At 36.4% G+C, this 72,089-nt stretch overlaps 1 protein-coding gene and 5 non-coding genes across 6 annotated transcripts; all 6 read right to left on the reverse strand.

The window, feature by feature from the left end:
* Nucleotides 1-11,131: 11,131 nt before the first annotated feature.
* TRNAM-CAU lies at nt 11,132-11,204 on the reverse strand. The gene has a single exon. It is a non-coding gene; the product is annotated as a tRNA-Met (tRNA).
* Nucleotides 11,205-12,409: 1,205 nt separating this feature from the next.
* On the reverse strand, nt 12,410-12,482 carry TRNAM-CAU. The gene has a single exon. It is a non-coding gene; the product is annotated as a tRNA-Met (tRNA).
* Nucleotides 12,483-13,681: 1,199 nt separating this feature from the next.
* TRNAM-CAU lies at nt 13,682-13,754 on the reverse strand. Its single transcript has one exon. It is a non-coding gene; the product is annotated as a tRNA-Met (tRNA).
* A 1,209-nt stretch (nt 13,755-14,963) lies between these two features.
* TRNAM-CAU lies at nt 14,964-15,036 on the reverse strand. Its single transcript has one exon. It is a non-coding gene; the product is annotated as a tRNA-Met (tRNA).
* Nucleotides 15,037-15,861: 825 nt separating this feature from the next.
* On the reverse strand, nt 15,862-15,934 carry TRNAM-CAU. The gene has a single exon. It is a non-coding gene; the product is annotated as a tRNA-Met (tRNA).
* Nucleotides 15,935-18,274: 2,340 nt separating this feature from the next.
* On the reverse strand, nt 18,275-20,355 carry LOC121409396. Its single transcript, XM_041601332.1, has 2 exons — nt 20,125-20,355; nt 18,275-18,532 (listed from the first exon to the last, which is right to left on the reverse strand). The coding sequence occupies exons 1-2, from the start codon at nt 20,267-20,269 to the stop codon at nt 18,285-18,287; spliced, it is 393 nt and encodes a 130-aa protein (XP_041457266.1). The 5' UTR covers nt 20,270-20,355; the 3' UTR covers nt 18,275-18,284.
* Between the last annotated feature and the right edge of the window lie 51,734 nt (nt 20,356-72,089).

Below are 72,089 nucleotides of genomic sequence, written 5' to 3' on the forward strand. Positions count from 1 at the left end.
ATCGAGAAAGTAATAACGAATGAAATCCAACAACACATATCAGAAAATTGTTTACTAAACCCAAACCAACATGGCATTGTTAAAGGTAAATCGTGCGTCACCCAACTGCTAAATATCACAAACCATTGGTTACGTATCCTTGATGTACCATCCCCCCAAAGATTGATGCGATATTTCTCGATTTCCAAAAGGCTTTTGACCTTATGCCTCATGATGTTTTACTACAAAGGCCAAATTCAAGGTATTTCATTTCAGGATCATTATGGCAATGGATAAGGTCTTTCTTAATACGCAATAGGGAGCAAAGGGTCATTCATAGAGGTGCAGTATCATCTTGGTTCCCGGTTTTATCAGGTGTCCCACAAGGAAGTGTGCTGGGACCAACCCTATTTAATCTATTTATTGACGACATCCTCACTCAAAATATATCACCAATTGTACTCTTCGCAGATGATACACTTATATATAGACCCATCTCGAATAACCACGATATTCAAATTCTCCAACATGATCTGGACAAAGTCATTGAATGGTGTGCAATTAATAAAATGCGAATAAACGAAAAAAAAGACAAAGGTAATGCGCATTACTTGCGCTAGGAATCCTGGTATTCCCCCTTATACCCTTAACGATACTATAATCGAACCAGTGTCGGAATTCAAATATCTAGGTGTCGTTTTGAATAACAAGTTGACGTGGCACAACCACGTCGAATATATCTATCGTAAAGCAAATCGAATGCTAGGCTTTGTTTTTTCGGTTACCAAATCACTAGCACCCCACACAATATTTTCTATTTATAAATCCCTCGTAGTTCCAATACTAGAATACGGTCAGCCAGTCTGGCATCTGCACACACAACTTTTGATAAATAAAATTGAATCAATACAGCGTCGAGCTACCAGAAATGCATTAAAACAAAGGCGCCAACAAATGTGCTATGATGACCGACTAAAGCTCTTAAATTGGCAATGTCTACATTCTCGCCGTAAATATTGCCTTATCTCTTATGTTGTTAAGTTATTGTTCCGTGTAATTGAATGTACTACAGTTGGGCGTGCCATTTCGGTAAATACTCGTCGAACTGGTGAGGTGATGTTCGTCCACCTCCGTGCGCGGACTCAGCGGATGCATGGTTCGGCAATCAATGCATTTCCCCGTTATTGGGATGAGCTCCCCGAGTCCTTGCGCACGGGGGTGGTCGAGACTTCCTTATCGAGATGGCTAGCAACGCTTGGGCGTTACCTCCGCCAGCGCCCAATTTAAGCAAGTTGTTAAGTGTTCAATACCATAGAAATTATTTAGTGTTTAGTCTAGTCTAGTGTTCCTTAGAAGTTTGTCTTATTTTAAGTATTATTGTACCATTTTGGGTACGTTCACAATTCCTTTGCCTGTGTCACCTTTTCTTTTCCTTATCTGCACCCCCCTCTCTCTCTCCCACTCTCTCCTTTCCTTTCTCTTGGTCACCTTCATTCAGCTTAATTCCCCTTTCCCGTCATTTCCACTCATTTTCAGTTACAAGTAACTAAATTCATTGATATATTTCATTAATCGCATGCTACACCCCTTTACAATTATGAGTATTTTATTATTGTTAAGTTATTAATATATATATATATATATTGTAAATCAACCATTGGAATTGGGACAGGAGGCTTTATGCCACAGTAATTAAGTTAACTTTTTCTGTCCCTGGCGTTCCAATGGTTGGTATTTCTTATTTTGTATTGCTTACACTGAAATGTATTTTCGAATTTTATTTGCCGAATAAATAATAATAATAAAAATAATAACAATCACACGGTATCATGGGAGTCCAACAGAAACACTGCCCAAGCTGGTAACAGATGTAGAGTAGTCACTGTCTGTGAAAAGAAGGTATGTCTATGTAAACATAAGTCTTGAAAGCAAGGCGAGTGAACACTGTATCAAACAATAAATGTCTCTCTAGCATTGATTCTCAGGTGAGCAGCATGAAGAATAGTCCTAGGTAGGGACCAGCATCATACGGTCAGTGAAGCTCTATCACAGGGTTGACAGACCAGCAGGACCATGCCCTGGAGAAGCATGGGGCTGATCTGGAGGACGACAATGATGACTCCCTTCAAAGACATACAGATCAGCAGGACCAAGCTCTAAGGTAGCGAGGGGTTGATCTGGAGGACGAATATGGCACGCGACACCAGTCCAGATGGAATGAACATGGGTATTAGTGACTGAGATGCCAGACGAGTACGGACATTCGGTAGGAGGTGACGCTTGCAGGTTGAACGACTGAAAGTTCTGCGACATCAACCCCTCCACGACACATGGTATCCGCGCCGGACGGATACCTTGCGCAGTAGTGAAACAACTGCTGCTGACGTTAGCCGGGCACGGGCACATTTTTATACATGAATGACGTATTTATGGCATATACAAGCGGAGATCTGGCACCTTACATTTTACCTTACCTTTAAAGATGATTGATTTTCCCCCCCATTTTTTTGCTATTTTACATCGCTCTTTAAATTCGACTTTATAAAAAAAGTGATACTACAATTTGAGACCTACCTAGCAGTAATGTAGAGGGTCTTTACTACCCCCCCCCCCCTTGGTGTAAAAAAAAACTTTTCTGAGGCGTGGGTTGTACGAACTCCTTAACTAGGGCCCCCTATGGGATTTTGCTCCCGGACTAGTTTGATAACCACGCTCTGGCTAGCCACTCAAATACTGAAGACATTTCTCAAAATATTCAAGAAGGTAACCTGTTAGCCATTTTCATCAATATTATTTATGTTTGTAATGCTGCTTGAAATCTCATTTCCATGAACTTGAACTACACACAATTTTAACTTTGAACATTTTTCATCCGACGAGATGTCAGATCTGACAATACACCTTACTTAAATCTAATTGCCCGAGAAGCACAAAGTCTTAAAGGTATGGTAACTCTCGGATGAATCGTAGTCTTACTTTGTATTTTTTGTTTGTTTTTGTAACTTTTCGCTTATAAGTTCTTTAATGAAACGCTCGCCTGAGCGATTTGGATCAAGTAAAGTGATCAAGGCAGACTAAAGTGCATTCCCGATATCCTTCCTGAGCGATCTGGCCGAAAATATGTATTGATCGGGTTTGATCGGGTCTGGGTTGGATCAGTTTGGCAATGGGAAAAAAAAGCATGTTCAAACAGAGGTGTACTGGTAAAATTCTTGCCCCCCAGAACTAGTCCCAGTTGTGTTATTAGATACGATGCATTTCCTATTCATATGATTGTAGGCAAATGATACACACTCTTGATGATATGTACATAGAGATGCACATCGTATGATACTTGTTGTGACGTCAGCAATGATAGATTCCGGCATTGGTACACTATTTTCTCGTTTCATCGTGAACCGTTTTTCACGTTTTTGGTGCCGATGTCTCGAAAGCTCTGCAAATGTGTAAAATTGCGTTAGATTCATATTATTTTTAGCACCACTATTATTATTTGTTACTTGTTTGCAGGGCCCCCACTGACGGGGTAACCCTGGGTAAACGAACCGAAATGAATAAAATAAATACATAACTACTAGTTGTAGTATTTTTATTTAAAACATTTTGTTAGATTTCAATTTTAATCTTTAAACAGTGGTACTTTTAGCAGTAGTAGTGGTAGTAGTAGATAGAAGTAGTAGTAGTAGTAGTAGTAGTAGTAGTAGCAGTAGCAGTGGTAGTAGTAATAGTAGTAGATAGAAGTAGTAGTAGTAGTAGTAGTAGTGGTAATAGTAGTAGATAGAAGTAGTAGTAGTAGTGGTAGTAGTAGTAATAGTAGTAGTAGTATAGGTGGTGGTGGTAGTAGTATAGTATCGATGGTAGTAGTAGTAGTAGCAGCAGCAGTATTAGTGTAGTAGTAGTGTTTTGTATAATATAATAGTTGTAGTAGTAGCAACAGCGATAGCAGTATTAGTAGTAATGGTAGTAATAGTAGGCCTAATATTAGTAATAGTAGTAGTAGTAGTAATAGTAGTAGTAGTAGTAATAGTAGTAGTAGTAGTAGTAATAGTAGTAGTAGTAGTAGTAGTAGTAGTAATAGTAGTAATAATAGTAGTAGTAGTAGTAGTAATAGTAGGAGTAGTAGTAATAGTAGTAGTAGTAATAGTAGTAGTAGTAGTAATAGTAGTAGTAGTAGTAGTAGTAGTAGTAGTAGTAGTAGTAGTAGTAGTAGTAATAGTTGTAATAGTAGTAAAAGTAGTAATAGTAGTAGTAGTAGTAGTAGTAGTAGTAGTAATAGTAGTAGTAGTAATATATGAGTAGATTTTTTAAGAGATCGCCTTTCTTTGAAATTGAAAAGTCCACTTGGGTCTGCCTATAAAAGCAAATGAATTTGGTAAATCAAACAGAATGCCACAATTTTTTTCTATTCGAAATATGTAAATACTTTGTGATCACATTGATGAATAATATGAGGAGTGTTTTGCACTTTACCTTTCCTCTCGCATATATATCCTTTGACATTTTCGCACCTTAAAGCATTCCATGAGGTGTACTCAGTCTGCTTTATCTGGAGGCATCCACTACCGTAGCTCAGATCACCAAAGTTAGAATATATCAGTGGCTCTCCACTAATCCAAGCGAGATTATCCTGGGCGCTGCCGGTAAGACGCCGCGTCAAACCGATCCAGTATTGTCTGTTCCCGTAAATTTCTGAAAGGTCTGCAGCGAAAATATTTCATATAACTGAAATCACTTTTTGTTTAATTAAAGAAAAAAAAATACATTCGTTTGCATGTCATCTGTGGTTTGTTCGTGATATGCGAGATAAATTTGTCATTTCATTTTACGCAGGTCTACCTTGATAAAGTTATTTAGACATCTATCGAAAATACAATAGGCTTCTACAGTGGTGTTTAAAATTTGGTGAATCCCACCAGAAAATGAACATATTTTAAGTGTTCAATTTCTATCAGGTTTTAGATATGTACTCAAGAAGTCTGGTGATAAAATACTTTATTCAATAAAGTTCGTTTATTTGTAGTGTTGTTGTTTAGATTCAGCTCTCAGCATGAAGGTGTTTCGTGCACAATTGATATTTGCCTTTCAAAATATAATTCCTACCATGAAAAAAAAGGAATCCGTATTTATCACCAGAGGCACCCTTTGTTTGAGTACTGACAGGAACTCACCATATTTATTTTGAAATCAGAAAACTTGGTAGCTATTAAATGTTAACTACTTTATGATAAAAAGTTCGACCACTTTATTTGACCTACACAACACGTCTGAAAAATAACTACAATATATTATAAATTTATAATATGCATGTAATATCGTGATCTTATTTATAAATCATCTCTCATTAAGCCATTATTAACTCACTCCTGATAAAATCGAGAATAAAATCATTCTCGTCTTCTGTCTCTATATAAACAAGATGTGCTCCATCTCTTTGGCAATAATCCCGGGCTTGGTCTCGATGAAACTCGATATCACTCACATAATAACAAGAAGAGTTAAACAAATCCAAACCGGCACAGACACTCTCTGTAGATAAAGAGAAAACAAGGTAATTTATACGAGATTAATTCATTTTACATTATAATTGGTGCTTCTTACCCCAAAATTGCCCAATGAATCTTCCTTTGATTGACTGTAAAAGAGGAAATATTCAAAACAGAAAAGGTTTGAGAATGTTCAAAACAGAAGAGTTTGAGAAAGGACACGCCCATAGTTACCTGTTCCTCTTCCTTCACACAGAGCCAGATAATCACTATTGCAATTATGATCGTTCCAGCGATAGTCTGATAGTCCTACACGTTTCAATCGAATACAGTCTGCACCAACATTTTGGGCGCCATTTTCGACGGAATCCCAATTGGTAAGGGTCAAAGGTGATCCGTCCATCCAATGCCAGACCTTATTCTTATCTTCCAAGCCAATCCAATAGCTTATAGCTTTATTCTGAGCGAGCGCGAGTGAACGGATAAATGCATCTTCTTCGATTGATGCGATGTCGACCAATCGGGAATCGAGATTCGAACACATGATCTGAGCATCATCACGTGTTTTCAGAGGTGATGATTCTATGTGATAACATGATGAGTTCCAATGCTGGAAACCAGAAGGACACAGTCCTGAAGATTTAGATATAAATAAAAATCATATGATGGGAACAACAATTAGGACAAGAGAAAGGAGAAAAAGGGTGTTCATATTTGAAAATCATCATTCATTTTAATCAGTATTTTCTAAAGATCCATTTCCATTTAGTTTGATTTATGCTCATTATACTTTAGGATTATTTATATGGCATAGTTTCTGGTCATTGTCGACGCAATATAGCGCTCAGTTATCCGCATTGGGCCTAACTGATAGCTTGCAGGCAAACCTTAAATTCAATTGTTTACCGAGCAATGTTACCATAGTAATTACTATTGATGGACCAAATAAGTAAATATGACAAATCATATATCAATCGAAAACTTATAAGCTACTAAACACATCCATGCAAAGCTTTGTGCATTTTCACCACTTACCGGCTGAGAATTTTGCTAAAAGGACAAGTCCACCCCAACAAAAAGATGATTTGAATAAAACGAGAAAAATCCAACAAGCAAAACACTGAAAATTTCATCACGATCGGATGCAAAATAAGAAAGTTATGACATTTTAAAGTTTCGCTTAATTTCACAAAACAATTATATGCACATCCTGGTCGGTATGCATACTGGCACACTGATGACGTCACCCACTCATTATTTCTTTTGTATTTTATTATATAAAATATGATTTTTTTAAAATTTTCTCTTCATTGTCATGTGAAACAAAATTTTATTCCTCCCTGAACATGTGGAATTGCATTATTGTAGCCACGGGGGGGGGGGGGGCAGTCTGCACCCCCTGACGAGTCACAACCCATGCAAAGGACGTTTCCCTGTCACCCCCCACCTGACGAGCTTGAATACCCCCCCCCCCTGACTAGCTTGAAGACCCTTTTTTGCTTTTTTTTCCTTTGCTTGTCAAATTTTGTCCTGGTACGATTGAAGACCTTTACCATTGAAGACCTTTTTTTTTCTTGTCAAATTTTTCGGCGGACGGTTTTGCCCCCCCCCCCCGTGGAAAATCCTAGGTACGCTACTGATTGTAGCAGTTTATGGTTAAGCCAAGTTGGTCCTTCTTGTCAAATCTGTAAAAATGGAAAGTTTGTATAATTCAAACAATAAAAAACAAAAGAAATAGTGAGTGAAGGACATCATCGACTCTCTCATTTGCATATTGCCGAGTTGGGCATTTAACTGTTTTGTGAAAAATAAGCGAAATTTAAAAATTTCATAACTTTCTTATTTTACATCCGATTTCAATGAAATTTGCAGCGCTATGTTTGTTTGATTTTTCTCTATCGATTCAAGTCAACAATTGTCTGGGGTGGACTTTACCTTTAATAGCGCTAATCATCAACCTTCGAAAATTGGCATTCTTGTGTATTTCACCGGGCTCAAGACCATGACGTTTTGTTGTATAAGAAGCGTTGTGATTACATAGGTTTGTACATAGAAAAAAAACAAGTGAATTCTATGCTTTCCAGATTTACGTAATTTATTTTCTTCACTTCTATATAGAAAAGTCTTTTCCCGCCAGCTTGTGATGAGGATATCTACAGCTTCGGACTAGTTTTTGCCATGTTTTATTCCCCACTTGTTTAGATATGTAACTACATTCCTGACAAAGCGATTTAGGACCAATAATAGCCAAGCAAAAAATTAACATAGTAAAGAGTTGAATGTTTCCATCCACTTGAGCACAGGATAATTGTCAGTGACATTTTCCTCTGCAAATTGAAGAAACATAAAATTCAGGCCCCGTTAACAAGCTCGATAAACATGAGAAAGCCTATTGTCGAAACCCTATAATTCGTGGTTGTCATTAAACTGCTCAGCTGTAAAGCTGAGAATATGCATAAAATTTCCCATTTATTATTCAGCTTATATATTTACCATTAAGTCATTTTCACTTCTAGCTCCATTCTGGGTCTTTTAAGTTTTCCTTTTTATTTGTGTTAACATCAATAAATAAATTTTTGGTAACGATAAACAAGCTGACATGATGATATGTACTTACTTTTGCTTGGATTTTGATTGGTCTGACCCGCAGCAAATGCCGAAAACATAAGAAAGATACCTCCCTTAAGAAAAAGGGAAAAATCATATTTTTATAACAGTAATCATTCAGAATTTGGCATATAACATATATTCATGCCTGTTTGTAATGCTAATGTTGGTTCTCGACCTCATTGAGGAGGGCAAATTAGATAAAATATCAAGATCCAAATTTGCTCGCAGGAAATACAGACAATTATATTTCGGTATATAGGGAAGTGGGGAGGGGAAGGGGCTGCAACCATACATAAATTTAGTTTATTTTTAAGATTTATCAAAGCACCTGTCTAGCTAAATTAGAATGAGATGACACCAGACGTTGGACTGCACTGACTAATATGAAAACGAAAAAACCCAAGGTTAACTGAAATATGTGTTGGCCAATGTTTTGTTTGGTTGTTTTCAAAAGGATTGCTTTCGTAAGTCAAATAGCATACTTTACAATCTATGAAAAAAAGTGACTTGTTTTCCATTAAAAAATAATAGAATATGAATACTAGAAATAATGATAGTTACATTTATATAGCGCTTATTACATTTCAATTATTATTACCCCGGTCATCGGATCCTGACATGCCCGCACACAATGTATGCACTTTCTCCACTCCCTGGGGAACATTCCAACAAGAGTTCAAATACTCAATTGCTAGGTATACTATACATAGGCTTTCGCATCCTACCGGGTACCCATATAACACCTGGGTGGAGAATGGCAAAGTGTGGATTAACGCCTTGCCAAAGGACGGTAGGCCATGATGGGATTCGAACACGCGACCCTCTGATTGCAAGGCGAGAGTCAGAACCGCTACACCAAGACGCTTCCAAAATGCGAATGTATTCGTTTAAATGTCAATTTGTATTTTTTTTTTACAATTTTATTTCATCCTGAAATAGAATTTTCATCTACTAAAGTATCCAGTTAAATCTGAAATTGGTTTTAGGGTTAAGATTTTTCTCCATGCACAATTTAACACGTTTGAACATGATAAAGCATAAACTAAATACATGTATATTGTTAAACTATTAATGCCTTCGGCAGATAAATCTCCATAAAAGCATACAACGATGCGCTTGATCATTTTTTACGAACCCTATTGATTAAAAATTGATTAAAACATGTTATGGGGCTATAGCAACAGGATAAGTTTTCTCTTCTTAAATCGCAAACACGTCTAAAAAACTAAGAATTTGAATTCATGTATCCGGTAAGAATTATTACCAAATCGATGGTGTTAAACAAAAACTAATGATGTAGGCCCAACTTTATATTGAAAAAAGAGCTATAAATAGGATTAAATGAATATACTTACATATGTCACCCAAGTTACAGGCATCTTTCGGTTTAAATCCAATAGTTCAAAGAAGAAAATCTGTATAATATCTGTCTCTGTGATTCATATAGTAACGGGTCATCGAAATTTATGGTAAAGCGATCTTCCAGCGAAACGCATAACAGCACCCCGAGAGAATTAAATTGAGTATGAATATCACACATCCAGGAAAATGATTTAAATTGATGTAGGTTTATTGATTACCAATGATATTGATGCCGGTGCTAATAAAATACTCTCCCCGTCGCGGGATTTTAACCGCGCAAGGCCTATAGAACAAAAAGTATTTGAAGGGGTCTATCGCTAGTTGTCAGTTCCTCAGAGCTTGTCAACACCAGCAAGTCTAAGATTATCACTCTAGTCTTCTACCATTACAAAACGATATAATGTGTGATCTGTATATTCATTAAAGTGTCGTGTTAAATTCGGATGACTCTGATATATAGAAAAAAGCTTGAAGATTTGGGGGAAATGAGGCGTGAACCTCGAGTGCATTTCTCGATTATTTGCCGTCTTTCCTTGATCGTGATTGGCTACAGAGCACAGTTCCTATGGAAACTAGCGGGTGAAAATGCCCTCTAGTACTTCATCTGACTCCCCTCCCCCATCTAATATGTAGGCCTATAGACATAGGTACAGTATATAAGCATAAATGATCTGATTTTTTCATTGAATTAATGCCTGACCCATTTCAATCTATTATCGAATACAATAAACTTTTTGCCATCTTGATACAAGGACGTGAATTTATTGTACTGACATTTCGCATTATTGGCAGATGATCAGATGATTAGGCAATTATCGGTTTTCAGATGTGTGGTGCCGATTCATCAACATAAAATTATTAAAATGGTAATATCATTTATCGCGAGAGAATGTATGGTGTCGAATATTGGTCTATTTGTTATTACACCACGGTGAATTCTAATAAAGTTAATGGCTTGAGTGCAATCTTCATTTTTAACTTCATTTGCGGCATTTATACTGAAGTTGAATTTTTAATGTAATTCTATAAATCAATTTATTAATTATATTATTAACTGAGTAATTCTAGTTTGAGTACAATCCCACTTTTAAACTTCATTTGCCTCGTGAATTTTGTAGTTATTTTTTAAATGTAATTCTATATATTAAGATATAATTTGCAAATTAACTAATTCATATAATGAGTTGCATAATGTACCAGGTTTCAAAGTAAAATTCGAAACGATCATCATGACATTGAAATGGGCATTTCTAGAATCAGATGTGAAGAAGAAGTCCTGGGGACTTCTTAACCAATTTTTATGATAAGCACATTAATTTTCATCAATGTAAAAGCATCAGTCATAATGCCATTTTATGTGAATATGTTCCAGGACTCAATCCCTATTGAGGGTATGTAATGCCTCTCTTAGTATAGTCCCCTAATAAATAGTTCCATAAAATTAGAATAATTGGGGTTATATTTTTTATGAACAGCGTTAATCTATTCCTCCATTTCTTTCTCCCCATCTCGTTTTTTCTCACATGAAGCAACTTTCAAGTACTATAGACCCAAAATGCAAACACATGTGATATACCAAAGTAACGTACAAAGCAATTCATTTTAAAGGAAACTCCTAATAAAATATTATTGTTACGATTAATGATGATTTTTCTACAGTTGCTGACCAAAATGAAGTTATAAAAATGTTAGCAGCCTGCCCCGTGTGAGGATCGAACTCACGACCTTCAGATTATGAGACTGACGCGCTGCCTACTGCGCTAACGAGGCCGCTGAAAGTAATGCAAACTTTCAGTCATTTGCAAATAAATAAAATCATCTTCACTCGTCACTATTTACAATAAAATGCACTAAGAAATAGGGTTGCAAGAAAGGTGTAACTTTGCGGGAAAAGGTGCAGAGCAACTAATCGAGTATAGTTGCAACTTTGACTCACCACTGCGCCTGCCCAGGCCCGCGGCTGGCGGCAGGGTGCAAGTTTGAACCCCCTGTATAGTCTAAGATGCTGTCGCAAAGTTTAACCTGCTCGGCAATAAAAAAAGACAATTTTTTTTGTTTACGTGTGCGTTCCAGTGTGCATCTTGTATACGTGTATAATGACAGTAAAATTGTGTTTTTCAATTGCAAAATTGAGCCTAAATTATGTCGCAGAAACCTTATAGGATCTGGGAACACAGAATACGTAGAAATCGTAGGTGTTGAGGGGTTAGTTAAATTAAAAAAATGCACAATTCGCATGTTTTACGAACATGTTACGATTGTCACGATTGTTTTGGGGAAAATTAATTGTAAGAAAAATTGTCTAAACATGATTTTTAGTTTTATTTTGGGAATCCGGTTGTTTGGCAAAGATTATAATTTCGGTAACTGTTTTATCAAACTTTTTAGAAATATTTGAATATGGGGTACCAGCCATTTTGCTTAGGTGTGTGTTTTAAAGCTTTAGTCAAACCCATTCCACGTGATCCACCATTTCCTATCTGAGCAAATTGATTATTTTGAAATAAAATGTAGAGTTAGAATGGATTAAGGCAATGTTAACCAATCCCAATTTTACAGTTTTATATAAGGCTGATGTGAAACCCCCCCCCCCTCAGCTGTGTAAGTTACTGGATATGGTCTTTCGAAAAAGCTCATTTGTAGACTACTTTATACTTTGCATGACTGAACATATTTAACTTCCTGAGTTACCGATGACTTTTCAATCACTCCATAATGTAAAAAAAAAGAAAATTATTGAATAGTTGTCTTTCAGATTAATCTATTAATTCATTCCAGTATCGGGGGTACCAGTGATGACGTCATAGTGGCGGTGAGGAGGGCAGAGGGCGGGTTTGGTTACAAACTGATGTAAAGATGGTTTGAAAACGAAGTTATCAGTTGCAACGTCATATGCGTGCAGTTTTCTAATATGCATTGTTCAGAAAAAGACCAAGAGTTGCGACCAAAATTCAATTAAAAAAATGGTAGCAGCCTGCCTCGTGTGAGGATCGAACTCACGACCTTCAGATTATGAGACTGACGCGCTGCCTACTGCGCTAACGAGGCCGCTGAAGGTAATAAAAACTTTCAGTCATTTGCAAATAGATAAAATCATCTTCACTATTTACAATGAAATGCACTAAGAAATAGGGTTGCAAGAAAGGTGCAACTTTGCGGGAAAAGGTGCAGAGCAACTAATCGAGTATAGTTGCAACTTTGACTCACCACTGCGCCTGCCCAGGCCCGCGGCTGGCGGCAGGGTGCAAGTTTGAACCCCCTGTATAGTCTAAGATGCTGTCGCAAAGTTTAACCTGCTCGGCAATAAAAAAATAATTTTTTTTGTTTACGTGCGCGTTCCAGTGTGCATCTTGTATACGTGTATAATGACAGTAAAATTGTGTTTTTCAATTGCAAAATTGAGCCTAAATTATGTCGCAGAAACCTTATAGGATCTGGGAACACAGAATACGTAGAAATCGTAGGTGTTGAGGGGTTAGTTAAATTAAAAAAATGCACAATTCGCATGTTTTACGAACATGTTACGATTGTCACGATTGTTTTGGGGAAAATTAATTGTAAGAAAAATTGTCTAAACATGATTTTTAGTTTTATTTTGGGAATCCGGTTGTTTGGCAAAGATTATAATTTCGGTAACTGTTTTATCAAACTTTTTAGAAATATTTGAATATGGGGTACCAGCCATTTTGCTTAGGTGTGTGTTTTAAAGCTTTAGTCAAACCCATTCCACGTGATCCACCATTTCCTATCTGAGCAAATTGATTATTTTGAAATAAAATGTAGAGTTAGAATGGATTAAGGCAATGTTAACCAATCCCAATTTTACAGTTTCATATAAGGCTGATGTGAAACTCCCCCCCCCCCCTCAGCTGTGTAAGTTACTGGATATGGTCTTTCGAAAAAGCTCATTTGTAGACTACTTTATACTTTGCATGACTGAACATATTTAACTTCCTGAGTTACCGATGACTGTTCAATCACTCCATAATGTAAAAAAAAGAAAATTATTGAATAGTTGTCTTTCAGATTAATCTATTAATTCATTCCAGTATCGGGGGTACCAGTGATGACGTCATAGTGGCGGTGAGGAGGGCAGAGGGCGGGTTTGGTTACAAACTGATGTAAAGATGGTTTGAAAACGAAGTTATCAGTTGCAACGTCATATGCGTGCAGTTTTCTAATATGCATTGTTCAGAAAAAGACCAAGAGTTGCGACCAAAATTCAATTAAAAAAAATGGTAGCAGCCTGCCCCGTGTGAGGATCGAACTCACGACCTTCAGATTATGAGACTGACGCGCTGCCTACTGCGCTAACGAGGCCGCTGAAAGTAATGCAAACTTTCAGTCATTTGCAAATAAATAAAATCATCTTCACTCGTCACTATTTACAATAAAATGCACTAAGAAATAGGGTTGCAAGAAAGGTGCAACTTTGCGGGAAAAGGTGCAGAGCAACTAATCGAGTATAGTTGCAACTTTGACTCACCACTGCGCCTGCCCAGGCCCGCGGCTGGCGGCAGGGTGCAAGTTTGAACCCCCTGTATAGTCTAAGATGCTGTCGCAAAGTTTAACCTGCTCGGCAATAAAAAAAGACAATTTTTTTTGTTTACGTGTGCGTTCCAGTGTGCATCTTGTATACGTGTATAATAATGACAGTAAAATTGTGTTTTTCAATTGCAAAATTGAGCCTAAATTATGTCGCAGAAACCTTATAGGATCTGGGAACACAGAATACGTAGAAATCGTAGGTGTTGAGGGGTTAGTTAAATTAAAAAAATGCACAATTCGCATGTTTTACGAACATGTTACGATTGCCACGATTGTTTTGGGGAAAATTAATTGTAAGCAAAATTGTCTAAACATGATTTTTAGTTTTATTTTGGGAATCCGGTTTTTCGGCAAAGATTATAATTTCGGTAACTGTTTTATCAAACTTTTTAGAAATATTTGAATATGGGGTACCAGCCATTTTGCTTAGGTGTGTGTTTTAAAGCTTTAGTCAAACCCATTCCACGTGATCCACCATTTCCTATCTGAGCAAATTGATTATTTTGAAATAAAATGTAGAGTTAGAATGGATTAAGGCAATGTTAACCAATCCCAATTTTACAGTTTTATATAAGGCTGATGTGAAACTCCCCCCCCCCTCAGCTGTGTAAGTTACTGGATATGGTCTTTCGAAAAAGCTCATTTGTAGACTACTTTATACTTTGCATGACTGAACATATTTAACTTCCTGAGTTACCGATGACTTTTCAATCACTCCATAATGTAAAAAAAAAGAAAATTATTGAATAGTTGTCTTTCAGATTAATCTATTAATTCATTCCAGTATCGGGGGTACCAGTGATGACGTCATAGTGGCGGTGAGGAGGGCAGAGGGCGGGTTTGGTTACAAACTGATGTAAAGATGGTTTGAAAACGAAGTTATCAGTTGCAACGTCATATGCGTGCAGTTTTCTAATATGCATTGTTCAGAAAAAGACCAAGAGTTGCGACCAAAATTCAATTAAAAAAATGGTAGCAGCCTGCCTCGTGTGAGGATCGAACTCACGACCTTCAGATTATGAGACTGACGCGCTGCCTACTGCGCTAACGAGGCCGCTGAAAGTAATGCAAACTTTCAGTCATTTGCAAATAGATAAAATCATCTTCACTATTTACAATAAAATGCACTAAGAAATAGGGTTGCAAGAAAGGTGTAACTTTGCGGGAAAAGGTGCAGAGCAACTAATCGAGTATAGTTGCAACTTTGACTCACCACTGCGCCTGCCCAGGCCCGCGGCTGGCGGCAGGGTGCAAGTTTGAACCCCCTGTATAGTCTAAGATGCTGTCGCAAAGTTTAACCTGCTCGGCAATAAAAAAAGACAATTTTTTTTTTGTTTACGTGTGCGTTCCAGTGTGCATCTTGTATACGTGTATAATGACAGTAAAATTGTGTTTTTCAATTGCAAAATTGAGCCTAAATTATGTCGCAGAAACCTTATAGGATCTGGGAACACAGAATACGTAGAAATCGTAGGTGTTGAGGGGTTAGTTAAATTAAAAAAATGCACAATTCGCATGTTTTACGAACATGTTACGATTGTCACGATTGTTTTGGGGAAAATTAATTGTAAGAAAAATTGTCTAAACATGATTTTTAGTTTTATTTTGGGAATCCGTTTGTTGTAAAAAAAAAGAAAATTATTGAATAGTTGTCTTTCAGATTAATCTATTAATTCATTCCAGTATCGGGGTACCAGTGATGACGTCATAGTGGCGGTGAGGAGGGCAGAGGGCGGGTTTGGTTACAAACTGATGTAAAGATGGTTTGAAATCGAAGTTATCAGTTGCAACGTCATATGCGTGCAGTTTTCTAATATGCATTGTTCAGAAAAAGACAAAGACTTGCGACCAAAATTCAATTTAAAAAATGGTAGCAGCCTGCCTCGTGTGAGGATCGAACTCACGACCTTCAGATTATGAGACTGACGCGCTGCCTACTGCGCTAACGAGGCCGCTGAAGGTAATAAAAACTTTTAAAAAACAGTATCGTATAAAAATCAATCTGAGTTTCGCTGGCTATTTGTTTTGAGATTATTGGATATATAGGCGCTGTCACACCTTGGCGTTTTAGACAGCGTATGCCCGACGTATGAGGAATTTGGCGAATACGCTGGCGTACGTCGAATACGTTACGGGTAAGTTTTGCATACGTTGAGAGTACGCTAAAACACGCTGGTATACGTCGTCATACGGCGAGGTCGTCGAAAAGTTTTGTGCAAGCACAAAATTTTTCGACGTATGCCAGCGTATGGCTCATACGTCCCGCATACGCGGGTCATAAGTTGTAGGCAAGTTACGCGATCGTTGATACACGTTGACACGCGTTAGTCGAGCGGCAGCATTTTTTTAGGCTACGACACGTGTTCGTCAGCTGCCGCGCGCTATGCGTAAAGGTGGTGTCACACCTTGGCGTTTTAGACAGCGTATGCCCGACGTATCAAAATTTCTCTAAAACGTCAGCATACGCTGAACTTTGATTTTTTTTTTAACTCTGGGCGTATACTTAGCGTATTCATAACGAGTTGGACGTATACACAACGTATTAGTAACTTATATCGAACGCTTCGTTAACTATTTCCAACGAATGCTTAGCGTATTGCTGGCGTACACAACTTATGCCCCACGATAGCCTAACTTACGCATAGCGCGCGGCAGCGTATCGCTGACGAACACGTGTCATAGCCTATAAAAAGGCTGCCCTCGACTATTCAAATCATAACCGCACGATACATCACCGTATCAACACCACCGCCATGCCGAAGAAAACTCCTGTGAACCCCACCTTTGTATACCAATTCCTATAAACGTTGTCAATACGCCATTATACGGTACCTGTAAGTTATAAACACGTTCAGTAAGTTTTGTGGTCATCCGGAGCACGTCTTCATACGTCAATATACGTTGGAGTTAAGTTACACATACGTTCAAAGCACGTTACTCATAGGTTAGAAGTAAGTTTTAGGGTATGCTGGACATTATCTCGACGTACATCGACTTATGAGTAACTTACGAGTAACGTGTGTCAACGTGTATCAACGATCGCGTAACTTGCCTACAACTTATGGCCCGCGTATGCGGGACGTAGAGCCATACGCTGGCATACGTCGAAAAATTTTGTGCTTGCACAAAATTTTTCGACGACCTCGCCGTATGACGACGTATACCAGCGTGTTTTAGCGTACTCTTAACGTATGCAAAACTTACCCGTAACGTATTCGACGTACGCCAGCGTATTCGCCAAATTCCTCATACATGTACGTCGGGCATACGCTGTCTAAAACGCCAAGGTGTGACAGCGCCTTAAGTTAGGCTATCGTAGGGCATAAGTTGTGTACGCCAGCAATACGCTAAGCATTCGTTGGAATACGTTACTTATAAGTTAACGAAGCGTTCGATATAAGTTACTAATACGTTATGTGTACGTCCAACTCGTTATGAATACGTTAAGTATACGCCCAGAGTTGAAAAAAAAACAACAAAGTTCAGCGTATGCCGACGTTTTAGAGAAATTTTGATACGTCGGGCATACGCTGTCTAAAACGCCAAGGTGTGACAGCGCCTTTTGAAAGAGCATGCTCCAGTGAAACGAAACCGAAGATAAATGAATGAAGCAAAATAATCCCAACTAAACTAAAGTGGATAATACCTTGTGGTACAGAGCAAAACATAAGGAAAACGAACTCTAGCATTTTGAAAGATCACTGAAGAGTCAATTTGAATTGAACACTTTTCCTTTCATCTATCTCTTATCGGGTTTTTTCTTTCCTCTAAACACACGATTCCAACGGTGCTGTTGATCTCCGATCTTACCGGAGGAAGAACACATTCTAAATGAAAATGTTAATAACCTTACCTTAACAAAAGCAAAGGTGCCCAGGCAGCCGCTTCAAACTGTATCAACAACTTAACAAAACACTACTACTCGAAAACACCAAGAGGAATATATTAGCCAGCTCAAGACATAAGCTCGCTCATCGAACATAAAAGTATCATTGCCACGAATGATGACTTTGACTGCTTCACCTTTGTCGATTACCCCCCACCCACCCACCCACCCACCCATTCCTTTCATGAAGTGTAGGTATATCCACCACCGAAAATTTGCTCGCATGATTTCAAAATTGCCACCTCAATGAAATACTGGATCCATCCCTGATGGTTATAACCCCAAATTTAGGCTAGTCAGTGGAATCACTGGACCTAAGCTCCATTTCTTTTCTTTTCATTTATGAATTTAGTTAATTATTTAATTATTATTGATTCTTTTGAGGGGAGAGGGTGAGTTATATCAGAGTACATCAATCATTCAATCAGGAGGTAATGGCGAAATCCTTGGGCTTCGACATTCGTCCAATCTCTGCTGTTCGCTATGACGCATCTTCTGTCTACACTTTGGTAGGCAAACGATACACACTCTGGATGAAATAAACAGAGAGACGCACACCGAATAGGAGTCCCTGCTGTGACGTCATCGATGACAGATTCGAGAATAGGTATGCTGTTTCCGAGTTTCATTTTGAATCGTTGTTGATTCCGAGTTACCGACATATCTACAAAGAAAAACCCCAAAAACATTTCAATTACATTATCAGCGTATGATTTTTTTTCTGCGAAAGCTGAGGTGATAAAAACATTTTGAAATCGTTATTTCCACTGCTTCAGAATAACACAATTTATTAACAATTAAATCATGAACGGTATATTTCAATTAACTCGTTTTTTTAATTTTAATATTCGTTGAAAAGGGATAAGGAGCGATAGATTTGTGTTTTTTTTCTGCTTTTCGCGAGAAAGCGAAACAAGCGAAAAAAATGCTTGTTTTATTTATTCAGAAAATGATATCATAGTTCTTTCTCACTGAATCCTTTCAATTTCTTCCTTTTTCTCGATTTTCTTTTTGCTCGTATGGAGTTTAGGAGGGGGGGGGGGGTCAGTGCCTCCATTCCCTCAGTCTACACACCAATGTTCACATGGTGTAAATATCATTCTATTACCAATGTAAACTAATTTTCGCTGCTTTATTTCTCACCTGCATAGCAGAGTGAGACTACAGGCGCCGATTTTCCGACGGCGACGGCGGCGGCGTCAACACCAAACCTTAACCGAATGTAAAGTTTTTGAAATGTCATCATAACTTAAAAATAATGAACCTAGTTCATGAAATTTAGACAAAATGTTAATCAAGTATTACTGAACATTCTGCTTGAGTTTCAGGTCACATGACTAAGGTCAAAGGTCATTTAGGCTCAATGAACTTTGGCCAAATTGGGGGTATTAGTTGAAATACCATCATAATATTGAAAGTTTTTTGTCCAGTTCATACAACTTGGACATAAGAGTAATCAAGTATCACTGAACATCCTGTGCGAATTTCAGGTCACATGACCAAGGTTAAAGATCGATGAACTTTGGTCATAATGCGAGTATCTGTTGAAATGCCATCATAACTTTGAAAATTTATGAATATGTTTAATGAAACTTGGACATAAGAGTAATCAAGTATCTTTGAACATCCCGTCCGAGTTTCAGGTCACATGAACAAGGTCAAAGGTCATTTAAGGTCAATGAACTTTGTTCATGTTGGGGGTATTTGTTGAATTACTATCATAATTCTGTAAGTATATTGGTCTAGTTCATAAAACTTGGCCATAAGAGTCATCAAGTATCACTGAACATCTCATGCGAATTTCAGGTCACATGACTTAAGTCAAGGTCATTGAAATTTGACCATTTTAGAGGTACAATGTAATTGTTAGATCGCTGTCATAACTTTCGAAGTTTATAGATACAGTGCATTGAAATGTGGATATAGGGGTAATCAAGTATCATTGACATGTTTTGGGTCACATGATCAAGGTCAAATGTCAATGAACGAAGTATTGCATCATTATATATGAATGGTGTATTTTGTGAATAATTATTTTATAGTGGTTTTCAAAGTCAGCACTGTTGCTATATTGAATCGCGTGATGTAGGTGAGACTGCCAGAGGCGTTCCACTTGTTTATGGTTAGAAGACGAAGTATAGTTTAGACAAAGATGGGATGAGACCAAACGGAAAGTAAACAAAGTGGGTGCAGACCAAGAGGCAATTCACCATTAACAAATTTGGACAACTTTTTTTTCAAATGATAATCTGTTACCTCTTCTCTCGCAGATATAACCTTGAGCTGTACCGCATCCAAAAGCATCCCATCTTGTGCCCTTCTTGAATCTCCTTATAAGGAGACATCCAGTACCATAGTTGAGATTACCAAGTTTAGAATATACTAGTGGTTCTCCACTCATCCAACCGAAATCAGATTTCTCGCTGCCGGGAAGACGTCGGGTCAAACCGATCCAGTAGCTTTCGGTTTTGTTATACGCGTACGCTGTATGGTCTGCAGCGAGAATAAGTTTGTGAGAAAAACGAGAGAAACACGGAAGCGTACAAACTGTTCGTTTTGTTTTTATAAATATTTTCATTAATATTCAACAGAATATAATGGAATAGACAGGGTCGTGTGGTCTAGTGGTTAGAGCATTGGACTCATGATCGAAAGGTTATGAGTTCGAATCCCCGCTCAGCCATTATCTCCACTTTAACAACAAATGCTCGAGAGTAATTTCTGTCGTCTATAACGGTCAGCAAACTATGACAGATTGACAGACGTAAAAAAAGTTTCATATATATTTGGTTATAAGAAGCAACAGCTTGCCGATTCCTTCGGGAGTTACCTCAACATAAACAAAAATAAGTATTTATGTCAAAACTGAAGTGTTGAGATTGAAAATAAAATACATCCGAGTTTCATTAGCGAATATTTGTACGCTATACAAATGGGTCTACGGATATTGTGGGTAGCGATAAAAAATTCATAAAATTTTCTAAATCTTACCGAGACATAAAAATCATAACTTTGAAAGAAACATCATAATTTAGGAAATCCTTACAAATTCAAAAATTAAGATAATGTTTGTATGAAGTTTATGTACAGTTTGCTTCAATGACTGGAACTATCTCATCATACCACAGGCGATGGTTCGTGTAGGCTCCACTACACTTCACTACCGCTACCCTCCGCTACACCTACCCGAACCATCGGGAATACTCGCTCTCAAAAACCAGTAACAAACTGTGTCACTTTTTTCGTAAGAAAGGCAACACGTCATGTAAAAAGACATTAAGCGTACTCTACACTGACTCACTCCTCGCCCTTTCTTGTAAACGTCTCAACATCGGTGATTTGAAGTTGGTTCGCAGTTCCCTACATGTATAAATTCACTGTCGAATCCAAAATGGCGAACGCAAATTGCGCGCAGGTCATTCGCAACCAACCCCCCTGGACGCGAAGTTGTTTTCCCACCTTGCATCTTCGGAATAAGTGCATGCATGCGCGTGGACAAAATTAATTGTGAATCAGCACAATCAAATTACTGGTTCCCTTACATCATGTACATATGCCTCAGGCTTATATGTTATAGTATCTAGATCCAATTCTTAATCACTTTTCATATTGTCATTAATGAAAATACAAAATGCTAGGCTAAACTAGGGCTACAGCATAAACTGATCTCATATATGGACCTGTCTAGTGCCAAATGCCGAATAATGTCATGGTTATTGGAACTGGTTAAATCCGAACTTTACGTTTACATACGTTAGACGAATGAGCTTAGTAGCCTTGGTTTAATACCCGGGGTTTATCAATAATGTAGTTCTAGTCCGTAGGCATATATAGAACTAGTCGTAGATCTAAATAAATTTAGTTTAGATCTAGTCTATCGTCTCTAGATATTGATAGACTCTGATCTACACTGTATCAGCATTGAACGTATTAACGCCAGGCACAAATTAACGTCATGCCAGTGCACAGAACATGCATGCACGTAAAGCTCGTAAACTGCTTATGTAAACCCCCGGCTAGCATTTACATTCGCAAAGTAACTCTCTTGATTAAAAAATAGATCGATATGTATTTTCTTTACCAGTCAAGTTTTTTAATTTCCCGTACTCAAAATCAACAATCGTTTGTGATACTAGTTCTGTATACGGACTAGACCTATGAAAACAAGCCAGGCTACAAAGCCCATCCGACAATAAATTAAGACACAGTTGCAACTTTGTAGTTGTAGATCAATACTTTTATTAGCCGTAATTAACCATGTTAACCGAAGTGTAGGACAGACGAGTTGTCGCATGACAGACGCAAATGGCGCTATAACACTATAACATCAAATGGCGTAACCACTTTTTCCTTATGTAAACGAAAAGAATTTTGCAATGATCCAAGGCAAAAAGCTTTGTAAAAGTATTGTCAAAATATAAAAGTGTAAACTCGCAAACAACTGCAAAGAAAATACGCAAACATTAGCGCAAAGACATACCCACAGATGGGACATCACACAAAACCGAAAATAATAACCAAAAAAAAACTAAATGCGCAGCATAACTTATCACAAGCACAAAAATGAGCAGCAATTGGTAGTAGGCGAATTAGCTGGAGTGAGAAAAGGTATTCGTTTGGTAAGGTGAGGATCCTGACAGCAATAAACTATCAAATTAGAATCAAAATCTTTAAATAGAGCTGGCTTGCTGTTTTCGTTTGTTTGGTAGCTGAAAAAAAGCTAGACGCATTAAAAAACCCATTAGCATGCATAAGTACACCCAAAAAGTTAAAGCTGCAAAAATGCATAAAAAAAACAAAAGATATACACCAAAAAATAGTGTCCATCAGCAAAAGTCCATCAGTAAAGGGCAAGCTGGACAAGGCACAGGCAATGGGGAGGGGGAAGGGACATAAAAGCAGGCCAAAGTCAATCACAAACGTAGTCGCTAAAATACGAAGGGGGGACACGACGGCGTAAGGGATACCGCCGGCCATTATCGGGGGTATTGATGTCAAGAGGCCCTGAGGGATCTGACTGACCAGAAAGTGAAAGGGGAGGACTAACATCAGGGTGAGAAAGTTCGTGGGGAATATCAGGGGGGTCAGGAGGGGGGCAAGGGACATCCGGCACATCAGTAACGTCAGAGGCATTAGGCAAGCATTGTGAGTCATCCGCCGAGCTGGGACTGGGGAACTCCTCATCACGGTGGTCGTCGTCATCGTCATCAGAAACCCTCGGTCGAGTAGGATGGGAGGTAGGAATCCCTGGGGGGACCTTCAAGCAATCCGAGCGCCGGACACGGTATGACGTAGAACGGAGTTGGCTCCCAACAAACTTGCGGATGTTGCACCAATCGTTGTCGACACTGCAGATAAGGTAGCGAGAACTGGCCTGGGTCTTAGTTCGGTCCGAGCGCAGGTAGACAAGGTCACCAACATGAACAAGAGACTCACCCATCGAAGATAGGCGTTTGGGTGCCTTCGATGCCATACTGGGCCCATGGTTGGAGAGCCGTTTCTCATGTTGATTGGTAATAACGTCCATGTCATGCAACGGAATCTGTTCACTGGTGAATTGGTCACGCTGGGTCCAAAGCTCACGAGCAGAGAGACCAACGCCACGGATACGGCTGTTAAGACGAGCAGTGGCCAGAGCAAGTGCAAGTGGAGTAACAGGACCACCACGGGGATCATCACGAAGCAGCTCATCTTCCAGCTCACGGACAGCCTTCTCAGCGACAGGATTCTTGTTGATGTTCTTGGCACGGCCAACCTCCAAAGTGATGCCCTGACTGCGCAAAGACTCATCGTGTTGTAGAGCAGAAAATCCAGGTGCAGGGTCGGTGCGGACGATAGATGGAGGGCCATCAAGTGGCCTGAGAGGTGTGCATAGCTGAAGGAGGGCTGCGCGAAGAGTCTCCTTGCGTTCATCTGGGATCAAAGCGCTTACAGTGTAAGAAGTGACACTCTCCCTGAGGATGAAAATGAGTTGGCGAGAACGCTTGATGACATCCGCAGCAAAAGACACCCCAATGACACATGGAGGGTCACCTGTAGACTGGGGAGTAGCAACACGAGGAACATTCTGGAGGGAGAGACAGCTATGACATCCGACAGTCACCTGTTGAATTGCTGCATCAAGATCCAGGGCATAGATAAACCGTGTGACAACCTGCTTGAGTTGGTGTGATGTGGGGTGACCAAGTTGAAGATGCAGGGCAGTAAGAATCCCCTGGAGTACATTGCGAGGAATGACGATACACTCCTGCTGTGGCAAGAATGCATGATCCCGGCGGACGACCAGTAATCCATCACGAGCGATGGTGACAACCTGGAGATATCGCTTCACATCACGGATACCTGTCAACTTCTTCGACGGGCAAGTACCCTGAGTAAGGTGGGCATGGGCACGGCGGAGGGCTGGACAATCAGACTGAATCCTACCCCACGCGTGACGAGATGTGAAAGGGAGGCGTATCTTTCCTGAGAGGATGTCAGCAACAGAGGTAAGATGGACAACAGAGTCTTCCATCCGTGAAATGAAAGTACAGATCTGGCATCGAACATCATGGCATGGAGGAGCATTCCTACTCGCAAAGTCAGCTGGGACATTGGTGGAGCCCGCCAGGTGACGTAAGGAAACCTGGTATCTGCTAATGGTGGCCAAAAAGGTAGAAACCCGAGGACTGGCAGAAAACTCACCATGACACAATTTCTCATAAGCCTGAACACAAGGTTTGCTGTCAGTAAGAATGCAGACAGGGTGGTGAGACTGGATGATGTATGGGCTGAAATGCTTGGTGGCAGCAGCGATGGATAGTGCTTCTACTTCACAAGGTAACCATGTGATTTGACGACCACGGAGCTTCGCGCTGAAAAAACCTGCGACGAAAGGCGTCCTGTCTCTCGTGACGTACATGGTTGCGCCAAGACCATGGTTCTTCACGGATCCATCAGTGACAACCCATAGCTGATCAGAAGGCCGGGGAAGAGTAACCGTACGAGTAGACTTGATGCCGGACTGGGCTTTGTTGAAGGCATCATGAAGCTCATCCGTCCAGCAGATGCGGTCTTGAGATTTCATACCTGCAATCGAATCATCCAGGGGGCCCAGATAGGATGCGCAATTTGGGAGAACGCGAGCAAGCATCTTATAGGCTAGTGGTTGTTTTTGGACAGACGGTAGTCTTAGATGGAGACAGGTGAAGACCATTGGAGGCTAGTGCATGTAACACCCTGGACCAGTTATGCAAAAGGGCCTGCCAGGTGTCAGCACCACAGTACAAGTCGTCTGCAAGCTTGACAACAACACCTTCAAACAATAGATCTCCAAGCACTCGACACATCAACTCCTCCAATGCCGTCTCTGATCCCGGCATACCCATAGCACAACGGGTGTAAACCCTGATGCCGCGGAAAGGGGTAGCAACACCACAATACTTCATTGAATCACGAGAGAGAGGTATTTGATAAAAGGCACTTGCAAGATCAGATGCAATAATGTACTTCCACTGACCTATCTTTCTCAGAGTGGAATCAACGTCTGGCAAAACTGAGGGCTGGGGCTTAGAGTAGCGCCCAACATCAGCAAAGGCTGTGACAAGACGAGAGCCGCCATTCGGCTTCTTCACAAGAAACGACGGGTTGACATATTCAACCGTAACACCAATATCCTCAGGGCGTGCAAAGACGCCAAGTTTCTCCAGGTCATCAAACTTACGCTGCAACTCAATAAGCTTCTCTTGGGAATACAAGGGAAGGCGACCCTTGCGTTGTGGGGGCTGAACAGGACCCATGTTCACGACGGCCTTGAATGGACCAGATGCACCATTGTAACCCTTAAATGAAGGGCTAAACGCACAATCATGTACTGCATGAAGAGACTGAAAATCACCCCTTGCCTTTGGGGGGAGGATATTATCAGGATCCACAATAACAGACTGAGAAGGCTGTGATAATGACGGCCCTCCCTGCACCACAGAGGGGAGGGCAGTCTGACTAGGAGGAATTTGCGCAACCTGATCGCCATCTGAGGCAACCACTGGACAAACCTGACAAAGATGTTCATTGCGACGGATAACACAAGGACCGCAAGAGAGGTTTGGGATGCGGATCCTACCAGCAACACTAGAGACAACACCTGGAGTCGGAAAGAATTCTGTGATCATTGGTGTAGGAGGGGAATCTGAGCGAGGCTCTAAGACAAGTGTCTCATCAGCAGAAAACTCAGGAGGTAGGGAAAACTCAAGGAATTCACCTGGCCAAATAGTAGGAGTTTGAGAAGGGGCACGAAGGACAAATGCGCGACGCACTGCATGACCAGCCTTAGGCTTACTACAGGAACCGTAACTGAACACAGTACCATCAGCCAAGGAAATCTCCCTCCTTGCTGGCCTGATGGCCACATCATTCCTTTCCATGAATGGAGTACCAGCCAAAACGTCAACATCAAGGTTCTCAATGACCAATCCTTCAAAATGGAACTCATGATTGCCACGACAAACGGTGAAACGGGTTTCACCACAAACCTGCAGCGGGGAGGACCCATCAGCCTGATGAGCTGACTGGGTGGTGGAGGACACGTTACAACCTAATACTCGGGCCGTAGAAGCACGCATCATATTCCCAGTAGCACCACTGTCGAGGGTGATATGAACAGCATGATGATCATAAAATGCGTCAAAATAAGGAGACTGGCGAACTTGGACACGCAGTGTGGAAGAGGTACCTCCACGGCCAGGGTCTGGTGACAAACAAGTCTCGTCACATGACTCCTGGGGGTCAACCTCACCGTCAAAATCATCGGAACCACCATCATCGAAAATCTTGGCAACCTGCCTGGCCTTAGCCATGTACTGCCGATCGGAGTCTGGAAGGTAAGGACAGACACTCAAAAAATGGTCACTAGGACGGCCAGCCTGAACGCAGAGTGGACAAGATTTGGAAGGCCTGGGACGGAACTTCGCCGGGGTTCGAGACTGAGTACGCTTGGGAGCAGTCTGACTACGACCACGGGGCGGAAAAGCCGCTGTACGCATCGCCCTGGAACATTCAACTGACTCCAAAAGACTAGTAAGAGCCTGAGAAATTTCAGGTTTGAGGGATGCAAGTGTACGTGAACGGAGTTCTGTGCCGTACCTTTGCTTCACCACCTGGGGGAGGTCAGGGTGCAAAAGGCGAAGCCACTGCAGAACAATGAAATTCTCAATGGAAGGCGAAAGTTCTTCATCATCCAAGATGGGATCACCGTGATGGGTAATACCACTACCAACTGTCAACAAATTGTCCTCGACAAAGGCAAGTAATCTCTGATATAAATCTTCTGGCCGCTCATCAGATTCCAGCTTGATCTCGCAAAAATAAAAAAAATGAGCGCCTGTTGCCTGAAAGCCATAGTGAAGTCTAATAGTGGCCCAAATGTCGTTCAAAGAAGTGGAATTGCGGACAATAGAATTTCTAGCAATGACGGGACAAAAGTTAGCAATCTGACCTAGCATAAGATCAAGTAGGTTCGCTTTCTGTTGAGCAGTTTTGCGTAATTCTGAAGGAACAGAGGGATTGTCATCTATGAAACCCCTTGTAGGGTTAGCTTTTGTTTTCTTACCCCATGTTACCGACTCAGAAAGGAAGAAAGCAAAGTTAGGATCAAGATTCAAAGTGTACAAAAGATTCTGCCTCCATCCTTCAAAGGATGTAATGGATTCAATTTTACCCAAGCACCATTGCTTAGGTACTTTCGGCATACTACACGCCATTGTAAGGCTGTGGGACCGACACTACTTACGGCTAGATCTAACCAACTACTCGTTCACGGTAAACTTACTTTTACGGTGCAACCGGCTGTTTTCCTCTCAGCAAAGTCCTTCAAACGTGGCCTCAGAAAAAAATCAGGCGTGAGTGAATCCCAATAGCGGCCAGCACGACAATAAATTAAGACACAGTTGCAACTTCGTAGTTGTAGATCAATACTTTTATTAGCCGTAATTAACCGAAGTGTAGGACAGACGAGTTGTCGCATGACAGACGCAAATGGCGCTATAACACTATAACATCAAATGGCGATCGGTCGTAAAGTTCGGAATTCTAACAAGTTCTAAGTTAAGTTGGTCGATGGCATTAGACAGGTCCATATTTAAGATAAAGTTAATGCGGTAGCCTTGGCTAGCCGTATAGTCTAGCCTAGCACTTTGTCTTGTAATTAATGGCAATTTGATATGGGTTTACAAATTGGATCTAAATATAGATCTAAGCCTGAGACTAATGTACATGATGAGGGTACCAGTAATTTGAAGGTGTTGATTCATTCGTGGTAACGTTAAAGGGATCGTTTAACTTTGTGAGCAGCTGATTAAAAAAATTCTCAAACCGAGACGAAACATGTGTATGAGTGCTTGTATTTGTCCTCAAAACCCTCAAACAGACCACAATATAGGATGAAAAACTCTAATTTAGATACAAGTACCAACTTATTAGCTTGATTTTGGAGAACCGTCTAGAAGACGGGTTCCAGCTTATGACCAGTTTTCTCCAATTCAAAAAGTCTGTTGGCTACATGTATTTTGACTGCCTTCTGTGTGTATCTCCTATACACACGCTATTATTAGATGCACTGTACATTCAGTGTATACCTTATACACACTGTATGTAGGTCATGCTGTGTTCATCTAGAGTTAATATTTTGTAATAGTTTGTATTTTGTATTTTTGACGTTGAATGTTTTTTGATGATATATTTTATATTTATCTTGACATGTATTTTAAACTGCAGGGCGCCTTTGTAAAGCAGTTTTAAGAACTGAACAGGCCTACCCTGCAGTATAAAATAAATAAAACAAAATAAATAAATAATAAATATAAATAAATAATGTGCTGTGTTGCACAGATTCGCTCTATACATAAATTCATTGAAACCAACTCCCAATTATTTTCAAACTTTGGTTTACATCTCTCAGGTTTTAAAATTGATCCTGTATATAATACTTTGAAAAATTTTGGGAAGGTATTTTTACACTATAAGCCTAATGTTTAGCCCATTTTCAAGAACGAAAATGAGAAATTTTGAAATCAGAAAAAAGTGAAATGATCACTTTAACGTGAACGGCGGCAACAATGAATTTTGTAAAGAAAAGTCCTCACGCATGTGTACCCTTATTCCGAAGCGTCCGGAACTGCCGTGGGAAAAAAAATAATTTCTGGTCAGGGGCATGGCTTTACCCCGGAGGTTAGAACCCCCTCCCTCGGACATGTCTGTGGAGAAGACACCTCTACGGATGACATCTCTCCTCCGGGTGTCTCCCACAGTCCCTGGTAAGTTCTCTGAATCTCAATATTGATTAAAATTAATCATAGAAAAACTCACTGGTGATAAAATCGAAAATGAAATTATTTTCGTCTGCAGCCTCAATATAAACAAGATGTGCTCCTTCTCCATGGCAGTAATTCTTGGCGTCATCCCTACTTAGTAAGGCTGTACTCACGAAATAACACGAAGAATTGAATATATCAAGCACGTTGGTACAAACGTTTTCTGCAGTCAGGGAATAGAAAAAAAACTCAAAATATACATTGACGAGGAGAATTTACACTCACTTAAAAAAAAATTGCTAATAAGTCAGCGAAATTCAATAATACATTTAACGGTTTTTCTATACAGTGATAAATGAAAAAAAAAAAGATCAGATTCAAATATCAAATGTATGCATTAGCCACAAGTCATAGGTATCAATAGGGGATAATCAAATTATATCTAAGTAGGTCTCATTTCGCTGGCAGGAAGGGTGTGATTTCCAACCCCCCAAAATTTTACGAGTAATAGCTTCATATCTACTAAAGATAAGATGGGCATATTTTCTATTTCGTGTTATAAGAAAATGGGGGGGGGGGGGGTAGAATACACGCAGGTTCCATGGCCTTACTTATTTTTAAAACCTATTCTGAGTTGAAAATTTCGTCAAATTCCGCTTAAAAGCATATTTTCTAAGATCAAAATAGGGCTTGGCAAAGAGGTTAAGTCGATAATATTATTTAACGTAGTATTTTGCAATATTCATTCATTTGCCTAATACTTGAATATTCTGCTCCTGTTTGGAGCGGAAGTCTCATAATTTTCCAAAGACAACGTTTAGAAAGTATACAAAATTACGCCTTAGAATTTATCTTTATAAACGATTATGATTGTTACACTATTGCTCTTACTATGTCAAAATTACAACAATTAGAAAAACGTCGAAAATTTGAGTGTCGCCTTCCTGAAAAGGACATTGTTATATCCATTTCACTTTGAACAAATCATTCCCCCACGATTGAAAAAAATATACATAATTTACGAAAGACAAGAAAAATATACGAACCAAGATGAAAAAGACTAAGCGTATGTGGAACAGCCCAATTCCTGATCTGATCCGTTTATACAATAAAAACCCTTGAATGATTATGTTTTTCGTATTGTATATTATCACTGTCAGGATTGTTTGTCTTGTTTATTGCCCCTAACTTGCCCTTCCTTTTTTATGCATTTGTCAAATGTTCTTATCAGGATTAATCTGATCCTCCCTAACGGTTTTTCTTTCTTTTTTCCTATCTAACTTCTCTAACTCTAAATTCTTTACTCACCTTCTTTCCAAATATTTTATCGATCGATCATGAATGTAATTTTATTATTTTAATTGTATCATATAAGATAAATGGTATACAGTATATTATCTACTTTGCACACTTGTCATGAACATTGTATTGTAAAATGTAATAAATAAAATGTATACTTGTATCTTTAACTTTGTAATTCACATACATTTCAGTTTGTTAACTGCAATATGTGAAGAATTTTAATGAAATGCCATTTATCTATCTACTTATCACTAATTACTACTTGACTATTTTTTTTTTCTTTGTTCATTACAATGTGACATTATATTTTAAGATATGGATTTTCATCTGCACTAACCCGTTACTCCACCTTCACATAAAGCCCAGTGACCGCGATAGCATTTCTTATCATTCCATCGATACTGTGATTCAGGTCTCAATCGGATGCAGTCTGAACCCGTTTCCAAGCCTCCAACTTCGTCCCAATTGGTAAAGGTCAAAGGTGATCCGTCCATCCAATGCCAGACCTTATTCTTATCTTCCAAACCAATCCAATAACTGATAGTTTTATTTTCAGCGAGCGCGAGTGAACGGATGAATTCATTTTCTTCGATTGATGTGATGTCGACCAATCGGGAACCGCGATTCGAACACGTCATCTGAGCATTATCACGTGATTTCGGAGATAATGACTCTATGTAATAACATGATGAACTCCAGTGTTTGAATCCAGCTGGGCATTTTGCTTAACCATAATTGAGAAAGAAGTAGAATAATGAAAATTAAAGATAAAACATGAGGATTTTATGTAATTCACCTGCCAAAATCTGCCAGCCTGCTCCAAGTTAAATAAGTTCTTTAGGATTAGATATTGCAATTGTCATCAGTACTTGCATAAACATGTCCAAAATATATATCATACAAGGTTTACATAAATTACGTGTATTCTGTTCATGTTTCTTTACCCTTCTAGTTCTATCTGCCATTTTATATGTACTTCTTTAGAGTAAATATTCAATATTAATGATCTTCTTTTTTTACCCCTCATTCGACATAAATGTCTTTTTTGGTATGCTTATTGTTTTCACCTGTAAATTTATTTTTTTCTAACCATCATAATTTTGTATTTCAATTAGAGATGAACGACGAAATGTACCCACCATTGTTAGAATATGGAACAGCCTTACTTGTGTTCAATGCAAAGAAGGCCAGTAGTATCTGCAAATATTTAAATAATTAACAACATTGATACCTTGAACAACTATGAACAACGATGATAATGATTAGAATCAAGAGGATTATGATAGTAGTAATTGTAATAAATGATGGGCATGATGAAGATAATTCTAATATTATAAACTTTTAGAATAGACAAAAAATGCACACAAATTTTGTATAAGCACACCATTTCAATAAACCTTTCTAAAACAAACTGAGAATAAATAAATATGATTTCATTACACAATAAAACTTTACTCACATATGTTTTCATTGTATGAGCAGTCGTCATTTTGTTTGAATCCAGTGATCCAAAGTAGAGATAAAATCACCAAAATGACCGAAGCCTCGATGTATGAAGTGGTCAGACACAATTCGGACTGTATATACCAAGAGAGGATGACCATCATCCTAGTCCCAAGTCTTTTGATTAATATAAATAGCTGCATGATATATAGACCCCCTTTAAGTTATTAAAAAAGTAGTAACAAGTTAGAAAACGTATTACTTGCCATTCGCCATTAGTGAATTAATTAATTGATTAATTAATTAATCAAATAAATGATTGATTAATTAATTAATTAATTATTGGCGAAGCACACCGTTTCCGTTATATACTCCAACCTGAATAGGGTGGTGTAGAATGCTGTGAGGTTCCCTCTTTTATTTTGAAGTGCCTCTTTGCAAAGAGGACTGTGCATCGTAAGAACGCATTTTCATTTTTCAGGGAAAGAGACTTTTAAAATGTATGAACAGAAGTAAAGTTCTAAAATAGGCAATTTTGGTGCTTGTATAATGACTACATTTCAGGGTGCTAAACTCAGCGAGTGAATTAATGGGCACGATGAAATCAGTTGCCCAGTGTGCAGTAACTATGCTCCTAAAGTGATAAATTAATAGAATTTTATTGTTTAGAGTGTAGATTGCTCTTATATTTTTATATCTTTTTTTCAAAAAAGGTCAAAAGAGGCATTCACAATTCATTTTGAAATTAGAGTCCCTTTAAACTCATACGGATTTATGAAACTATTCTGCAAATTCCATTACTGCAAAGTCCATATGCAGTTTGTATCCTACATTAATTAAATCCTGTATGCTGATCGGTCTAAATAGCACCATGTGACCAAACATATTCTCACCTTTTTTTGCCTTGATGTTAAAAAGGAAACGCTTACTGAAGATAATGTTCTCTTCCATGTCCATGACGTCAATGATGGAATAGTGCACTATTCTGTAATTGACGTCACAGATCAATGGCACAGATCATCCAATCTCTCGGGTGCACCGGTCAGCGAGGTGACACTACCGGGCAAGTCTCGTGAACGTGAAGTGACGGCGCAGGCACAAATCCGCGTTAATATTTTTGGGGTTCAGATTAAAAAAGATGAAGTGCATGTACAAGAACTATAGGTTATCAAGATCTATTGTCAAAACTTATTAAATATAGAATATAAAACAATAATACCAGGGGAGTGTTTCATCAACATTTTTGTCCGACAAGTTGTCAGATCTGACATCTTTCTCTGATTCTGATTGGCTGTGAGGCACTGTTACTACGGTAACTGTCGGATAAAATGGGACTTGTCAGATAAAACGTCCGACAAGTCCTTTCATGAAACGCTCCCCAGGCCTTGATTTCAAAAGTAAAGAGGGAAGCCTCGGTTGTAGTGGCAAATTACTATTTTACTAAATACTATTTTACCAAATTCTATTTAGTAATGCCAGTCCAACCTCGTACAAATAATTTCCACCATACCTACTCAAAGCCTTTCATATTTTTCTATCATTTTCTGACATCATGTCTACATTCATACCAGTCTACGCAAGGTGTTTTAACACGAATCGTAATGATCGATTAAATATGCATGCACGATTATTGTATAACTTGAGTTTTATATACAGATTATAAGTGTATTTCCGTAATTCAGCTCATAGAGATTTTGCTGTTATTGTTGTACCCGGATTCTGTTCTGTATTTATCCTTCGTGATTATAATTTGTTGAAGAAATGTGAGCAGATTGATTCTAAGTTTACATTTGAAATTCATATATATTCCTTTTCTTACCATAAAGGGTTTATGCGTAAACTTGAAACAATTATGTTAATGATGTCATGTTATATTTATTTTTACATGTGATATGAGGAAAAAATAAAATATGATTTAAAAAAAAGTATTAGTATGTTTGTGGAAAAACGGCATTTAGTTTATTCGTTACAATGTAATTTTACAATGTAGATGATGTAACATGATATAAATTTATCTTTCCTTCTGAATGACGCAATTTTAGAAATTTTGATATAATGGGACTACGACTACTAGGCTTACCCTCAAGGTGTCTGATCTCTCTATAAAAATATCCAAGCTCCATGTACATGCACGTATATGCGTCGGTATCAATAGCACCCATCCAACACCCCATAATCAACACCCAACTTTTGGTCGAAACAAATGAGCCAATGATAAATTAACCGATCTAATATCATTTAGTTAGAAGCGTCATCCATCTATACATATAGAGGTATACATTATGTTCTTTATGTTTCTTAACATGCGTTTATCTCTCTTGCGATGTAAATCGTCAAATATCTACATAAGTCTTTTTGCCGTTATCGCTTTTTAGTTGTGTGTGTTCCTTTCATATTTTCAAGCAATTAAAAATAAATGAAACCTTAAATACTATTCTCTTAACACGTATAATCATAAAATTTTGGGATGAAACCATCTCATTATGGTAGTTTTGTTTTTATTTTTTCGAAAATGTAATGAGAAGAGGGTTTACTTTAATGTAATACAGCGTTTGTGTCAAAAGTATTTCGTCGGTCATCACTTGTCGATCAATACCCATAGATAGAATCCTTGAGGACTATTTAGTTTGCCGGTAAGTAAATTCATTTTACTACATGTACATGTAGCTGTTGTACAATCAGCAACTTTACGAGTTGAAAGTATACCTGAATAGCTTCATATTTATTATATTGAATTGCTCCTCAATGACGGGTATGACATCATCTCACCCGTATTGCATCTTACATGTCTGAAGGGACTATCCAGTCTTACAAACTTTCAAGTTCTGACAAGATGCTATCCTTGTTGTTAGATGTGCATGTATGTATATATGACTGTGTACAAATTGGGATCTTTGCCGTGATCACCTTTAGTGATTTCCTGTTTCCTTCATTGATAATTATCCTAAATTCGGCTGTACCTTACCGCTACCCAAGATCGGTAAGTGGAATTTAACAAACAAATTAAATAAGCAAATTTCTCGCAAAGAAGACATTGTTTTAATGTATTACCATTATCATCGAGACAAACTTATCATTATTGAATTTTTTAAATGGTATTAAAGTCTGGGGATGATGAATGTGGGTAGAAATGAATGAAAAGGGTAGTGATGGAAATAAGTGATTGGAAATTTAGAGTATAAAGAATTAAAATCTAAGGAGGAGGGGGGATGATGATGTTGATGAAAAAAACAATGTCAGAGGATAAAGAATGGTTTTAAAAACTGAGGATGAATAATGTAAGTGAAAAATAAAGTGAAAATGGTAGTCATGGAAAATGGGAAGAGAAAATGTCAGCGTATAAAAAATGGTGTAAGGGATGCACCATTAGATACTTGGGGGGGGGGGGTGGCCTGGAAGTTTGGGTTGATGCATTTTTTCCTTACTCCATTGAGACAAGGGGGTTTCCTGGCACCTTTCAGATGTTTACCAAGTGGACCAAGTCTTTTTTTGTACTCTGACGGTGAGTCAAGTTTTCTTTTTTCCCCTCATATAGCAAATCAATTTTTTTTTTTTTGGGGGGGGGACCTCCAGCCCTAATGGATATCAAATAGTGCGTCCCTACAGTCCAAGGATGACGAGGAGGATAAAAAGTCCGATTTTTTGTGGAAAATGCAACAAACAAACAGTATTAATACACACAAAGCAATCCCGGTGCAAATGTCCAATACGTGCGTACACCTCGCAAAACCATCGAGGTGCAAGTTAGCTCTTATGCGACAGTTCTTGTCTGTTGTACACCCTTGTACTCGTTTCGTGCACCCCACCCGTCTTGCTGCTAGACGTATATAGAATAGATAAAGTTTATTTGTGATCGAAGATTACCCGAAATAACAATGCTCCAACGTATTTCACTTTGCCTAAGTGAAGTAATTTTTTAAAATTTTTAATATTTATGTGATGATAATTGTTTCAAAAACACATTTAATTACGTATACATTTGGAGAAACAAATAGAGCTATAGTTGAACCACATAAGCACACAAGTAAAAAAAAAAGAATCGGATCATAGACCTTATCCGCTCTCTGCCCTTCTCGCTGGCATAGCGGGAAGAATCTTGACTACAAATAAAGCAACGTGAGTTCGAGTCCCAAAACAAAGTGATTCTTTATTCTATTCTTAGAAATCGCGAATCCTAAAGAAAAAAATTTTGGGTTAATTTATAGCCCCCATGGTAAAATATATTTATTTTGTGAAGACCTCGAAACATGTCTCCAGACTGTCAAAAAAGAAGAGGAACAAATATATTTAATGGCTGAATTCAGTATTGACCTATCATCTCATACTAATGAACACGAGATATTCCTACACACTATGCATTCATTTGGATAGTATCCCCATATAGATAAACCGACCAGAATTGACAATCATTCCTCAACACTTATTGACAACATTTTTTTCAAACATATTAAACAGAAAAACTACCAGTTGGTTAATAGTATCTGACAAATCTGATCATTTACCGGTCTTTATATCATGCGAAAACGATATTGTAAAAATACACCGAATTTGATAATGTATATATAAAAGAATCACCTAATAATATTAAATCATTTAAAAGTGATCTTGCAAGTGAAGAATGGTTGTGCGTTTTTCACGAGTGTAATTCAAATATAGCATGCAAACATTTCAACAAAAAATTACAGACATACTACGAAAAAATTCCCCTCTGGTATCACTTGTCAAAAAAAGGGAAGCTAAAATGCCATGGATTACAAATACGATTCAACGATCCATAAATGCCCGAAATAAGCTATACAAAGCATATCTAAAGAACCCTTCTATTGAAAATAAGAATAAATATAAAACTTATAGACATAGACTAACGAATATAATTTGAGCTGCTAGCTAATCTTTCTATTCCCAGAAACTCATTAGAGTTAAATAAAATATGAAAGCCACATAATTTCACGGTTCATGATGCAACATAGATTCGGAAGATGTAGCTGATACTTTTAATTCATTTTTTTTTGCTAACATAGGACCCTCATTTGCAAACCAACTTCACAGACCTAATTAAAATTATGCAATGTTCCTTCCCACACCCACAGATTTTTCGTTATTCTTTAAACCCACAAATTTTTAGGAATTAATTGAAATAACTAAACATTTCAAATCCAGCAAATCTCAAGGGCACGATAGAATAAGCGCTTTCCTTCTTAAACACATCATACATTATATTTCATCTCCTTTGAGTCACATATTTAATCTATCGATCAGCACCGGCCAATATCACGATTCCCTAAAAATTGCAAAGGCAAATCCCGTTTAAAAAATCCACATGAAAAACTGATTACAAGCCAATATCTATTCTTCACAGCATATCCAAAATATTATAGAAAATCGTTTACAGCAGACTTCGGACGTTCCAAGATGCATTACATTTTCAAAATTGAAACCAATATGGATTCAGGAAAGGACATTCAACAGACCAAGCTTTAGTACATATATACGATAAAATTACAAATGCAATGGCAAACAAAGAACATTCATAGTAGGAGTATTATGGACCTAAGCAAAGCCTTTGATACTCTCGACCACCAAATTTTACTTTTTAAACTTGAAAATTATGGAGTGAGAGGAATTGCATTATCATAGTTTGAGTTATTTATCAGATAAAAACAATATGTAATTCACAATAATATTGCTTCTAACCTTCAATCAATAATGTGTGGAGTACCTCAGGGGTCAATATTGGGCCCCTTGCTTTTATTAATATATATTAATGATTTGACTTATGTAACACCTTTGTTATCATTTGTATTATTTGCAGATGACACAAACATCTTTGCTGACATAATGGTTTAGAAACTCTAGTAGATACAATAAATCGTGAATTGCCAAAACTACATGTATATTGTTTTAGTGTAATACGCTTTCACTTAATATAGATAAAACAAACTTTATGTATTTCAAACATACAAATTCAAAGATTTTTTAATTTCACAATATAATCATAGACAATACTCCTCTGAAAATAAAAAAGGGATACAAAATTTTTAAGTGTCTTGAATAGGAGTTCTGGGTGGGATCACTTCGGCAATGGGAACAAAGAGCATGGAAAGATTAATATTCAAACAGAACTTATGAACATTTTTCATCCGACGAGATTTCAGATCTGACAATTTACCTCACTTAAATTTCATTGCCCGAGAAGCACAAAGTCTTATAGGTATGGTAAATTTCGTTGAATTTTTGTTTGTTTGCTTTTTCTTAAATAACTTTTTCCTTATAAATCCTTTAATGAAACGCTCACCTGTATGTGGATCAAGCAAAGAGATGAAGGCATACTAAATTATATTCCCGGTGTCCTTGCTGAAACACCTGGCCGAAAATATAATGATCGGGTTTGATCGATTTTGGTGGGTTCAGTATTGAACTCTCGTTAGATCAGTTATTTCATGTACTATGTATTTATTGTTTATTTTACGGTGCACTCATCATACGCTGTGCTTTCTGAGTTGCTACCTCCATTGTTTTGTTCAAGTTCATAAAATTTATTGATGATTTTATCGTTTTTATCGTTGGAACCAAGAGCTTTGAAAGATTAATGTTCAAACAGAGGAGTACTGGTTAAATTCGTGCCCCCCAGAACTAGTCCCAGTTGCGTTATTAGATATGATGCATCTCCTATTCATATGATTGTAGGCAAATGATACACACTCTTGATGATATGTACATAGAGATGCACATCGTATGGTACTTGCTGTTGTGACGTCAGCGATGATAGATTCCGGAATTGGTACGCTGTTTCCTCGTTTCTTCGTGAACCATTTTCCATTTTTTTGTTGCTGATGTATCGAAAGCCCTGCAATTGTGTTAAAATGTGTTTAGCATTATCATTATCATTTTTAATAGCTGTAGGAGAAGTAGTATAAGTACTAGTAGAAGTAGTAGTGGTAGTATGAGTAGCAGCAGTAGTAACGGGTAGTAGTAGTATAGTAGTAGTTGTATTTATTGGGTTTTTTTTAACATTTTTATATTTCAATCATAATTTTTAAACAGAATCTGCCGCTTCTTTTCAAAGACATCTTATAAGTGTCCCATTGATGATTAGCTATCAATTCAAATATTTTTTTAGAATTCTCCTTTCTTTGAAATTGAGAAGTCTACTTGGCTGTCTATATAAGCAATTGAATCTGGTAAATTAAACAGAATATCACAATTTGAAACTGTTTCTGTTCGAAATGTGTAAATGTATACTTTGTGATCACTTTCTGCACTTTACCTTTCCTCTCGCATATATATCCTTTGCCATTGTGGCACTTTCCATCAAACCAACGGGTGTACTCATTCCCCACTTTCATATGAAGGCATCCACTACCGAAGCTTAGGTCACCAAAGTTAGAATATATCAGAGGCTCTCCACTCATCCATGCGAGATTATCTCGGGCGCTGCCGGTAAGGCGCCGCGTCAAACCGATCCAGTACTTTTCTGTGAACCCGTAAGTTGTACGGTCTGCAGCGAAAACATTTCATATAATTGAGTTTATTGATTTTTGTTAAAAAAGAAAAAAAAATTATGGGTCGTTTAATTGTGTTTTTTTCGTGATATGCAAGATAAATTTGTCATTCAATTTTACGCAGGTCTGCTTTGATAAAGTTTTCTCTATACTTAACTATTTCTGATTTTCATCATTTATTTTTATATGCATAAAGCATATTGGAAATATAATGGTATTACTATTTACCATGGTAACATTGCTAAGCTGTAAATCACAATCAAAATTCAATCATTACAAATGGTACCCGAGTAGTTTATTTTCTTCATTATGCTCATAAACTCTCCAGCAATCATAGCAATGTAATATTTATACATCTATCGGAAATACAATCGGATTTTACAGTGGTGCTTAATAGTTAATAGTGAACCCATCCAAAAAATTCAAAGTGTTTAATTTCTATCAGGTTTTAGATATTTAATCGTGAAGTCTGGTGATAAAATATGTTTATCAGTAGTGTTGTCGCTTACATTCAGCACTCAGCATGAAGGAGCACATCTTGTGAAGAAGTTCACTCAATTTTGAGCACAACTGATAAAGCATTTGCCTTTTAAAATACTATTCCTTCTAATAAAAAATAAATCCGTATGCATCAACACAGGCTTTTTTCAGAATTGAAAGGAACACATCATATCTATTTTGTAAGAGAGCACAAAGCGCAAGTTGAAGTTTTCAAATGCTGACCTGAAAAAATGAGTAATTTTTAGGACTTTTGACAGTTTTTATTGTTTTTCTGCTTACAACCACTTCCAAATTTCAGTTGTCATTATTTTTATCTTCTACACTAATAAAATAAGTCTTTTTCTTTTTTTACCTCAGAACCGAAATAAAGAATACTAATAAAATAAAGTTATATTACAAAAGGATATAAAATAAACGGCCCAGGGAAGGGTAGATCTTAATTCATCCTTGAAACAATAGAATAGAGTTCTCTAGTTAACCATATTGACACAAAAAACAATTACTTTGTTTATTTCCTTGAAACTGTGGTAAATTGAAATTCACTGTCGAAACATATGATTAAATAGTTGTAATTTTTTCATTTTCTTTTGTCAAACTGAGACACTAGACCCAAAACAAAATATATAACATTTAGAAAAGATATACTGCTTATCAACATATCAATTGATTTTGCAGTATATTCTGCCAAGAACCACACAAATGTGTCATCCCCTTTCTTACGCCCTCATAAGTTTTCCCACTTCTCCTCTCCCCTCTCTCTCTCTTTCCATTCCTCTTTCACGCCTATTTAAAAAGTATCAGCCCCCCAAAGAGAGAGAGAGAGAAGAAGAAGTTCCCCCATCGAGAATAAAATTAGAAAAAGGATAAAAGGAAAAGAAAAGAAGTAAATGTGATATTATTTTACTAAACATATTGTCACAATCTATCACGAAATTAGCTTTTCTTATTACAAGAGGGTGAAAAATTTTGCTCGCTAGCTTGCTTCAATCCTTTGCATTTTTGTGGCACAAATTTTGCTTGGCTCATCAAGCCAATGACACAGCCCATTTGGATATGAAAAATTAAAGAATGTGTTCAAGTTTATCAAAGCTTTTCAAAACATTCTTCTTGGCTAAAGAAAATAATACAAGGAAAATCCTAATGGATTAAAAATCAACCTTACTTTCATTCTTTATAGTTATCTATTTTTAAAGTATGAAAATTGTTGTCAAAATTGCAGTCAGATATGTCAGAATTATTCCTGTCATCAAATCATTATAATCTTTATCATAATTATTATAACTTTCATTATTATCATTACAAATATTGTCATTATCATCATTAGTAGTGCCTTATACAACACATTACCAAATGTTATTTTTCATCAATACTGTTTTCTTTGTTACATATGATGATAATTTTTAATAATAGTGATGATTACAATCGATGGCACTGCTAGTACAAGTACTACTGCTACTGCTGACTGGTAGTTTTGACCATTATAGTGCCATTAAATATACAGAACAATCGAAACATTTATACTTATATAAAAACAAAGGAAAGTACAAAATACAATATGCCTTGAAAAGCTTTGATAATGCCTTGAAATTTTGAGGCTAAAAATCAAGCTCAAGGCCAAGGCTGTGAAAAAAGTAAGCATTAAGGCGCCTTAAGGCGAGGGCCGAGCATCGGGACACTACAGCACTGAATATAATATGCATGTAATATCGTGAGTTAACTTATTTATTAATCAATGTCGCTCGTCTCTCATTAGGCCATTATCAACTCACTCAAGATGAAATCGGAAATAAAATCATTCTCGTCTTCTGTCTCTGTATACGCCAGATGTGCTCCATCTCTTTGGCAATAATCCCGGGCTTGGTCTCGATGAAGCTCAATATCACTCACATAATAACAAGAAGAGTTAAACATATCCAGATCGGAACAGACACGATCTGTAGATAGAGAGAAAACATGGTAATTTATACGAGATTAATTCATTTTACATTATATTTGGTGCTTCTTACCACCAAAATTACTCAACGAATCTTACTTTTATTGACTATAAAAAAGAGAAGGAAAGGTTCAAAATAGAAAATGGGAAGGGTTTGAGAAGGGACACGCCCATAGTTACCTGTTTTTCTTCCTTCACACAGAGCAAAATGATCACTATCGCATCCATGATCGTTCCAGCGACACCCTGATCGTCCTTTCAATACAATACAGTCTGTACCAACATCATGGACGCCATTTTCGACGAAATCCCAATTGGTAAAGGTCAAAGGTGATCCGTCCATCCAATGCCAGACCTTATTCTTATCTTCCAAGCCAATCCAATAGTTGATAATTGTATTCTCACTGAGCGCGAGTGAACTGATGAATTCATCTTCTTCGATTGATGCGATGTCGACCAATCGGGAATCGAGATTTGAACACGTGGTCTGAGCATCATCACGTGATTTCTTGGATGATGATTCTATGTGATAACATGAAGACTTCCAAAGCTGGAAACCAGAAGGGCACAGTCCTGAAGATTAGAATAAAACAGATGTGACGGAAAAACAATTACGACAAGAGAAAGGAGAAAAGGGGTGTTCATATTTGAAAATAATCATTTATTTTAATAACTATTTTCTAAATATCCATTTCCATGTTACTAGTTTTTGATTTATGCCCATAACACTTTAGGATTATAGTGCATAGTTTCTGGTCATTTTGGTCAACGCAATATAGCACTCAATTATATCCACATTGTTCCTTACTGAATACTTGCAGGCAAATCTTAAATTCAATTGGCTACCGAGCAATGTTACTGTTATGTACTCGTAATTAATCTACAGTAATTAGTAATTAAGGCACATAAATATGCACACGTCTGTTACTCATGGCATATGATTCCAAAGCAAGTTTATTCCGCATTGCGCCTGCGCAGCTACAATTGTGAGTCATGGTATGACATCATGTTTGATATTATTATCAATATATAACAGTTACCATGGCTATTACTATTATTGATGGCAGAGATGCCAAAATATATCTAGATGGAGCATGCACCTCTGTTGATAATTATTGAAATGATTTAACGCTGTTATCCGTGTACCTGCAATATTGACATGTTCGTCTGTAGGTCTACGTGTATGTAATGCGCCCTATTAGACTTTTACAACGGAATTCAGGGGGCACCATACCTCCGAGTCTACAAATGTAGACCCACATCTGCAGTGTGTGTACCTTAGCTGATTCAACGAGTCTGCATAGCAGCAGACTAGGTCTACAGAGGCTGCAGAAGTGATACTACGCTCGCCCTTTCAGGCTGGTTTGCTTCGCAAACCAGTAGCAGATCCCACCTCATGAGCCATTCAGAGTCTGCATAGCAGACTAATACCTCCCTACCTTCTCACAACCATTTTACGCCCAAATTTAGTAATTTTACGGGGAGAACCCAGAAAGAGATAATTATCACCGAATTGACAATCCCATTCAAAACCAACTTTGACGATGCATACCAAAGGCCCGACCAAAGGAAAGTCACAAAGGATGAGTCGATCATTAGGGATTTCAAGGAAAAAAGGAACACAAGGCCATTCTACGCTACAGAAGTCGGGGCAAGACCGGAATAATAAACACCGCCTTAAAAAAAAACTCCTCAGAACAACAAGCTCAGAAATCCGACCAATTGAATTTTTAATACCCTTTCTAAACTCACTATACTCTCCCCCTTTTCGACATTTTACGCCAGAAAAGAGCGAACTTTGGGATCCGTATACCATCCAAAAGGGGCCAAGATAATTTGCTTAATTATGTTTAATAGCGCAAGGAAAATGTACTTTACTAGTATCACTTTCATAACTTTGTGATGTTAATAGCAAATCAAGTTGATCAGAATACACAAAAACATATAATGATCACGTCCGTATATAATAATAATAATAAAGACGATACCGTAGTGGAAATTGGATACGCAACACCTCCCATGCAATAATTAAACAACAATTCCATTAACATATCCAACTCTAATTTACAAAATTGATTAAGTGGGGTTTTTTTCAAGGTGATATCAATGACAGCTTTAACTAATTATTTTCCTACACTAATGTTACAATAAACAATTCCCTATATTGGTATAAGTGATGTTGTGATGTTGCCATGTGTGCTTTTCGAATGATGGTGAATTTCTCAATCTTTTTTACGAAATGGTCTATATGTTTTCATACACCAAAAGAAAAAAAATGATCCAGAATGTGCGCCTGTACATGTTTTGGATTGTTTTGGTTTTAGCCTGTATGCTAAGGTACGTTGAATACATCCAATCAATTACTAGCACTTATATATTTACATCAATATAGTGATTAAAAAAGTACCAACTTTTTGTAATGTTGCCATGTATGGGTTTCGACTTATGGTGAATTTCTCAACCATTTTGTATTGAATGGACAACATTTTTTTCATTCATTAAAGTACATAATGATTCAAAATATGTAATGGCTAAAGAAATACTTACAATCGATTGCTGGAATTCACACTTGAGAAAATAACTTTCAAGATTAATGGCTTACTATTTGATTACCAGCAATCGATTGCTGCCAAGTTCACCATTACGTACACTCTTTGCATTCTGGACGGCTTGATGTCTGCTTTATTTTTGCCTTTGGTGATATTGCAATCTTTTAAATTAATGCATAACAAAATTTAACATTACAACACAGGTAAAGCCAATCGAACTTGTACAACCGATTACAGGTAGTTACATGTACTTTGTTTTGTTTATAATAATGGATACTAAATTTAAGAAAAAAATCAATGTTAAGTGTCAGTGACCTTACGTCATTATGATATTTTTGTGTACGTAATCGCTGAATGATCTATGTAGCTATACTTGTTAGGGTACTGTATAAAGCTGATTATTGTAATGTAGTAGGAAAAAACAGTTTGTCTAATCTATATTCAATATACGAAAGAGCCTTTAAATACTTTTTGCTGTTAATATTCTTGCAAGTACATGCTCAGTGGTATTTATTTTAAATCATTTTAGTATATAATCCAACAAGAAATACACTTTAATACCTGTACTGAATTTAATCGATATGTTACCCGCAATTTTACACTGCATGTATTCCGATTTTTTACTATTCTTTTTTAATTTATGTTTGGTTCTTTGACTAAGGTTTATCGATAGATTTTTATAGAATTATTTAGACAGGTTTCATTTCTTTATTCATTTTTGTGATCTGGTTCTACTTTCTGTTAACGTAAAGGTGGCCAGATGCTCGCAGGTCATGACTTCATTGACCTCCTGTATGATTTGCTATCATTGTCATCATCATCACCACCACCATCATCATCACCACTACCATCATCATCATCATCACCACCACCACCACCATCATCACCATTACCACCGTCATCATACTGTTACGGCACAGAAAATTTACATACAAAGCAGTTATCACATCTTCGATCTTAAAATCTTGGTAATATCATTTTTTCTTCACGAGTAATGACATGGACATTTTTTCCATTTTTAATACAAACAATGCATCATGTAATAAATATTACTCAACTGAAGATTTTACTTCTAAATTAAGAGAAACAGAACACAAATTCAGTTTGCTTCACGTTAATGCCCGAAGTTTGAACAAAAACTTTGAATCATTGAAATCATTACTCTTTACTCTAAATAATTTCAAATTCTCCATTATTGGTGTCACGGAAACATGGCTTCATAACAATTCACCTAACATATTCAACTTGCAAAACTTATAAGGCGAGATTGTAAAGATCAAAGAGGAGGTGGTGTAGCATTTTACATCAATGAACATTTGCAGTTTAAAATAAGAAAAGAAATATTAAAACAAAGTGAAACATTATTCTTAGAAATCATGAAGCCGAAAGGCAAAAATATAATTATTGGGTTAGTTTACAGACCCCCTCATGGCAATGAAAATTTATTTTGCGAAGACCTTGAAACATGCCTTCATACCATATCAAAAGAAGATAAACAAATATATTTAATGGGTGATTATAACATTGACCTGTTATCCCAAAATAATGAAAACGATTTATTCCTACACACTATGCATTAATTTGGTTATTATCCCCACTTAGATCAACCGACCAGAATTGATAGCCATTCATCAACACTTATCGACAACATATTTTCAAACATACTAAACAGAGATACTTCCAGCGGATTAATAATATCTGATATAGCTGATCATTTACCGGTTTTTTTATTATGTGATAATGATATTTCAAAAGAAAATTCACCTAAATCTACAATGTATAGAAAAGAATCACCAATCAATATTGAATCGTTTAAAAGTGATCTTGCGATTGAGGAATGGTTAGATGTATTTAATGAGTCAAATTCAGATATTGCTTACACAAATTTTAACAAAAAATTGCAGAAATATTACGATAAAATTTTTCTCTATCACCTGTCAAAAAAGAAAAGCAAAAATGCCATGGATTACTAAAGCAATTTTACGATCCATACATACCCGAAATAAACTATACAAAACATTTTTAAAGAACCCTCTATTCAAAACAAAAATAAATATAAAACTTATAGAAATAGACTAACCAATATAATTCGGGCTTCTCGCAAATTGTTTTATTCCGAGAAACTTCACAAAGTTAAATCAAACATGAAAGCCACATGGGAGATCATCAATGATTTGATTTGCAAGAAACCCAAAATATTACCCAAAGACAATTTCACAGTTCATGCTGATGCAATGAATTCAGATGATGTAGCTGATACCTTTAATTCCTTTTTCGTTAACATAGGACCCTCTTTGGCAAACAACCTTGCCAGACCAAACCAAAGTTTTGCAAAATTTCTTCCCACACCCATCAATTCTTCCCTATTCTTTAACCCCACAAATGTTCAGGAAATATTTGAAATAAAAAAAAATCTCAAATCCGGCAAATCACAGGGATATGATAGAATTAGTACTTTCCTTCTTAAGCAGATCATACATTGTATTGTCTCTCCATTGTGTCATATTTTTAATCTGTCGATCAGCACCGGTAAATGTCCAGATTCCCTAAAAATTGCAAAGGTAAATCCTGTTTTAAAAAAAGACAATCCACACGAAATAACAAATTATAGGCCTATTTCTATTCTCCCCAGCATATCCAAAATATTAGAGAAGATTATTTACAAAAGACTTTATAAGTTCCTAGATACTTTTCATTTTCTAAATTCAAACCAATATGGATTCAGGAAAGGGCATTCAACTGATCAGGCTTTAATACAAATATACGATAAAATTACAAATGCAATGACAAATAAAGAACACATAATAGGAGTATTCATGGACCTAAGCAAAGCATTCGACACTCTTGACCACCAGATTTTACTTAAAAACTTGAAAATTATGGAATTCGGGGAATCACACTATCATGGTTTGAGAGTTATTTGTCTGATAGAAAACAATATGTCACTCACAATAATATTTCTTCTAACTTTCAGTCAATAAAATGCGGAGTTCCACAAGGATCGATCCTTGGCCCCTTACTTTTCCTTATATATATTAATGATTTGACTACTATAACATTTACTAGTGTAAACATTTAGGAGTAATTTTAGATGAAAATTTGTCATGGGGGAAACACATTCAAAATGTAAAGAAGAAATGTAGTAGCGGTTTGTTTATGCTAAAATCGATACGAAGTATGGTTGACAAGGATACCATGATACTAGTCTATAACGCCCTGATTTCATCTCATTTGTCATATTGTGATATAGTATGGGGAAATTGCGGCAAATGTTTAAAAGATAGCCTCCAAAAGATTCAAAATCGGGCAGCACGCGTTATCAATAATACCGCCTGGGATTCATCCGGAAACGATAATCTAAATGAACTAAATTGGGATATACTTGAAAAGAAAAGGAATGAAAGTGTTGCAATAATGATGTTTAACATACTCAATAACTACGCCCCTTCATATCTAATCAATAGATTTTCCCTTAAAGAAAGAACACATAACACAAGAAGTGGGAATCTCAATTTGGAAATTATGCAAATAAAGTCTGAATCTGCAAAGCGCATGTTTATGTACAGAGGCGCCAGTATGTGGAACTCATTGCCCACGAATATTCAAGCGGCACAAACAAAACACAATTTCAAAACAGGTCTTAAGAGATTATCTGTGTGATATGGATTACAATGACTATTTTTTCTGTTTAATATAATTATTTTCAGTCCATATTTAGTTATCACAAATTTTCCAGTCATTTTTATATGTTTAGCTTTTATCATTGATAAATCATGACTTGTATTCATTTTCTTGTGCTCGGTTATCCATTATAGAAACATGTATTTACTTTGACATTTTACTTTACCATGTACATATTTACTGTTACCATGTATGCACCGTTTTGTTCCAATTTACAGATAGATTTTTCATGTTGTAAGGTATTGATGTTTTTAATAACGGTATATAATTTCTTCGTCTTTTTCTTACTATCATTATTATTCTTTTTCTTCTTCTTCTTTTCTTCTTCTGTTATCTTCTCTATTGTCTTTTTCTTCTCCCTCTCACTTTTCCCTTCTTCTTCTTCCTTTTTTTCTTCTCCTCCCCTTCTCTTCACGTTTCAATGATTGCCTTGTAATATTTAATTGATGCTTAATTCTATTCCATATATTGTTCGTTAATCAATGATTTTAAAGTGTTTACTTTGTCAATGTTCGACACGGCCCCAATGGAAATCAGTCTGTGAACTGTTTGGGCTTTTTAACCGTGTATAAATAAAATAAATCTTATCTTATCTTATCTATCTTAACGCCTTTATTATCATTTGTATTATTTGCCGATGACACAAACATTTTTTTTCAAACACTAGCTTAGAAACTTTAGTAGATACATTTAATCGTGAATTACCTAAACTATCTATGTGGTTTAAATGTAATAGGCTCTCACTTTTATATATAGACAAAGCAAACTTTATGTATTTTAAGCATACAAGTTCACATATTACTGAGTTTCCATACGACATAAGCATAGATAATATTCCTCTCAAAAGGAAAAAAGAAACAAAGTTTTTAGGTGTCACAATAGATGAAAATTTAAATTGGAATGAACATATACGTTGTATAACTACCAACATCTCCAGAAACGTAGGTGTACTTTACAAAATGAAAAACATAATTCCTCATACTACACTTGTTTTACTATACAATTCATTAATATTGCCGTATATATCGTACTGCAATATAGTTTGGGCAACGTGTGCAAAAACTAAAATTAATACAATATACTTATTACAGAAAAAAGAAATTCGAATCTGTACTGATTCCCAATATTTATCACAGACAAATCCATAATTCCAAAAACTAAAGACTCTAACAGTATTTGACATGAATACTCTTCAAAGTTTAAAGGGGAATGAAACCTTTGGAACAAATAGGCTTGTGTAGAAACAGAAAAATCAAAGAATAAGAATAAAGAAAGTTTGAGAAAAATCGGACAATAAATGAGAAAGTTATGAGCATTTAAATATTGCAATCACTAATGCTATGGAGATCCTCCCATTGGCAATGCGACAAGCTCCATTCTTGGTATTTAAAGCTTTCCTTTTTATTTGTGTTAACATCAATAAATGAATTTATAGTAACCACAAACAAGCTGATATGATTCTGAAATATACTTACCATGCTTACTCTTGCTTGAACTTTGACTGGTCTGACCTGCAGCAAATGTCGAAAACGTAAGCAAGAGACCTCCCTGAAGAAAAAGGGGAAATCAAAGTTTTAATAGATAACGGTAGTAACGCAGAATTCGGCATGTAATATGTTCATGCCTGTTTTACAGCAATATTGTGATAATAATAATGCTAATTTTTTATTTCAATTTTATTCATTTGATTTGTTTTGAGGAAGGCAAATTAGATAAAATATCAAGATTCAAATTGGCTCACAGGAGATACAGAAAATTAAACTCCGGTATAGGAAAGGGGGGGGGGACTGCAACCAGACGTAAATTCAGTTTATCTTGAAAAAATATCGAAGGACCTGTCTAAATTAGAATGAGATTACACCAGACGGTGGACTGCATTAACCAACAACAAAAAAAAAAAACGCAAGAAAACCAAAGGTTTATCAAAATATGTGTAGGCCTATGTTTTTTTTAAGGATTGCTTATGTTTTTTTAAGGATTGCTTTCATCAGTCAAATAGCATCCCCTACAAACGATCCTGTCTGCTAGACTAAAGAGTAAAGTTGCTTGTATTCTATGAAAAATACGAAATATAAAAAGTAATAAAAGTTACATTTATTTAATATTACACTTTGTTTCTAAACGCTTTATACAATGCAATTATTATCAACCCGGTCATCGGATCCTGACATGCCCGCACACAATGTATGCAGTTTCTCCACTCCCTGGGGAGCAGTCCAACAAGGGTCCCAAGACTCAATTGCTACGTATACTACATAGGCTTTAGAGGAGAGTGACGTGATTAACGCCTTGCCTAAAGACGCTTATGATGATGCCTAAAGGCGAGAGTCAGAACCGCTACACCACACTTCCAAAAAACAAATATATTCGTTTAAATGGCAATTTGTATTTTTTACAATCTTGTTTCATTTTGAAGATAGAATTTTCATTTACTAACGTATCCAGTTAAATCTGAGTAAATATGGGGTTTAGATTTTTCTCCATGCACAATTTAACACATTTGAACATGATAAAGCATACTGCAGATAAATCTACATAAAACGATACGCGTGATCATTTTTATGTGAACCATAATATACACTTTAAGGATTATAATAGGCTGACTGCATGATCAACGTGAAATGTTAGGAAGAGTTTCTATTTACCAATGTATATATCTACTATGTAGTTTTATTTACACGGCATAGTATTGTCAGTTTAAAAACAGCTTTCTTCATTGGCCACGTCCTTTCCACATTACTTACAATTCGTTATAATTAAATTAGTATTATCTAAAAAAATCAATAGTACATTATTTTGGTCTATATAATTATTAGATAACCTAAATAATAAAATTAAAAAAAATAAATAAATATCTCTTACAATCCAAGCAATAAAATATTAGAATAAAAAAAACGAAGCCGAATGTTGGAAAATTGATATCACTATACGAGTTCGTTATCGAGAAGAAATTTATTAAAAGAAAGTTTACAATATAAAAATGATTTGCATCCATCATTTTTATGGAGCCATAGCAACATGATTAGTTTCTTTTCCTTTTTTAAATCGCAAACACTCCTAAAAAACTAAGAATTTGAATAGATGTATCTGGTAGAAATTATTTCCAAATCAATGGTGATAAACACGAACTAGTGACTTTGGCCCAATTTTTTTTGAAGAAATACGAGCTTTAAATAAGATTAAATGAATGCAAAATATGATATCACTGAAAAGGAAATGAGGAAAATGAATATACTTACAAATGTCAACCAAGTTACAGGCATCTTTCGGTTTAAATCAAATAGTTCCAAGAAGAAAATCTGTATGATGTATGTCTTTGTGACTCATATGGTTACGGGCAATCGGAATTTATGATAACGCGCGAAAACCATATTAGTATCGCACGTCCAGGAAAACAATTTTAAGTAATGTAGATTTATTGATTACCAACGGTATTGATACCGGTGCTAATAAAATACTCTACCCGTCGAGGGATTTTTAACCTCCTCTTGGCGCAAGGCCTACAAAGAAGTACACATTTTAAGGGGTCGTCATCGCCAGTTGACAGTACCTTAGAGCTTGTCAACACCAGCAAATATAAGATCCCAACTCGAGTCTTCTATTTACAAAACGATATAATGTGTGATCTTTATAATCATTAAAGTGTCATGTTGTTCCGGATGACACTGATATAATGTCCAAGTGAGAAAAGCATCAAGATATAGGGGAGATGACGAGTGAACCACGAGTGCATTTTATGAATATTTGCTGTCTTTCCTTGATTGTGATTGGCTACATAGCATAGTTCCTATGGAAACTGGCGGGTGAAAATGCCCTCCAGGATTTCCTCCGACACCCCCCCCCCATCTAATAAGTAGGCCTATAGACAAAGCATAAATGATCTGATTCTTCATCCAATTAATGATTAATGGATATGGTATATAAGCATATATGATGTCTCACCCATTTTGATTATTGAATACAATAAACTTTTTGAAACAAGGCCGTGGATTTATTGCACTGATATTTCGCATTATGGGCAGATGATTCGGCAATATAGTTTTTCAGGAGTTATGTGAGGTGCCAATTGTTGAACACAAAACCATCCATGCATCCATTAAAATGGTACTTATCATTTATAACAAGAGAATATAATGGTGTCGAAATTTGGTCTATTTATTGGTACTCCACGGTGAATTCTAATGAGGTTAAGAGCTTGAGTAAATACTGTAGTTGAAGTTTTAATGTAATTCTACAAATTGAGACAATGAGTGGCAACAACGCATAAGGTTCAAATTATTCATGACATTCAAATGGGCATTTCTATAATCAGATGTGAAGGAAGTCCAGGGAACTTCTTAACCAATTTGTATGGTATAAAGCATAAAGTATTTTTTCATCAGTGTAAAAGCATCAGGAATAATGCCATTTTATGTGAATATATGTTCCAGAAGGACTCAATCCCTATTTTAGGGTATGTAATGCTTCTCATAGTATAGTCCCCCAACAACAATAATACATAGCAATACAAATACATAGACTGATTACATTTGTGTTCTTCTGCTGAATTTCGCTGTCCCTAAATCTACACAAGCGAACGCCGGAGCCACGACCGTGATGTTTTGTCTTGCCGCGCCGAAACTTCCCCGCTCACCTCGATCGATGCGCGTACTGCGCAAATATGTTGGCCGCACTGCACTGGCAGGATAATCTCGACGCGACTCGACTTGCTAGATCGGAAGACGTAGACATGTCTGTCATTGGAGTGGCACTATTACAGGCGGTATTGCTTTTAAGAAAGTCCACTCGATACGCGCATACAGGTGCCCGCAAAATTTGGTAGGCGTGCCAACGAACCGACAAAATACACTCATATAGAGATACTAGTAATCTAAACGATCATGACAACACTAGTTTCACATAATAGAAAAAAAAATCACTATGGCGATAGAATAATGATGTACCTTATTTAAAAAAAAATACTGAATCATTATCTGCTTTAATCTTCAGTAAATTATTTCATTGAAATAAACCAATCTGCTAATTTACCCCGATTTTTCCAAGCTCAATTTGTACAGCCCAAGCTCCACCTCTATACTATAGTAGATTGTAGATTTGATTTTTTTTCATGTCCTCATTTCAACATTTTTGCTTGAAAAGTTTTTTACATCAGATATCATACTTTATAAATATGAAACATTCACCGCTGTATTTTTCCTAAAATATTTCAAGGTGATGATTACAATTTTATGACTTTGCATAACAAATATGATAACAAAGATATGTGCGGTTGATACATTCTTCATTTAAATTTCGCTGCACCACATCAATGCGCCTACACAATCCAGCGCCATGGTGGTTTGACCGAGCATGCATGCCCGGCCGGCGTCGCGGTAGGTTTGGCCGGTTTACCGTACCGGTTGGTGGTGAAAATTCTGCATGCATGGTTTCATGCATTGGTGTAAAATTATAAAATAAAAATAGTACCTATGACATAGACCTTCGTCACTTGATAGTTCATAAGTCAATACCCATCGGAATATACATAACTCGATACTAAACTGGATAATTTCGGTCTAATATGATTGGGTCTAACGGCAGTGGCGTAGCTAGGATTTTTCCTGGGGGGGTCCTTGCTTTTTCAGGGGGGCACCAGCCATTTTTTCCGGTGTGTGTGTATGTGTCACAAGGGCGGATCCGACTTTCGCCAATAAGGGACGGGGCCCGAAATTATCTTCACCTATATTTTCCCCGATCAGTCATTTCTTAGTTTTATTCTTATAAAACAACATAAATAATCTCATAAGCCTTATAAAAAGTGCGAGCGCGAAGCGCGAGCGATTTTCTTTTACTTTCATGTTTTTTGTCCTTAAAATTTAATATTCTGGGCAATGTGTGTGATCCTGAAAAAGATTTGTATGTAACTAGATGGTTACTGTGAACGCCAAGCACGAGCAAAAATTTGTATCAAATGTTTTAGCATTATCTAAAAGGGACCTGTTAAGGACTGCTTACAGTACCCACGAAGACGGTATATGTTTCAATAATGCGAGCTGGAAGCACGAGCAAATTTTTTGACATTCCAACCTAAAAATGGTAATTATAAGCACTTTTTGTATTAATAAATGGGATAGGTATGTAACTAAGCAATCGATGCGAGCGCGAAGCGCGAGAGGAAGAAAATTGAGATTTTAGACCCAAAATAGGACATTCTATTCATATTTTGTAAATCATAAATAGAATATAGTTAATTGGGTATCATTAATAATGCGATCGTGAAGCGTGAGCAGATAATTATTGATATTCTGATGTGAAACTGGATAATTTAAGTACTTTTTAAATAAAGAACATGCAGGCTATCGCGCATGTTTTAGATTTAGACCTACATTCTGGGCAATATGAATACATTCGTTTTATGGAACATTATGATGCGAATGTGAAGCGTGAGCTGAAATTTTCGGGTAATCTGACCTTAAATTGGGGCATTCTGAGCACTTTTGGTAATCATGAACACAGTTGATATTCAAAAAAACATTTTATGTGAGAGCAAAGCGAGAGCTAAACATTTTTTATATTCCGACCCAAACCTTAAAATTCTAATACACTTATTGTGACCATGAACTGGATGGGTATCTATCTAAACAATAATGATGCGAGCGCAAAGCGCTGAACAAAATTCATATTCTGACCTAAAACCTCTGATTCTCAGCACTTTTTGAAACGATGAATAGGATGGTCATGCTACTCAACAATTGATGCGAGGAGCGAGATGAAAATAAGTGATACACTGACTTGAAACGGTAACATTTGAATTACTGTTTTTTTGTAATGTCATATCTCACTATATTCGCCTGTCAAATAATGCCAGCGCGAAGCGCTAGCTGATTTTTTTGTCTCACCTGCGAAGCAAAGTGAGACTATAGGCGCCGCTTTTCCGACGGCGACGGCGACGGCGGCGGCGACGGCGGCGGCGGCGGCGGCGGCGTCAACATCAAATCTTAACCTGAGGTTAAGTTTTTGAAATGACGCCATAACTTAGAAAGTATATGGACCTAGTTAATAAAACTTGGCCATAAGGTTAATCAAGTATTACTGAACATCCTATTAGAGTTTCATGTCACATGACCAAGGTCAAAGGTCATTTAGGGTCAATGAACTTAGACCATGTTGGAGGAATCAACATCGAAATCTTAACCTGAGGTTAAGTTTTTGAAATGTCATCATAACTTAGAAAATATATGGACCTAGTTCATGAAACTTGGACATAAGCTTAATCAAGTATCACTAAACATCCTGCATGAGTTTCACGTCACATGACCAAGGTCAAAGGTCATTTAGGGTCAATGAACTTTGGCCGAATTGGGGATATCTGTTGAATTCCCATCATAACTTTGAAAGTTTATGGATCTGATTCATGAAACTTGGACATAATAGTAATCATGCATCACTGAAAATTTTGTGCAAGTTTCAGGTCTCATGATTAAGGTCAAAGGTCAGTTAGGGTCAATGAACTTTGGCCGAATCGGGGGTATCTGTTGAATTACCATCATAACTTTGAAAGTTTATTGGTCTAGTTCATTAAACGTGGACATTAGAGTAATCAAGTATCACTGAACATCCTGTGCGCGTTTCAGGTCACATGACCAAGGTCAAAGGTCAATGAACTTTGGCCGAATAGGGTGTATCTGTTGAATTACCATCATAACTTTGAAAGTTTATGGATCTGATTCATGAAACTTGTACATAAGAGTAATCAAGTATCACTGAACATCCTGTTCGAGTTTCAGGTCACATGATCAAGGTCAAAGGTCATGTAAGGTCAATGAACTTTGGCCATGTTGGGTTTTTTTGTTGAATAACCATCATATCTCTGTAAGTTTATTGGTCTAGTTCATAAAAAGTGGACATAAGAGTAACCATGTATCACTGAACATCTTGTGCGAGTTAGAGTAGTATTCAAAGTCAGCACTGCTGCTATATTGAACCGCGTGATGCAGGTGAGACGGCCAGAGGCATTCCACTTGTTCTGGTATACAGTAGTTTTTGTAAGCATGAACAAAATGCACAATGGAAACTCGAATCGCAAGCAAAAGAATTTGTGCATATTGACTTGAAAATTAGATAGGCCTTTTCTATTAAAAGCTCCATTACATCCTACCTAGCAGATTACTGTATCTCACTTAACAGGAGGGAATGCGAGCGCGAAGTGTGAGCGAAATTCTCTTTTTTATACCAGATATTTTTTTTTTCATTTTCCAAATTTCACCTCCCCTTATTTTATACACATTTCTGCTTAACTTGCTCTCTCCCCTCTCTCTCTCTTTTCCACATATTTTTTCATCATCGTGCGAAAACCCCTTTTTTGTTGGTTGTCAACTTTTTCTGAACAAAATCGCATTGGGAGTGAGTTTAAATTTTGTGTATCTACAATAGTAAAACTGCCTCTTTTTTATTATTCTATGTATAGGTTTTGATATTTCTTTGTTTCAGCTGTTCGGTTTTGTTATCTTTTTTCCTCTTCCATTCTCCTTTTCTTTCTTCTTTCTTTTCTTCCTTCCTTCCCTTTTTCTCTTTCTCTCTTTCTTTTAAAAAGGAGGGGGCGTCCCTTCCTCCTAAAATTTAGGGGGACGTGCCCCTCCCCTTCCGCCGCCTATGCTGTCAGTGCTGACTAGTTTCATAAGATAGTGTCCACTGCCCAGATCAGTCAAGACACCGCTTCGGGGACAGGGGCGACAACTCCCCCCTATTATCATTTTTGTTATTTCAAGATATAATGAATGCTGAAGGAAAAGAGCGGAAAGAAGAGAAAGTTAGGCATGCAGAGAGACTCTTTGGTCATCATGTAAATAATGGCCTTATTTTAGTATTAAAAAATAGTTTATAGTTTGCATATGGGATGTCGTATTCCGTGCTTAATTATCGTCGCGCCGTCATTCGAGCCAGTTACATTTTCATTCTAACGATGTTTCTAGTGCCAACCATCCCGTCTGAGATACAGATGTTTCCCTAATAATGAGACATGCTTTAAACCACCTCCAATGTTTACATTATGTTGTCATGGATACGACTAAATCACTAGAGTAAAACAGCCCGTGGTAAACACAATCTCTCGACACTTCTCATGTAGCTTGGAAATAATATCAACTCAGTGTCGATCGTGACTTGTTTGTCCTCGACCTCATCAAAATAAAAGAAAGTTGATTGATTTTTTTTTAAGTTTGATGAAATTGAATCGAGGCTTCAAGAACCACGTGTAGGCTGTACACCTAACATGTCATTGATAAACTTGAATGATGAATATGAAATACATGATGCACTAAATTCTCATTCTTTTCATATTTCTCAAATTTCACTTTTTATTCATCGTGATAACAACGTGCATGTATTCAAATGCTCTCTAACAGCTAAAATGTTAAATCAGCGAATGAAAGATTAGAGGAGTGTCAACTTTTGCTAAATGTTGCACTTACCACTTTAAATGGTTCAACCAAACACTAAAATTGTCTGATTCAGCTTTTATGGGATATATCATTTGAAAAAAAAGGTTTCATTAGCTCCTCCAGCATTTCTATTGCTTATTTAACATTACATTTGCTAGTGTGAGGGGGGAAAATGATATAAACGTTAAAATGAAGAGTTACAAGAGAAAACGTACCACTTCCTACTACAATAGATAGATGACACATATGATAATCTTACTTTTTAACTGTATAATTACGTATATATGTTATTGCGCACAAAATGTGTTCAATCTACATCATGTATAGAATAGAATAGTAAAATAGTAATGGCTTATTGGCAATACATAATTGGCAGCCATTGTGGGCTGAAATATACATGTTTACATAGTATAAGAACTTGCAAAAATATTATACGAGTAGATAGATAGATAAATTGTTTATTAATAAAAATCAAGACATTTTATCTCAACTATAGCAGAATTGCGATGTATTTAATATGTTAGAACACACAAATATATTATACAATATTATTAGTAGATAGATAAGTAGATGGTTCGTTGATAAAAATCAAGACATTTGATCGCGGCTAAGGCCAAATTTTGATGAATTTAACAAGGTAATAATGACACAAAAATGTTCAAACAATAACAAAGATAATTACAAAATAAATAATAAGGATAGGTATGGTATTGAAACTAGTTGTGTTGTGGAATTCTAGAAAGGAATCTTAGTTGATAGTAAATTGTATGTCTGGGAAATGAGTAGATAAAAATATGATAAGCATTCAATACATAAATTACACAAAGAACTTCATTACAGTGGATCAAAGGAGTGTAAGTGAATTAAAAATGGCATTAATGCAAATATTTCATAAATAGACAATGTTGTCTATAAGAATTTTAAGATCAATTGCATTCATTTATTTAGTTATTTCCTCTTTAAGGATATTCATAGCATATAATGAAAAGACTATTCCAAAATGTCTCAGTAAAGCCTTGTTAGGCATGCATATTTAATTTCTGGAATGTACAAAGATACACAATTGAGACTGCTACACAATAAAGACCCCTAGTGGTAGTGGAAATGGACGATGTGATTAGTTATGTTGTTTACATTGTTAATTTCACTGAGGACATTCAAGAATCTTCTAAAATTAGACTGCTCTATAGATATTGGCAAAATGTTATATTATACTAGAAGCTTCCAGAGCAGTGAAACTTATATAAATAAATATATATATATATATATATATATATATATACACATATACTGAAGATAATGCTTTGATTGCCAATAAATCCTTTATTGTTCACTGGAATTTTCGACGGTCCTTGTCTTCTTCAGGAGTTTACAATGTGCTAGCTTATAAGCTGGCAGTTTCTTCATCATATATCAGACCAGAACTCAGAATTTCACACCAGACTTTATGTCAGAGTATAGTTCATTTCCAACTGGAATACAACATTTATCTTCTGTGGAATCGTTTGCGCACCATCGATGAACTGTTTGCAGTTATTTTGAGAGAGGAATTCTCAGTTCATCTCATCGAGATCATCAATTTGTTTTAATGAACGCTTTTTGATCCATTGATCGCTGAAATTGACTGTTTGTCATCATCATCAACGTGGTCTTCACGGACATTCCAACTCGTTGCAGTGACTTTTGTTATTCATCGGGCTTCAACATCAATTTCATCATCGTCATCATGAAATTTAATTTAAGGAATCTTAGTCAACCAACTTCTATTTTAACTGGATTTAATACAGGAATATATTAACTTTAGATTGCACATCTAACTCTTCAAGACATGTAAGATGTTTGATTTTGTTTTGATTGTTGTGTGATTGATCTATTGCCTGTAATAAAAGAAAAGGAAATCAAATTCAAAACTGAATTTTCATTATTTGTTGCAGTATCGTAACAACAGGAAGAATGCATACTGAAATCAACTGGCGAAACAAAAGAAAATCATATTCCGGAGGTCAAAATAAATCTAATCATAGATCAAGTAGTGGTGTTGCTAACGTGTGGCGAAGTTTTACATGCATTCATAACCCTAGTTTTGTGGGTTTCACAAAAAGGCATACCCAAGAATCACCTCTCAATTTTCTGTCTTAATAAAAAAAAAATGACATTCAGACGGACTCCTTTGGCCGTGCCGCTCTTTAAAGATGTAGATGTGTTCTTATTGACTGTTTATTGGGAGCCAACTATTGTGTGAATCACCTTAAGCCTTTTGTACAAACAATATCAAGTCAAGTAACTACCCCTTTTTTCTGCAATTTAACAGAACAGGGGCCCGTTGCATAAAACATTTTACCTGAGAAAACTCTTTTTGCCCTGTGTTAAAGTCAAAGGCTAAAATCAGACTAACCTTAGTTTTCAGTTTTTACCAGAGTTTTCTCAGGTAAAAAGTTTTATGCAACAGGCCCCAATGCAGGTCTGTTTAAAAGGCGGAAAGGGTGTTTTATTTAAAGAAATTTGTAAGATTCCATACACCAAATGACAATTTCTTGTAATTTTACATGATATAAATGTAAGAAGACTACGCAATCTGGTATTATTCTCGAGACTCTGCTGCAGGAACTTCTTTTACTTTAAGGATCAATTTTCTAACAGTGTAGACTGTCGGTCGGACCGGCTCGGTTTGAGGTACGTTTTGTCGGTTTGTCTGTGGCTGCAACAAATTGCTAGTTATGCAACTGCCGAACTCAACAGTTCCATCAAACCCGGTCCAGAAATTATCCGATCGACCAGTTTGTCCTCGCTCACTCGTCATGGTGATCTATTATAACTTGATCGGGTGATCGATAACCACGCTCTGGCTCGCCACTCCAATACACATGATACAGAAATTTCTCAAAATATTCGAGAAGGTATAACCTGTTAGACATTTTCATCAACGTTATTAATGTTTGTAAGCACATTTATATGAGCTTGGACCATACAAAATTAGAATATATGAACGATTTTCATCCGACGAGATGTCAGATCTGACAATTTACCTTACTTAAATTTAATTGCCCGAGAAGCACAAAGTCTAACAGGTATGGTAACTTTCAGATGAATCGTAGGCTTACTTCGTATTTTTTGTTATTTTTAAAACCTTTTTCTTTAATGTCCTTTAATCAAACGCTCACGTGAGCGATGTGGATCAAGCAAAGTGATTAAGGCAGACGAAAGTGCATTTCCGATATCCTTGCTGAGCGATCTGGCCGAAAATATATTGATCGGGTTTGATTGAGTTTGGTGGGTTCAGTATTGTACTCTGTTTAGATAAGTTTTTTTCATGTACTATGTATTTATTGTTTATGTCACGGTGCACTCATCACAAGCTGTTTCTGAGTTGCTACCTCCATCGTTTTGTTCAAGTTCATAAAATGTATCAATTATTTTATCATTTTTATCGTTGGAACAAACAGCATGGAAAGATTAATGTTCAAACAGATATGTACTGGTAAAATTCTTGCCCTCCAGAACTAGTCCCAGTTGCTTTATTAGATACGATGCATCTCCTATTCATACGATTGTAGGCAAATGATACACACTCTTGATGATATGTACATAGAGATGCACATCGTATGATACTTGCTGTTGTGACGTCAGCAATGATAGATTCCGGCATTGGTACACTATTTCCTCGTTTCATCGTGAACCGTTTTTCACGTTTTTGTTGCTGATGTATCGAAAGCCCTGCAATTGTGTTAAAATGTGTTTAGCATTATCATTATAATTTTCAATATCTATAGGAGCAGTAGTATAAGTAGTTGTGGTAGTAGTAATTGTAGGAGTAGCAGCAGTAGTAACAGATAGTAGTAGTAGTAATAGTAGGCCTAGTAGTAATAGTAGTAGTAGGCCTAGTAGTAGTTGTATTTATTGTTTTTTATTTGAAAATTTTTTATATTTCAACCATAATTTTTAAACAGAATCGGTCGTTTCTATTTAATAAAGGACAAGTCCACCCCAACAAAAACTTGATTTGAATAAAAAGAGCAAAATTCAACAAGCATAACACTGAAAATTTCATCAAAATCGGATGTAAAATAAGAAAGTTATGGCATTTTAAAGTTTCGCTTCATTTCACAAAACAGTTATATGCACATCTCGGTCGGTATGCAAATGAGGAACTGATGACATCACTCACTATTTCTTTTGTATTTTATTATATGAAATATTTTTATTTTCTCGTCATTGTCATGTGAAATGAAGTATCATTCCTCCCTGAACACGTGGAATTCCATTATTTTAACATTTTGTGCTTCAGGCAAGGAGGTCCTAATCGTCAAATTCGTAAAATTGAAATATTGTATAATTCAAACAATAAAAAACAAAAGAAATAGTGAGTGAGTGACATCATCGACTCTCTCATTTGGATGTAACTGGCTCGTTCATATGACTATTTTGTTAAAAATAAGCGAAACTTTGAAATGTCATAACTTTCTTATTTTACATCCGATTTTGATGAAATTTTCAGCATTGTGCTTGTCTGATTTTTCTCTATTGATTCAAATCAACATTAATTTTGTCTGAGGTGGACTTGACCTTTAAAGACATCTAATAAGTGTCCCATTAATAACTAGCTATCTATTCAAATATGATTTATTTTAAAGAATTCTTCTTTCTTTGAAATTGAGAAGTCCACTTGGCTGCCTATATAAGCAAGTGAATCTGGTAAATTAAACAGAATGTCACAAGTTGAAACTGTTTCTGTTCGAAACACGTAAATATATACTTTGTGATCACACGGATGAATGATATAAGGAGTCTTCTGCACTCCGGCTACCTTTCCTCTCGCATATATATCCTTTGACATTGTGGCACCTTGCAGCAATCCATGTGGTGTACTCATTCCCCTCTTTAATCCGAAGGCATCCACTACCGAGGCTCAGATCACCAAAGTTAGAATATATCAGGGGCTCTCCACTCATCCAAGTGAGATAATCTTGTGCGCTGCCGGTAAGACGCCGCGTCAAACCGATCCAGTAGAATTGTTCGAACCCGTAAATTGATGTACGGTCTGCAACGAAAATATTTCATATAATTGAATTTATTGTTTTTGTCAAAAAAGAAAAACATTTTTAACAGTCGTTTTATTGCACGTCATCTATGGTTTGTTCGTGATATGCAAGATAAATTTGTCATTCAATTTTACGCAGGTCTACTTTGATAAAGTTTTCTCGACTTAACTATCTCTGATTTTCATCATTTATTTTTATATGCATAAATCATATTGGAAACATAATGGTATTACTATTTACCATGGTAACATTGCTAAGCTGTAAATCACAATCAAAGTTTAATCATTACAAACGGTCCCTGAGGTTTTTTTTTGTCTTCATTATGTTCATAAACTCTCCAGTAATCATAGCAATGTAATATTCATACATCTATTGAAAATGCAATAGGCTTTTCCAGTGGTGCTCAAAAGTTAGTGAACCCACCCCGAAAATGAACATATTTATAGCGATCAATTTCTGTCAGGTTTAAGATATTTAATCGTGAAGTCGGTTGATAGTAGTGTCGCTTACATTCAGAACTCAGTATGACGGATCGCATTTTGAGAAGGGGTTCACTCAATTTTGAGCACAACTGTAGAGGTGTTGTGGCTCAGTGGATAAGTCTCCGGAATATGAACCACAAGGACCGGGGTTCAAATCCCACCGCAGCACTAGCGTCCCTTGGCAAGGCGTTTATCTACATTTGCCACTCTCGACCCAGGTGTAGTAAATGGGTACCCGGTAGGAAGAAATTCCTTGAATGCTCGATGCGCCCGATCAGGGTAGCCGTGCTAAAGCCTGGGTAATAGTATGCAGCGCTTAGAAACATTTGTATTAAGCGCTATATAAATGTTGCATATTATTATTATTATTATAAAATATTTGCCTTTCAAAATATTATTCCTTCTATGAAAAATAGGAATCCGTATGCGTCAACAGAGGCGCTTTTTCAAAATTGAAAAAAGCGCAAGTTGAAATTTTCAAATGCTGACCTGAAAAATGAGTCATTTTTAGGACTTTTGGCAGTTTTCATGTTTTTTTTTGCTTACAACCAATTTTAAATTTCAATTTTCATTATTTGTATCTCCTACACGAATAAAATAAGGTGTTTTTTTTTTACCTCAAAACCGGAATAAAGAATACTAACAAAATAAAGTTATGTTCAAAAGGATATAAACTAAACGCCCCATACCCTTAGTTGGGGGAGGGTAGATCTTAATTCATCCTTGAAACAATAAAATAGGGTTCTCTATTAAACCATATTGACATAAAAACAATTACTTTGTTTATTTCCTTGAAAACTGTGGTTAAATAATTCGCTGTCGAAACATATGATTAAAAGGGAGTAATTTTTACTTTCTTTTATCAAACTGAGACACTAGACCCAAAACAAAATATATACAATTAGGAAAAATGTACTGCCTATCAACATATCAACTGATTTTGCAGTATAATCTGCCTAGAACCAGCCAAATGTGTTATCCCCATCTTTCTTAGGCCCTTACAAGTCTTCCCACTTCTCCTCTCGCTCTCTGTCTTCCCATTCCTCTTTCACGCCTGTTTAAAAAGTATCAGCCCCCCAAAAAAAAAGAGAGAGAAGAAGAAGAAGTTCCACCATCGAGAATAAAATTAGAAAAGGATGAAAGGAGAGGAAATAAAAAAGTAAATGTAATGTTATTTTCCTACACATATTGTCACAATATATCACAAAATTAGCTTTTCTTATTGTAAGAGGGTGAAAAATTTTGCTCGCTTGCTCTCTTCAATCCCTTTCAACTTTTTTTGGGCAGAAATGTTGCTTTATATACTTGGCCCCTCTCTGGCTCTTCATGCCAATGACATAGCCAGTGGCGTAGACAGGTCCTTAGACCTGGGGGGGATGATCCCTAGCTGGGTCATACTTTATATATATATATATATATATATATATATATATATATATATATATATATATATATATATATATATATATATATATATATATATATATATATATAATTAATATATAAATATAAAGAATTAAGGAGATAACGTACTCGATAAAAACAAAATATCATGGGCCAAAGCAGACGAGTTAAAGATGTGTGGAGGAGCCGTGGTGTAGTGGTTCTGACTCTCGCCTTGTAAACAGAGGGTCGTGTGTTCGAATCCCACCGCGGTCTGGCGTCCTCTGGCAAGGCGTTAATCCACACTTTGCCACTCTCGACCCAGGTGCTAAATGGGTACCCGGTAGGATGTGAAAGTCATTGTAGCTTGTCCAGTATTGTGTGCGCCTCACAGGCGACTGACTGGAATACTCCCCAGGGAGTGGAGGATGTGCACACATTGTGTGCGGGAATGACTGATTGAATCCGATGACCGGGGTAATAATATATCTGTAAAGCGCTTAGAAACGTCGTTCCGATGGATTAAGCGCTATATAAAAGCGGGTTATTTTTATTATTACTATAACAAAATAACACAATCTGCCTCATGGATTATCTCGTGTGTCTTTTAATCACTTTGCTTTCAGCAATAAACAGGGCATCCAGTAATAAACAAACTTCCTTGCACATATTTCATGGCAATAATCTTTTGTTTGATTAATGACAATGAGTAAAGATGATCATAAGAGAAATGTCATTTGTCGGATGTCTAGTTATCATCTTGGTCATGACAGTCCTGCTAGAATAACTAGTATTCCTTATTTTACTAGTATAGTAGTATACTCTTTTAAAGTAGCGATATTGTTAATGATCAAACGAATGAATCAACAACTAAAGGAATAAACAAATAAACAGCCAAATAACTAAAAAAATATCAATTACAATTATAGTAATAGGGGTAAAATAAAAAAAGCTCAACATTATATTTCTTATCCACGTGCAGATATGCGGCGGACACTAAGATGATAAGCACACTCTGTTTAAAATTACCATGATTACAAAGGCTTGATTGAATTAAGTGTGGAAATGAAATAAACCTCACCGGGTTGTCGGAAGTAAACTGTATAGATAGTAACTTGTTATAATTTCGATTCATTTCTTATTATGTATCTTGTTATGATGATCATGATAAAAACATAGGTAAGGAAATGTAACAGTATATAACCTTCAAACCTAGAAGACTGCGCACGTACAGAAATCACTGGTATAAGTAATTCCAAAATACATTGCGCCTCGACTTACTTTTTCTTGAAACTGGAAGACGTTTATTTTCACCCAATATAGTTATGCAAAACAGTCCTTAACAGTAAAGGATTATAATGCCCAACATGAAGGAAAAACAGGCATACTAATGCTTCATATGCATACAAGTAAAGCACAGTACTCCTTTCAATGATGGATCGTAATGGATCCAAGGGTACATCTTGTACCATTTTTCCTGGAAATAGATTTTCTGCTTCTGTCTTTCCTTTGGCGGAATAGAAGAAGGGGCAGGATGATTTGGATTCATCCACTCTGATTCAGTTGCTTGATTTCCATCATGTGGAGTCTTCTCAACTGGAGCATCCTCCATGTCTCCTCCATCCCCACTTGGTGTTCTTTGTTCGTCCTCCAACTGTGACGTTGATGGCCGGTCTTCATCAGTTTGTTGACAACTTTTGAAGAAGTTCGTAATTTTTGACGTTTTCAAACGCTTTGCTTGCGACATGCTTGGACAATTTCACGTCATTACATTGACCGAAATTCACAAGGTTGAATTGAATCTTGTCTAGAAATTAGTCAATTTTTTATCGCGTAAATGCGCGAGATGATTATGTTTTTTTTCAAAGGTCCGACAATGAACACGCTGAGGGTCGAGTTAGGCTTGTTCTGTGATCTTAGACCATAAATTAATCTTATCCATGGATTGATTCAATCTGCCTTCGTGAATTAAGGCATGTCTATATATTGGATGATTCTACCTTCTTTGAAAAGCGCAGAGTACTCTGAAAAAATTAGTGAAATAGTTCACTCTTTAAGGAGTGAATATATGAAAGAGTGAATATTGAGTGAAAAAAACCTCGGATATCACTGAGATGAGGCCATCCAAAATTTGCACTTTCATTCCAAAATCATTCATTTACTAATTCGCTCCTTAGAGACTGAAAATTTTCACCTTTCCTTTGCAAAGTAGGGGTTGAGGACATGGCCAGCAGGGAAAAGGGTCAGTGTATGTGTATAGGTAATTTCTTATTAATTCGTTTGAACAGTGTTAATGTGTTATGAAAGCAATTGCTCTGAAAGGGAGTGATTAAGCGACACTTTCTTAAATCTGTAATGAAATATTTTGAACTTATCTCCGTTGCAAAAACATAATTATTATAAGGAAATGTACTTGGTGAAACTCTGAATAACGATCCTTAAATGTATATGACGACGCAAGACAGTTGTTATTACTTAAAACTTGCAAGTTGTAAATGCATATAAGATGATTGACTCTGAATAAAAGTCAAATTTTGATCATGTTTGTCATTGCTGTACGTTATGATTATTACTGCTATTATTATTGATTGATTTTAACTAGCATTCATTGCTTTATTACTGTATAGTTTTGCTTCTTCCCCCACAGAAACCTGGGGGGGGGATGATTGTACACACCATCCCCCCACCTAAAATTCTGGGGGGATGCATCCCCCCCCCGCTATCTACGCCCCTGGACATAGCTAATTTTGATATGACAAAATTGAAGATTGTGTTCAAGTTTATCAAATCTTTTTAAAACATTCTTCTTGGCTAAAGAAAATACTACAAGGAAAATCCTAATGGATTAAAAATTAACCTAGTTATCATTCTTTAGAGTTATCTATTTATAAAGTATAAAAAATTGTTGTTAAAATTGCAGTCAGATCTGTCAGAACCATTCCTGTCATCAAATCATTATTATCTTTATCATGATTTTATTATAACTATCATTATTATCATTATAAATATTGCCATTATCATCATAGTCATGATTACAACACATTACCAAATGTTATTTTTCATCAATGCTGTTTTCTTTGGTACATACATGTGATGATAATTCTTAATAATGGTAATAATTACGATTGATGGCACTGCTAGTACAATAACTACTGCTGCTGCTACTGCTACTTCTGATTGGTAGTTTTGACCATTAGTGCCATTAAATATACAGAACAATTGAAAAATTTATACTTATGTAAAAATAAAGGAAAGTACAAAATACAATATGCCTTGAAAAAGCACTGATAATATCATGAAAATGCCTTAAAATTTTGAGGCTCAAAATCAAGCTCAAGGCCCTCTCAAGGCCAAGGCTGTGAAAAAGTAAGCCTTAAGGCGCCCTTAAGGCGAAGGCCGAGCATCAAGGCACTACAACACTGAATATATTATATAATATGCATGTAATATCGTGATTTAACTTATTTATTAATCAATATCGCTCGTCTCTCATTAAGTCATTATCAACTCACTCGTGATGAAATCCGACATAAAATCATTCTCGTCTTCTGTCTCTATGTAAACCAGATGTGCTCCATCTCTCTGGCAATAATCCCGGGCTTGGTCTCGATGAAGCTCGATATCACTCACATAATAACAAGAAGAGTTAAACAAATCCGGATCGGAACAGACACTATCTGTAGATAGAGAGAAAACAAGGTAATTTATACGAGATTAATTCATTTTACATTGTATTTGGTGCTTCTTATACCACCAAAAGTACTCAATGAATCTTATTTTTATTGACTATAAAAGAGGAGGAAATGTTCAAAACAAAAAATGGGAAGGCTTTGAGAAAGGACACACCCAAAGTTACCTGTTTCTCTTCCTTCACACAGAGCCAAATAATCACTATCGCATCTATAATCGTTCCAGCGATACTCTGATCCTCCAGGTTTCAATAGAATACAGTCTGTACCAACATTATGGACGCCATTTTCGACGGAATCCCAATTGGTAAAGGTCAAAGGTGATCCGTCCATCCAATGCCAGACCTTATTCTGATCTTCCAAGCCAATCCAATAATCGATAGATGTATTCTCAGCGAGCGCGAGTGAACGGATGAATTCATCTTCTTCGATTGATGCGATGTCGACCAATCGGCAGTCGAGATTTGAACACATGATCTTAGCATCATCACGTGATTTCGGAGATAATGATTCTATGTAGTAACATGATGAGTTCCAATGCTGGAAACCAGAAGGGCACAGTCCTAAAGATTTAGATATAAATAAAAAGGATATGATGGGAACAACAATTAGGACAAGAGAAAGGAGAAAAGGGTGTTCATATTTGAAAAATCATCATTCATTTGAATCACTATTTTCTTAAGATCCATTTCCATTTTCCTAGTGTTTTATTTATGCTCATTACACTTTGAGATAATAGTGCAGTTTCTGAAGGTCATTGTGGTCAACGCAACATAGCACTCAATTATCCACATTGGGTCTAACTGATAGCTTGCAGGCAAACCTTAAATTCAATTGTCTACCGAGTAATGTTACCACGGCAATTACTATTGATGGCAGAAATGCCAAAATTTATTTATAAGCTAAATGGTTTGTACTTAGAAGTACTAAGTGATTGTTATGCTTTCCAGATTTACGTATTTTATTTTATTCACTTCCATCACATAGAGATATCATAAATATCTTTTCCCGTAAGCTTGTGATGAGGAAATCTACAGCTTTGGATAAGTTTTTGCCATATTTTATTTCCCACTTGTTTTGGGCAGCTTTCCAATTTTATCGGCATTCAGATTATAATTATATAATAACATTTCCTGACATAGCGATTTCGGACCAATAAGAGCCAAGTAAAAAATACAAAAGTTAAGTACGTACTAAACTATAACTCTATGGTCACAACCCTCTTGACACAATGTGACGTCACATAATTCAGGCGCCGTTAACTGCTCAGCTGTCAAGCTGAGAATATGCACACAATTTAACTTGTAACTATGTAGCTTGTATATTTCCTTTCCATTTGTCAATTTCACTTTTAGCTCCATTCTGGGTCTTTAAAGCTTTCCTTTTATTTGTGTTAACATCAATAAATGAATTTATAGTAACGATAAACAAGCTGACATGCCGATATATTCTTACCATGCTGACTCTTGCTTGAATTTTGATTGGTATGACCTGCAGCAAATGCCGAAAACATAAGCAAGAGACTTACCTGAAGAAAAAAAAGGCAAATAACATTTTTACGGATAGTAATGTAGAATTCGTCATTTAATATATTTTCATGCCTGTTTTACAGAAATGTTTTATGTTAGAATATACGAGTATACTCGTTTCAATGTCAATATGCATTTATTATGATTTCATTTTGAAATATAATTTTCATCTACTAAGGTTAGTTAAATCTGAGTAGATTGGTTTTAAGATTAATATTTTTTCCATGCACGATTTAACACATTTGAACATGATAAAACATAAACTAATATATGTACACGTATTTCATATGTAGTTTTAATTACACGATGTAACACTATCAGTTTCAAAATCGCTTTTTTCAACGTCCTTTCTGCGTGACATACAATTTGTTATAATTATATCAGAAGCATTTACAATATCAATAGTATAATTGGTGTATTGGGTTTTCAACGTCCTTTTTTGCGTGACAAACAATTTGTTTTAATTATATCAGTAGCATTTACAATATCAATAGTATAATTGGTGTATATAATTATTAAATAACCTAAATAATAAAAACAGACATATATCTTACAATCTAAACAATAAAACTTCAGAAAAACGAAGTCGAATGTTGGAAAATAGATACCATACATACGAATTGATATTTATAGAAGAAATTGATTTAAAAAAGTTTGTACTTAGATTGAAAAACAATGTGAAGATGATTTTTATCATTATTATGGGGCTATAGCAACACGATTAATTTTTCTCTCTTTTATTTTTTTAAAATCGCAAACACTACATTAAAAAACTAAAAATTTGAATACATGTATATCCGGTAGAAATCATTACCAAATCGATGGTGATAAACAAAACCTAATGACGTAGGCCCGACTTTTTATTGCAGAAATACGAGCTATAAATATAAGATGAAATTAATACAAAATATAATATCACTGAAAAGAAAATAAGAAATATGAATATACTTACATATGTAATCCAAGTTACAGGCATCTTTCGGTTTAAATCCAATAGTTCGAAAGAAGAAATTATGTATAAAGTCTGTCCCTGTGATTCATATAGTTACGGGCAATCGATATTTATGTTAACGCGATCTTCCAGCAAAACGCATAACATCATCCCGAGAGAATTAAATTGAGTATAAATATCACACATCCAGATTATCATTTTTGTCTTCTAACGTGAAAAAACGATATAATGTGTGATATGTATAATCATTAAAGTGTCGTATTAATCCGGATGACTCTGATATATAATGTGTTAAGGAGAAAAGCATAAAGATTTGTGAGAAATGACGAGTGAGCCTCGAGTGCATTTCTTGAATATTTGCTGTCTTTCCTTGATTGTGATTGGCTACAGAGCACAGTTCCTATGGAAACTAGAGGGTGAAAACGCTCTCCAGGACTTCCTCTGACTCCCCTCCCCCATCTAATATGTAGGCCTATAGACATGGATACGGTATATAAGCATAAATGATCTGATTTTTCATCGAATTAATTAATGTCTGACCCATTTTAATTATTGAATACACTAAACATTTTGATACAACGCCGTAAATTTATTGTATGGCATTTCGCATTATTGGCAGATGATCAGATGATTCGGCAATTATTATAAGTTTTCAGGTGTGTGGTGCCGATTGTTCAACATAAAATCATCCATGCAGCCATAAGAATGGGAAAAAATCAATTATCGTGAGATAATGTATAATATACATGTATGGTGTCGAACATTGGTCTATTTGTTGGTACTTCAAGGTAAGATCTAATAAAGTAAATACTCATGCACAAAGAAACAATCAATACATTAACATGAAACAAAATACAACGTGATTCACATTAAATTAGATAAGGAATTGCAATTATCTCGTTAGTAATCAGAAAACAGTTTCGATTCTCCATTTTAGGATTTGTATTGATAATTTCCAATTTGACCTGTTAAAGAAACAGAACCGAATGAGCAAATAGGGAATGGCAAATCAAACCGGCTCTGCTGGCGAGTGCAGTAATGATCATTCGAATGTTTGTTACAGACGTATCATTAATGGGCAAACACAGTTATTGGTTAGCGTTTATTAGCAGGCCCAATTCAAATTCAAACATTTCTATTCAAAAGAAAAACCGTTCGTGATCAGAAATCTGACATCAGCTAAGAATAGGTCATATAGTTAAACGAATTTATTGAATTTAGTGATTTGCCGAATTGCTGTTGAGGAAGATATAATAATAGACAACATGACTTGACGAGGTCATAGAAAATGTGTATTGATTCCTCTCAACAATGACTTTTGCGTAATATCGTCAATGTGCATCTTTCCAGATAATGGAGTATAATAGCAACAAATCATTAACATTTTGCAGTGTCCTGCTCTAAAGATGGTGCAGTGCAATAAAGATGGTTAAATAAAACATGCTGTAGTTTTGCATGTAATGAAAAGAATAGTGCCAACCTTTCAGAAAACCCAACAAAAAAATCACATACATTAATCAATAAAGTTCATT

Source organism: Lytechinus variegatus, chromosome 2 (genome assembly GCF_018143015.1).
Source record: "Lytechinus variegatus isolate NC3 chromosome 2, Lvar_3.0, whole genome shotgun sequence".
NCBI classification, from domain to species: Eukaryota; Metazoa; Echinodermata; class Echinoidea; order Temnopleuroida; family Toxopneustidae; genus Lytechinus; species Lytechinus variegatus.

What these genes read in the sequence shown, in the direction of transcription:
- LOC121409396 (XM_041601332.1), bottom strand. Translation starts at nt 20,269, where the DNA reads ATGAGTGGAGAACCACTAGTATATTCTAAACTTGGTAATCTCAACTAT. An exon ending in TTATATCTGCGAGAGAAGAG is followed by an intron (nt 18,533 to 20,124) that starts GTAACAGATTAT and finishes TTTTCTTTGTAG; the next exon opens with ATATGTCGGTAACTCGGAAT.